The following is a 72,089-nucleotide window of genomic DNA, read 5'->3' on the forward strand; positions in this document are numbered from 1 at the left end:
AGTGTGGATCAGACACTTTGCTATCCACTGAAGCAATAAAATCTTATCCCGGGCGTCAGATTGCAAGCAGCTATGATGTGCATGTGTATGAGGAGCTGAATGTGGGTTTGTGCATATGTGTCTGCTTCTCAGGCCAGTCCCCATGCAACCTCCTCTCAGTCTGTCTCCCACTGCGGCCTTTCCAGCAGCTTGTCATCAGCGCTTAGCTCCACCACCGTTGATCGCCTGTCCACCGTCTAATGGGGGCATCCTAAAACAAGAGGCTGGTTGACTGACAAGCCAACACAGATTGGGTCTCATATTCTGTCTGAAATGTAAAATATGGCAGGGAAAGCAGTCGTCTCAGAGCAGTCCTTTATGTAGCTGAACATATGCTGGTGCAGTGATCTTCAGGAGCTACAAGTACAGACTGGAATAGAAGCCACTTCACATTTATCATAAAATCACTCTAGTACATTCAGTGTTGGTTTATTTAAGATATGATAACAGACGCACAAGTATTTGTAAACTGTGAAGTAAGGTGTGTTTACAGGATTCTTTTTTTAAAGTGTGTCACTGGTTTGCATTGATTAGTTGCAGTAAACAGGTTTAAAAATGCTTCCCTGCTTACACCCCATACTTTGCTGCTCCAAATAAAGGAACACATTGAAACACATCAGATCTCAGTTGAAAAAAAAAATCTGCTGGCTCTCTATACCGATATGAAACGTGTAAAGTGTTCAAAAACAAAAGGTTGCCACATCATTTAGTGAACATGAATATCATTAACCCCCAGAGGGCTTCATCTGAAGTCACAGAGAAAGCGAAACTGAAAAACTGATACAGCAGGCTGATCCAATTTGCTGAAATGTCACTGCATCAACTCCAAAAGGTCCTCAGTAGTTAGTATGGCCCCCACGTGTTTGTATGCATGCCTGACAACGTCGGGGCATGCTTCCTAAGATAGGGTGGAAGGTGTCCTGACATATCTTCTCCCAGATCCTGACTAGGGCATCAGCGAGCTCCTGGACAGTCTAGGTAAAACACTAATGTCAGATAGACCTAAACATGTCAGAACCTTGATGTTCTACTGGATCTAGGTCAGTGGAGCATGGAGGCCAGTATTAACTCCTTCATCCACCAGGAACTTCCTGCATACCTTTGCCACATGCCTGCCGCATGTACCAGGAGTAACCCAGCACCCACTGCACCAGCAAATAGTCTAGTGACAGGTCTAAGACGACTTCTTTTTATTTTTTATTATGACATGAGAAATAATAAAGTATTCTGCAGCTAAGATAGGGTGCATGTAGTTGGTGTCCCTGAGGGTGATTTGTCCCCGAACTTGGGGCAGCAGGTCTTCATACTGGGCCCTGGACAGACAGAAGCTGCAACCCCTTGAGCAGGTGGTGGTACTCGCTGAATCGGGTGCATCTTTGGAGGATTTGGTGGACCAAGAGAAGCAGACACCCTTTTATGGCTTTCCACATTATAAACGGCACCTTGACTCACTCAAAATCCATCTCTACCATGGTGCTCCTCCTATTTGATGATGCAATGATAACGAGCTGGGGGAAATTTCACTGCGTTGTCAGTGTGTATTCATTATTTATTCCTATACATTATCTTTACTTTGCAAAGCATTAAATACTCAAATAACCTTTTCAAATTCTTTTACAGTTTAGGCCAACAACCACAAACCTTTGTGGGATTTTATGTGACAGTAGAGCTGGACGATGTAGAAAAAAGCATATAGATAAAATAGAAATCCTCTTAATCAATGTCAATAATTATTAAAAAAATCAAAGCATGTTTTAAGTCCAGCGTTGGCCTATTTTTTGATTAAAAAAAATGCACATAAACACTTAATTCAAATGTAACCCTTTTTTTAACTGACTTTTTAGCAAAACTGAAGATTTTGATTTTATATATATATATATATATATATATATATATATATATATATATATATATATATATATATATATATATATATATATATATATATATATATATATATATATATATATTAGGGCTGGGCAAGTTAACGCGTTAATTTCGCGTTAACTCATTAGACTATTAACGGCGATATTTTCTTTAACGCGCGTTAACGCATGTTGGTCACATGCTTTTATTTTGTGAAGGTCTGTTGCTGCGGTGTAGGGGTTTGAATCAGAACAGTAGGTGGCGATAATGCGCCAATAACCTCGCTGTCAGCCCAGCCTCAGATTCAAAGAGGAAGAAAGGTGCTGGCCGGAAAAAAACACAGCTGACATGCGGAAGGCGGTGTTTCCCGCAGGTACCGCGAGCAAGCTTAGGCGAGGCGAGGCGGTGAGTTGGCGGCCGGAACAAGTTTTGTGCGGAGCGGAGCGGAGCGGGGGGGGTCTGCATCGACGCCGTCGGTGAAGTCGCTTCTCGTTTCAAAGTATCCATGTATTTTTGCCTGTTTTCCCCCTGCCATTCACTATATGCGCGCGAGAAAGCAACAACAAAAAAACCGCGTGTCAACGTCAAATAAACGCAAGCATATCGAGTTAGCAAGCATTTCAGTTTAAAGTTCTTCCAGCATGGAATATGACAGAAACAAGTTAGTTGGAACCACTGCCAAGTTAAACTTTGGTATTGAACATAAAATGGTAATGCTGCTCCCTGCTGTTACCTCAGAAATTGCCTGTTTTTGGTAGATTTTTTCCCCATAAAGAGAATTCCCTGTCAGTGGCAATAAGCTTTAATTTATTATTATTGCTATTTTTTGTTTTACATGTTTAAGTTGAGCTTTACACTAAATATGTGTTACTGATAAGTGCTACAAATGTTACAACACTTTTGTTCATATGGCAGCAGAACATTAAAATAAAAGTGCTCTTTACACTACTTTTGAATTCATTCTTGGAGTTTGTAAATACAATGCGATTAATCGCGATTAATCGCGATTAATCAGTGCGATTAATCGCGATTAAATATTTTAATCGTTGCCCAGCCCTAATATATATATATATATATAGTTTGTTATATATGTATAGTTATTGAATTATCATCTGGCCCCATGTAGCAGATTAACACATAGTGTATATCTCAGATTGGTACAGACAAAAACATGTGGTTTTCTATAATTGTTACAGAAAGAAATGTGAAAAGTGTTGTGTGCGTTTGCATTCAGTCACCTTTACTCTGACACCCCTAAATAAAATCCAGTGCAACCGATAGCCTTCAGAAGCCACCTAATAATAAGTCTAAATAGAAATCTAACTATAAATCCAGCTGTTTGTGTTGTTGTTTTTTGAGAACATTAGGGCACAAAGTGCTAAATGAACACAACAGAAGAGGAACACAGTTGTATAGAAGTTAAAAGCATGGCTAACTTAAAAAAAAAGTCTCCTAAGCTTTTGACTGTTTTGGAGCTTTGTTCAATCTGTGAGCAGAAAATGGAGTGTGGCAAACCTATCAAGACATGGGCGTCCACGAGACAATGAGAGAATCCTGCTAACAGAACAATCATTAGCTGTGCATTCGACAAATCAGTTGTTGTTTTTTCTGGTAAAATAACAAAAAACAAAAAAACAAAAAAAATTGCTTAGAAAAGCCAAACGAAGAACAGTTTAAAGGTTTCCACAAGCCATGTAGGGAACACAAGCATGTGAAACAAAGTGCGTTGGTCCGATGAGACCAAAATACACATATGCTTGCAAATATCTGTTATGGAAAGTGCAACTCTTCCTTAAGACACTATTACCATTGTGAAACACAGTGGTGGCAGCATTATGCTGTGAGGATGCTTTATACCTCCCTACCAGAGACTTGAATTCATGGAAAGATGGATGAAGATAAAATCCTTTTAGTGATTGTAAAAAGGCTCAAAACTGGAGATGAGGTTTACCTGAAAAACTAAGACCTCAAACAAACAACGCAAGCTACAATGGAATAATTTAGATCAAAACATACCCATGTGTTAGAATGGCCCAGTCAAAGTCTAGTCCTAAATCAGTTTGAGAGTTAATGATAAGACTCACAGAACATTTGGCTGAGCTTGAGCTTTTCTGCAGAGAAGGGGACGATAAGACATTCTTTTTGTAGATGTCCAGAACTGGTGGATACATGCTCCAAAAAATTTGCAGCTGTAATATCAGTCAAAGGTGGCTTTGCCACAATCCAAAGGCATTCTGTGCACAGAATATCTTGGGAGAAGATTTATGAAAAGCTTTTGTTCTTTAGCTCCCTCTTCACAAAACCTTGGATTGTCCTCTACATTCTCATAAATTCATCAACATTTTTTGGTTACAATGTGACGAAAAATTCAGGGAGTATGAATATTTTTGACAGGTGCTCTGAACTCCTTACTTGCTGACTTGTTTCAGTATTTAGATGGTAGTTCAGACAAATTAATTATTATGTTACAGACATAATGTTTGTAGAGGAAGTGGAAGATCCCATTTATAGTTCATCAATTATTTCCAGCTATATACTATGAAGTTAATTGATGATTTGGGCTAAAAAATTCCAAGAAATATAAAGACAATTTTGCCAAAGATTGATGTCAGAAAGAATAGAAAAACAAAACAAACAGACTACAGAGGCCTGATGGAGTCAGATTAAGGTTGTGCGTTTCTTCGAATATCCTCCCTAGCTTTTGTTTTCCATGAAGTGAATCCAGGGTGTGTTCTGGGCCGTAACATTCTGCATAGTTTGGAGCGTTAGTGGATTTGACAGTTCTCCAAGTGTCCCATGGCTCCGAGTTCAACGAGCGCACTTCCAGACACAACAGTGACAGCTGGGAGAGGGATAAATAAAAACAGCGACTCTAGCTCCATTACAAGGCAGCAATTCAGACAACAAGCCAGTAGTCTCTGTGTGTGAACACAAAACCTGCGTGGGCAGACGCAAGCGCGCTCGCTCCTCACACATTCACTCCTTCACACTTACTGCATGCGCGGCAGCAAGGGCAACAGATGGAAAATACGAGCGAGGTGAGAAGAAGGGGAAAGCACCACAGAAAATAGGAAATGCTGTTGGACCTGACCCGTTAGCAACCAGCGTTCTTCTGACAGGTGTAACATGTTTACCAAACAAACAAGCGTTGCGGATGTCAGAGAAATGAAAATTGTGACCTGAAGTTGCTTGACCTGTGAAAGAGAAGCCTGGTCTCCAGGCTGGCATATCTGTGAGGACTTTGGAGATATTTCAGAGAGATGAGAAGACTGCGTGCCACACCAGGGTTGCAAAAGTGTCTCGCAGAATCTGTCTAATGTTACTCGCCTCAAGCATCCCAGGCAGCTCTGGTTGTTAGCCGAGGCCATCCGGGGTCACGGGCACTGATGGGCAGGTTTTAAGCCTCTCACTTTCAGATTCCACTGCGGGGCACAGGGAAACACATCTCGCATCACATTCAGGCAAAATAACCACTTGGACCTGTCGAGCCGGACATGAAGACTTCCGCTGGGAGGAAAGGTGGCCTTGACCTCCTAACAAAACCACTTAGGCCAGACCGTCGATCGATTAGCAGCTAATTTGTTCATTAGTCAATATTGTTTCCTACAAGTCACGCTTCTTTAGATTCAATGCAGTTTATTTACACTGAGCCAATTCACCTCAAGGCACTTCACAAGAAAATGGATACAGTTGAAATACGGAAACATGTCATCAAATCAGTGTACTCATCAAGGGTGGCTAGAATGCAGCTCATGTGCCATTTGTGCCCCTAGAATTAGACCCACCAGCCGAGAAAGTTAAGAGAATAAAATGTAAAATACAATTTTTAACTTAAAATCTTATTGACATATTAAAGTGTTCTTAAAATGGAAATTTGTAGAAACAACCAAAAGTACTAATCTTTTATGGTTCATGTTTTTTGCTTTTGTTTAAACTTAGTACGTAGCAGAGCGTTCAAACCTGTTCAGCCATTTTTGTAGTATGCTGGGTTACGGTGTAATGAGCTGTGTGGGTTAATACACCCAACAACTAAACATTTTCACTTAATCCTTTTGTAGCTTCGGCGTCCTTCAGCTTAGACTACAAAACTACAGTTAAAAAAATGGTGGTTTAGCAATTCCACAGCAAACACAGTGATGTAATTGTTAAAAAAATAAAATAAATAAATAAAACGTGATAGAGAACAGAGACAACTGAACAGCTTGAAATTAATGACCCAAACTGAATTTTAAAATAACTACACAACACCTGAAAAGACCACGTTTAACTTTCTGCACTCCCATAGACACAACAAAAGGGATTTAAGGGTTAAAAAAAAACTGGTGATATGTCTACTTTAAAGGAATAAAGCAAATGTACAAAATCTATTTTAGATTTCGACTCCAAAATGATTTACAGATACCTTCTTAAGAAAACCAGACTACTTTGTCTGTTTCATTCAAATATTGTGTATACATTTCACTGCGGAGCAGGTAAAAAAAACAACCAAAAACTTCCCAAACTTTCAACTTGACAATTTTGACCTGTATGACATAAGTTTCAACACCACTGATATATTTATCCCTCCGCCTGTCCATCTGGTCAGTGACTTGATGCAATCTTTTGGGTAGATAGAACACATTTTAACTGATCTGTCAGTATGACGGGAGATGACTTGTTGTGAATTGGCGCTATATGCATAAACTGAAATAAAACTTAATTTATTTAATAATTAGCATCTATTTATTTGAGACCGGGTCATGGGCAACAGGTCCAGCAGGGAATTCAAGACATCCCTCTCCAAAACGACATCCTCCAGCTTATTCTGGGGGATCCTAAGGTGTTCCCAGGTCAGAGGCAACATACACAGTACTTCCAGCGATTTGTACTTTTTCCCTGCACTCTCCTTAAAGTGGGATAGCCCCAGAAAACCTCAAAAAGAAGGCACCTAGGGGGCATCATGATCAGATGTACATACCACCTAAATTGACTCCTTTCAATCCGGAGAAGCATCAGCCCGCCATCTGGTAGAAACCTTTTTTGTTTCTGGGATGTTGTTCTTTAAGTCGTGATCCAGACCTCATGACCATAGGTAAGGGTCAGAATGTAGACAGACTGGTAAATGGAGAGTTTTGCTTTTTGGCTCAACTCTCTGCCCCTCTCCCATTAGCCATTAACTTCAGTCTCTTTGGCCAGCAAATCTTGCTTTATGACAAATAAGGAGGACACATACTGCAAGTAAGATATTAACTGCATATAGGTTTCTGACAGAACCTTACATTCAAATGTTTTAGCATCTGTTTAAGGTTGTTGTGCCATCAAGCCATGGCAAGAATTTATGTTGAATTGGGAACAACATGTAACCTGAGGACAAATCAAAATGGGTTGTAAGCAAAGGAATTTCACACATTACAGGAGCTTACAGGGTAGCTCCTGTTAGCATTCTTCTAACCATGTCATTGCCGGTGTAATTCGAGTGTGTTTTATGGTTATAACAAACGTTATCTCCACAAGGGTTTTACATTGATGGGAAATTGATGTTTGTGTTATCCGGTCCACTCATTACAACTAAAATAAAGCCAAAGCTTTTTAAAGTTAGCGCCGAATGTCCGTTAGCCTAATGCTATTAGCTCCCAGATAACTTTTGCTCTTCCCGGATGTACGACTACAATTTGTGTCAAACATAAGGTTTGTTTTGCTTCGCTCTACCATTATTCAATAGTGCTATGAGTATTATTGCCGCATTAATATGGAATATTAATGTTGATTAATATCAACCGACAGATCGCTAGAGCGACCCCTAGCCTAGGTATGATCTCATTAATAACATGGAGCATTCTGGAAGTTTACTGATGTTTACTGAGAAAATTCTTCTCCGTCCGTCCGTCCGTCCGTCCGTCCGTCCGTCTTCTTCCGCTTATCCGGGGTCGGGTCGCGGGGGTAGCAGCTTCAGTAGGGAGGCCCAGACGTCCCTCTCCCCGGCCACTTGGGCCAGATCCTCTGGGGGAATCCCAATACGTTCCCAGGCCAGCCGGGAGACATAGTCCCAGAAAATCCTTCTTTAAAATGTTATTTCATAAAATAATGTTTTAACTCAGGATTTGGATTGTGAATGGATTGAAACACATCCCAAATGTTGTTCTGAATTAGTTAAGCTAATTTAACTTCATTCCATGTTCTTTAAGTTGAACTTTGGTTCTTTAACGGAGATCTGCAGTGAACCAGGATTCACTGAATTATTCTGATGATGCTGATAATGATGATCAATCACTTTATTTTGTCTTTTTCCTTAGCTTCTTTTAATCAGCATTTTGCTTAGTAGTTTTAGTTAAGTTTCACTAGCATTGTAGAGAGGGTTTGTTGATTGAAATATAGTGTTAATTCAGATAAACAGCATTCTATAGTGATGTTCTCTGGATGTTCATTTATTTCTGGTAATAAATTCTTGAACTCGAAGAGAAGTTGACACTCCTTATGTGTGCAGGGTTTGCTGTTAAAAAGATCACTAGTGCTCGAATCATCCCTTTCAACTAATGTCCTATCAGCTCTAGAACTGACATTCACCTGACAATACACTAACAGACAGAGAGTTATTTATTAAACATTGAATAACTTTGAAACAATGTGTAATTGCACAACAAGGTTTATGACAGAATTGATCTGTTTCCTGGAATATACAGAATTAATGTTGCATGCTTATATTAGCTTGTTTTTCTTGTTGGCATTCATTGGCGTCAGTCAATAACCACAAACTGTGAGATGATTTCTTTGATGTTCTGCTGGTGGGGGGAAAAACTGCAGCAAAGCACACAGTATATTATCTAGCCCAAGGCAACAACCTACCTTTGCAGAAAGGAATGTAGTTGCTAACAAGCACTAAATCTCATTTATCTTGGCCAAGTTAGCAAAGGACTGAGGTACACTTGATTATTTGCATTTTGAGAGGCGTTTTTTTGTATAACTTGCCACATTTTACAAGATTTCCACACTCAGTTTGTATTAACAGTATCAGTTCAGACTCCACAACACATTCAGGTTAGAAATCACAGACTTGTTCCTATTTTAAAGCTGTGCTGATTGAACATTGAAAAATACATTATTTTAATGCAGGTATGAAAATAATGAAGATAAAAGCCTGGTTTGGGATTATTTGGTTAATATTAATGTCACTCTAAAATCAGTTTTTAGCTCATCTGTTGTTTCTGACCTGATTTCGGATCTGTTTATGTTTGCTCTATTGTTCTTAATTTTTTTTGCAACTCCCTATTATGATTTTGTGTTTGTGGTCACTTTGCCTGACCTTGCGGTCACTTTGTGGCTGTCGTCCTCTCACTCTGTGGTAATCGCACTTTTATGTTCTGCCTTAGCTGTGAGTTCAGAACTGTCATGTAAATCATAAGAGCGAAGCAGAGCTCTAACTCAGTTGTTTTGCCTTTAGGGCTCAGCACAATGATCTCCAAAAGAGAGAGAGAAAAAGGATCATGTAAGGACAAAAGGTAAATCATTCTCAGCAACACGCCCTCCTGTATCCTGCACGCACATCTAAACTCAAACTTGTTTCTATTCATCCAGATTTGTGGCGGTAAAAGATAATGGATACAGGTGAGGCCTGCTGCTTCATCTCATTCCTCCACCAACAGTGCATTAAAGTTGTGGTGATTACAGAAGGAAACTCCTGAAAGGTCAAAGTGGTCTCTATGGAAACAAAATAAAGGCATGCGGACATTAGCATGGCCTAGTGACTCAAACTGTTGCAGGCTGAGAAACTTAATGAGCGTTCACCTAACTGCCTGTTAATCCTGTTCTCTGAGCACCTTTTAGACCTTAAAGTGCAGAAATATGAATGAAGAGCTTTGCTCCAGGCCAGAGTGGTGCTTGATCAGGGATAAGAGACACGTCCTCAATCTGGGAGGAAACATGTTAACCCTTTCCAACCCTCAGGTTATGATACATGAAACCAAAGGTGCTGAACTCAGCCTTATAATTTACCTTGAAGAATTACAGCTGCACAGATTGCTGGGTAACTTCCTACTTAACCTTGTCTCCCGATGGGGATGCTTTAAAATAGTACAGTTGGAACATTTGGTCTATTTTATGTTCTTATTCATTGTTTCAGCATAATTGCTTGTCTTTATTGTGAAATATTGTGTAGGTGAAGTTATTTTTTTCCCTCGGTTTTATTGGTGGAGTCCATAGAAATAAAATAGGAGACTACATAACATACTTTGGCAAGAATAAAGTTCATTCCCACAGGATGCATCACATGCAATTAACCAAAATTCAAAGCAACTGAAACAATTAAAGATTTACATGTACTTGTTTCTTCTGCTAGATCCTTAGAATAAGGAAATGTGGTGTGTGATCTCATGCAGCTTTAATTAAAGCCTTATTAAGTTAAAACCTTTTTTATTCCATGCTTCTTTATCTTTTATTTCCCTGTCTTCACTGAGTTTAGTTTTTAAAAAGCTATAGTAAAATGCATTGCTAGAGTTTTACTGATTTTCAACAAGTGGAAAACATTTAACACTGCTGCTAATCTCCACTGCAGTGGAGAATTCACCCAAAGGTCAGACTCCTCCAAAAACGAAAATCCCAAGAACTACACCAGTATCCCCTCAGGGCTCACCGGGCGTAATAAATGCTGAAGTTCATGACAGGGCAGTTAAAATAAGATGGAACAAGTTTATCTTGTTTGAAAAGGTTGGCACCAGAAATCATCTTCTCTCTCAAAGGAACATGACAAGACTGAAAGCTACACCTCAAGGTCATCTTTGGACAGATGAGACCAGAGTAGGGACATCCGGCCCATGATGTCCCCGTAGAACAAAAACCAACTGTGTACACATTGTGGTGGAGGGGTGATTACTTGGCCTTGTTTTCCAGCCACATTCCTTGGGTGTTAATTTGAGTAAGAAAAACATTGTATTTTTTTAATATAAAGAACCATCTCTTTCTAAGTAAAAATACAAAGGGACTAAAGCTGTGAAAAAGATTAAGATGTTTATCAACTAATAGAAACAAGATGAAACATTGACAGATCAGATCCAGTCAGATTTAGTTTCAGTTCCCTGGAAAGGTGAGCCCTTTGAGCCAATGAGACGTCTTTGCACACTCCATTTGTCTTATTTTGTTTTTGAAACTTTATACAAAAAACAAAGCATATTAAAAAAAGGTTGTTTGACCATAAAATTAATCTTGCCAAAATCAATCCTGTTTTGAAGCGCTAGCTCTGTAAATAAAGTTTCAAGTGTCACATCTCCCTATTTCGTCAGGGGGCTCCGGCTGGAAGCTGACTAAAGTTGAAGCTGTACAATAACAAAGCCAACACAATGTAGACAAAGACAGTCATTTGAAAACTAAAAATAATCATTCACACCTGAGACTGCAGCAGTTGAAATACCTGTTAAAAAGCAGTTTGTCAAAGCATGTTTATAGTAACATACAGTAAAATCACAGCTCATAGTCCTTGCATTCACAAATTCTCAAAGTGATTTATAATTCAGAATGCAGATGTCAGGGCCAACTGAACTAGGTTGCATTCATAAAGATACATTCAACACCGTGCAATTTCTGAACAAAGCCTACAAATGGCATGGCTACTGTAGGACTCTTACTTACAAATAGTAAATGTAGGCCTAGGCTACAGACTATCAGTAACAACAAGCTACACGTCTTATTATTAAGTCATTTTATTCTAAGCCAAACACTGCATTAAGCCAAGGGAGATGTGTCAATATCATCTATTGTTAAAAGAAATTAACATGCAAGCCAGATTAAATGTAGAATTTGGCACCTTACGAAACAATGCAGTTTTTTTGCAGTACAGCAATATTTTCATTTGCAAATTATGGCATTGTGCTGGACATCGCAGAAATACTGTAGTACATTTGATTATTATTATTTTTGTCCAAAATATTTAATTAACTGCAGTAATGCTGTAGTATACAGCATTAATGATCAAAATCTGTAGAAAAATCTGCAGTTTTCTGCAAAAAACTTTTTAGTAAGGGAAGATTCACTTTAACTTAAGAGGTCAAGGAGCTAGTATGATAGCAGTCAACCATACAACATCCCAACACATATATGTTCACATTCATCCATTGATCCGACACTTGCACAGACAAAGGTAAGTTAGCTGTAACCTATTTTTTCTGAGACAACATAACCAGCTTTTAATTTCAAAAGTTCCTTTTTGTGATGAGTTATCACGGCATGACCGGACAATACAGCTTTGCTCATGCTCTTGACTTTGATTAATTTGCAGCCGGCCGTTGTTTGTTTCTTTGCATGTTTTTTGGGTCTTTTGACCAGCACTCAGCATATCTTTGTTTGGCAAGCCATGCATCCTGAAATTTCATCACGTGCCGACTCAGTGACTCTGACTCAGTGTGACTGGTAATTCACCCACGAGAAGATTGCACGCACCAATGCATGTGCATTGGGGACGTTAACTGTGTTGACTACGTATAGGAAACACAAAAATGCAGTCCCGAACAAACAAAAAAAATGTTGACACCGCCTGTCATCCACGTGAAATTTCCAACCCCCCCATAAAACATTCCAGAACTTTCAAGGATGCTGTCGTTTTATGGTTGTTTTTAAAAACTTTCCATGGCTTTAACTTGTTTTTTTCAAATTCACAAGCTTTCAAGGACTCAGAGAGACTATGTCTTTCGGCTGGCCTACGAACATCTTGGGCTTCCCCCAGAGAAGCTAGAGGTGGTGTCTGGGCATCTCTGGTGAGTCTGCCGCCTCCGTGACCCAGTCCAAGATAAGCAGAAGGTGATGAGTATAAGATGCTAGGCTTTTGAAAAGTATGTTCAGCACTCAATACCTGGTTGGGCCTGCTCTTGCATGAATTACTGAATCAATGCAGCGTGGCATAGAGGTGATCAGCCTCTAATTCTGTGTGGGTGTAATGGAAGCCCGGATTACTTTGATAGCTGCCTTCAGGTCATCTGGTGTCTCTCATCTTTCTCTTGACAACAGCCCATAGCTTTTTAATTAGGTTCAGGTCTGGTCAAGTTTTCTGACCAATGGAACAGGGCAGCTGCTGAATACATTTGCATGGACTAGATCCTTGTTTATATGCCAAAAGAAGATTTTTTCTATCGACCAGATCCATATTTACACTGAATACTTTGATGAACTGTTATCTTGTCTACAGTTTTTTTTATATTAGTTTTTTCAAAATGGGTACTGAATTGCCAACTATGTATTGGGTCTGATTAAGACAATAAACATATTGTTATACTGTAATTAATATTGTTTCTGAACTGTATTAGAAAACGCCCTGTGCCTTCAAAAACCGGTTTTCAGAGAACTGGAAGTGGTGTTGAGTGTTTTTCTGTACTAAGTACAGACATTGACTTTGGCATTGTGACAACCCCAAAACTGGGCTAAAAATGACAGATGAGAAAACTGCGATTCCACCTAAATTATGTTTTAGTCAAAAGAACAGCAAATTTTAGGATGGATGTCTCCCACGTCACATGTTTTGAGACTCCTAATGACACAAAGCACTCTAATTTAAAGGAACAGGCAGAGGCATCACTGTCAGTAGCCATCTGCAGCACTAACGCTGGGTAATGACAATGATACAACACATGTTGCTGTAAAATAATTTAATCAGATATATTCCCAGCCGCAGCTTGGATTACTTTACTTCCAACGTTTACATTCTGTTGCAATGCAGAAAATCATGTGTCATTGAACTTCATAAAAACCATCAAAAATATATATACACAACGCAATGATTTGGCCTGGCCCTATGTTATAGATCATAAAATAGTAATTAGATCAGATTTCATCTTGTATTTTCTGAATTCTTTATAAACACCACATCAATCATTTGGCTACCTTGTAAAGAGATTTTACCAGCTGTTCTCCTATTATAGACATCAGTAAATGCATGTTTTAATATTAAGGTAAACTAGGTGTTAACCAATCATAACCAAAGAAGAAAAACGTCTAACTTAAAAAAGCAGCATGGTGCTCATTGCTGAAAAGAACCAAAAAGTAGGGAAACCATTTCTTATCAGGCTGATGAGACAAGGCAACAAAGCTTCAAACACAAAAATCAAGGGAAAATTCCTCAACTGTATGAACTGTACAAATACACTGAAAATGATAAAAACTAAGCTGACAAATGAGCCCCTATGCTCCAGTGGATCTCTAAGGGGTGGAATGGAATGGGGAATGAGCTCCTAACATAAATACCGGGGGAGGAAGAAAAGAGTCTCGTTGCGAAAGAGTTGAATTACCATATCACTGAGGAGCAACGGGGAAAAAAGTGCTGCTTGGAAGCAGCGGCGGATCTGTTACCCATAGAAGAACCGTACCGAAATCTGGATATTTCTGAGTACCACACACCAGCAAAGAGCGGTGGGAACTATACATTCAGTAAAACAAAAGCATAAGAATCCCTAGTGGCATATTGTGAGGTTTCTATTAACTTCCTGTTGGACAATTTAAAGCAGGTTTAAGATTTTAAAATTGGAGAAAACATTGAAACATGAAAAGCATGAAAAGCTCCAATGTTTAAAATCCAAGGTTTCCTCGGGCCATGCAATAGCCCAGTTTGTTCTGGTTTCCAAGGAAGGCCATGGCGCCCACGTATGCCTCGATGTAGATTGGTTGCTGAAGGACCAGGACTCCGTTGGCCTTCCCAGGAATGGGCTTTCTGATGTGGGCTTTCTCCGCCGCATCCCTGAGCTTCTCAGAAAACGTCTGGATCTGTGGATGATAGATCAGAAACAAACAATGCTTACAGTGCATACAATACAAAAACTGACGCTTTTTGATTTTTTCTTTTAAATGTACTAACTGGTTTAACAGTTTATAGTAAGACTAAAAAAGAAGCAGACTGTTTAAAAGGGTTTTTAAAAAGCTCTGTGAAATTTGATACCCTTGTAATGCATGATGGGTATGAAAACAATTTAATTTGGCAGATCCAGAAAGGACACCAGATGGCTCACACCCTGAATCATTTTTTGTTGAAAACACTCAGAAAAACAAAACCTGCCTTCCGCCTAAACAACAAGTACATGTGGGTAAAGTTGCTAGAGTTCATCAACTGAGCAGCTGATGCTGTATGTTAATATCCATCTGTGTCCCAATCATAAAGCACTGGCAGACACAGCTGTAATTTCTGCTTCAGTAAGGTAATTAAAACCTTTCCTCACGGCAGTAGTAGCATACTAACCCTGGTACTACACAGGAGCAGAGCTACGCCCAATAACTTCAATGACGTCCCAGACAACAGTTCAGTAAGCTCCAACACGAGGCGATAAAGTTCGGGTTAAAGCAGAACTTAGCTTGCGTTTTCATTCTAACTGGACCTGCAGACGATTCAAATGGATCCACCTTCTCTCTGTCTGCCTGTCTGGAGATTTCAGCCCTCGGTGGCAGAGATAGAGTTTTACCATCGGTAAACATGTGCTATTAAGGCTGGACCCAGGCTTGCAGCCATTTGTTAGCTAAGGGTAAACTTGCACGTCAACCCCAGAAATAGGTCATAGACCTTTAAATAGCTCTTCAATTAACACTAAAAAGTCCGATATTAGTTGATGCTGGCGGGTTGCTGATATGTGGGGGTGGGTGGGGTGGGGGTAAAGCAACAACAAATAGTTGTTACACTTATACCAAACATGTTTTTGGCACACTTTCTAATCTTTCCAGAACTCCCTCCTTAGCAGAACACAAACACTAATGTTCAGGTTTAGACATGTGGAATTTAAGTATCTTCAGCCTCAAGAAGAAAAAGGACCACCGCAGCAGTTTCTGTCCAACTATGAACTATTTTTTTTTGTATCGTCTCTAGAAGCAGCTTCATTTCACTAACAATGGATATGATGTTTTCAAAAGGCCCTCCTTTTTTTTTTTTTTTCTCCAGAGAAACCGTTTCTGTTAAAACAAACATCTTTCCAAAGACTGGATCCAATTCCTGATTGCAACATCACCCATGACATCTTCTTAAAGAACGTTGAGTAATGGGAGAATGTGCTGCAATTTCCCTTTCAAATTCCACACCTTGGGGTGTAAAGATGCACAGTCATATCAGATTTAAACTGAACTACATGCTTGTGAAACTCTTCAGAGTCATTCTTAACGGTTTAAAAATAATTGAACTAATTTAAACAATTAGACCTTCCTAAAAACGTACAATAAAACCTTTAAAAACTGGCATCTAGAAACAAAAAGCATCAAAAAACAAAGGAATAGTATTGACACAATATTTAACTAGTTGGGTGGCATTGTCACACATCCTTAGTGTTTCATTCACTCAGAATGCATGAGTGGGCAGCTCTGTGTTGCAGTTCACACCAGATGTTGAAATGTTTTCCCACCTGTGTGATTGCACATCAGCCTTTTGTTTCAGTGGTGTAAGAAAATTATGACAGCAGGAATTAACACTGCTGCATCGCTGAGCTACACATTAAAAGTTGGAGCTTACAGAATTTGAGCCCCACAAAAGCCAGGTTGCCACAGATTTTTTTGGACATTTAAAAAAATAAAATAATAATTATGCCCCATGGGCTCACACATCATGTATACTGTATAACATACATGTGCACAACATCCATCCGTCTATCATCTATACCTGCTTCACCAGCAGCGTTGCAAGTGGGCTGGTGCCTATCTCTAGCAGTCATTGGGCAAGAGGCGGGGGACACCCTGGGCACCAGTCCATCAGAGGGCAACACAAAGAAAGACAAGAGAAACATGGACACACATGTGGACACACATGTTCATTTAGAGAGACCAATGAATCTAACATGCATGTTTTCTGTGGGAAGAAGCTGCCCACTCATGCTTCCTTCCATGGAGAACGTAGAAACTCAATGCAGAAAGACCCTAGGGCAGGATTCAAACCTGCGACTTTCTTGCAGGGCAACAGTGAAAACAACACCCCAACAAAAAAAAAAAAAAACTAAACTAAATAAAGAGAAATACAAAACCAACACCTAAATCTTGAGACACACTATTCATCCCAGTACACATGCACTATTTAGAGTGGAAGTGCATCCCATACACATAACAAGGACGATATAGGACTTGATGCTCCACGAAATCCCCTTCTTTTTCTCACATTTAGAGAAACCCAACCCAGTCCATGTGGTCTGATGGGAAACACTGTCACAACAGCTTTAGGGAACCGAAGTACGGGAAGCCACAGAGCCCACACCAAGCACACAGTGACACAGAAGTGGACAAATTTGTTGTCACCAAGGGTAAAAAAGTATGTAAAGTAAATTCCTCTTTCTTTAGAGCAGCATAACTTTACACTGAAGATTTTACATAAATCCAACCTTATATTTTAGTACAGCAATATTATGGAATAATTTCTGTAGCCAACAAAAATCACTAAAGGCACAATTACTGGTGCTTCTAACGATGCTTTATTAATAAATATAAGGGAATGATTTTGCTTAAGTTTTTCTTTAGTTGATCAGTTTTAAAAAGAAGAAATCTTTATTTGTTATTGCATTTGTACAATCTAATGAAATGTGTCTTCTGCACTTAAGTCAGCACTAGGCCACCACTCCGCGACACTAATAAGTAACGCATTTCTGTTTGCCTGGAATATTAATTTGACATTACATACAGATGTTAAATTATACTGGGAGATTACCATTTGTAGCAGAGTATGCATCTGCAACTAGAACAAAAAAAACACATCAAGATGTCAAAAGTAAAGCTATTTCTGACTGACTTTCAATGCTAGCTGCCTCTGTGGTGAAAATGGTAACAAATACAAAAGTGCAAAAGTGTCACTTGCAAATTGCATTTGTTTTTTTTTTAACATGAAACAGCGTATTTTTAAAAACAGCACAGAACTCTTGTAGTGCACTTATGTGTCAAGTTACACCGTTTTTGTTTTTAGAATGAAAGAACAGACAAGAAATAAAAAATAATAACACATATCTATCGAGTTAGATAGAAATACTGCAATAATCCCATAAGTCTGTCTTGTAAAGAGCTATCTAGTTGCTTCATCGGTCAATAAATATTTATCAGAACACAGTTTGACATTTCTGAAGCTTAGACAAAGCAATTTACTTGGTTTTTGCCGTTAGTACCAATGTAGTTTCATGAATTTATAACAGAGCGCTAGTTCGTGGATATGGGTGTGTGTCAGTTCAGAGAGTTGGAAATGATCAGTTACAAAGAAATTGTCTGATGCTCATTTTCAAGTTAGACATGTCTCTGCTCTGACTCACTCGACTGCACCATCTAACATACAGAGATCTCTAAGTGCAACACCTACACCTGGATTAAAGAAGGGAATGTGAAAGCGAAAAGAGAGAAAAAGGCTTAATATGCCAGTTCTTTTATACCCGAGGGTGGGGTAGGGTTGTTGTTGAGTGGCTGGGGGGGGGGGAGACGCCGCAATTCTTTTCTCCACAGAATGGTCTGTGCCTGGAGATTATTCTTAGAACTACAAAATAACACTGTTCTGAGAAAAGAAATGCAAGAGAAACGAAATTCCTTTAAACACCGGTACATGGGGCCCGTGGTTAGTAAGGAAAGAAACAACATGTCTCTCACAGGGTCTCTGAAGAATAAACACAAAAGACAATGATCAGTGCACCTACGTCACAGAGAGCAGCAAAGGTGTCATTGATGTTCCTCACAGGATGGTGGGTGAATGTGGAGAAGGGGAAGTCATTGGCAAAGGGGTTCCATTTGGAGGTAAAGGAGGGTTCCCTCAGCCGGTCCCAGAAGATGCGCACCCCCTCCCCGTCTCTCCTGAAGACACACACAAACAGAAAAATTATGATTTTTTTTTTCACCATTAGTGACACTTGACTCACATGATGGCCTTTCAGCCTCCTGTCACAGCTGACTTACAGTACTGAATGCACGCCTTGTTTTTGCTTCACTTAGGAAGTCGTGCACATGGGCAATCAGTCATTCTCTCTCTGGCTAAAGACAGACACCTGGGTGCTCTAAAACAAAGATGTATTTTCCTGTTTAGTTTTTTTTTCTTGGGGAGGGGAGTATATGAAAAGAACAATGTTGCCAAAGCTGTTCACGGCTTTTATCAGAGTGGTGCGCTGAAGGCTTACAGTTTAGTCTTCTAAACTTGAAATTAACCAAAATTACGTAGGATTTGGTATGAGTTTCTCAAAGCATGATAACCTTAAGTGAAAGTACCACATTTTCACTCTATCACAGTATTTTACAAAAAATGTAAAAAAAAGAAAAAAAAAAAAAAGAAAGTATAACAGGATATAATTACCTTTCAAACAGAAAAGCAACAACATTTTCCACTGCTTGTGAAATTCGATTGGTTATGAAATTAGAGAATTTTTTATATTTTCAAGGCAGTCTGTGACCGACAAGGATGAAGAGTCAGAAGATTTAGCTGAAATTTACTGAAATCTTGTCTTTATAGCTACTTTACTAAAGAAAAAAAATAACTGAGTTCATACCTATATTAAAGACAAGGAAACAGCATAGAGAATATCATCAATTGATGGCGGACCTCATGGCTGATCCACATAAATGGCTGTGGTGCCTTGATACAGTGACAAAACTTTATCAATATTCAACATTTTTGTGTAGCATTGCAAACCCGCGTAAGAACATGTACGTGTACGAGCTTGAAATTTCACATGCATGAATATGCTGGTCACATGGCTGAAGGAGGGCAAGCGATTGTCTCCTCATCGCAAGTTCCATAGGAAATTAATAGAGAAGGAGCAACGTCACTCCCCGTGTGTCGAGCCTATTAGTCCTAAACCTTAACCTCCACCCCAAAAAGTCCTCACTTTACTTGTAAAATGTGCAAAAATATTTCTCACTCAGCTGCAAGTACACACATACACCCTTCTTTAAAATACAAAGTGAGGCCTGTGCCTTGACTTCCATTCATATTAAAGCCTTTCTATGGCATTACCCTGACCTTTACTCTAACCTTTACCAGTATATACCTAACCCTAACATAAACCTATTTAACACCTTAGTCCTAAACTTAACCACTAACCCCAAACAAGGTGAGAACTAGAAAAAGGTCCTCACTTTACATCAAAGTCCTCACTTTACAACTAAAAATAGCAAAAAAGGTTCTCACTCAGCTGCAAGTACAAGAATACACACTCATACATACACTTATGCATCCCTTCAGTTCAATTATCCATTTTCTAGGTGAAAACTTAATGCAGGCAATCTTATGTATATGCCAGGCTTAAGTGTAAGCTACAGTGCACTCATAGCAGTCTTTCTTCTGCTGCTCTTTCTTCACTTACTGTAGTTTTAAAGTAAATACTAGAGGGTTTAAATAAGAAAAGCAGCAGAAGAAAGCCCCAGGGTCATATCTTTTTTCGGCTTAATGAAAATCTCAGAACATTGAGCACAAACACGACTCCAAACACTCAAAGATCTCATCATCGAAATGATGTGGGTGCTGATCTACATGCCTTTAAGATTCCTGCAAATCTCTATTTACTGTATGCCTTTCAAATGTCATCGGGGGGATCTGAGAGTGCAATACCTAAAGTGACTGCAAGTTTTTTTTGGCTACTGCTCAAATGGTTGCGGGTCACAGAAAGTTTCAAACACCTTCTTTGACATCACACATAAAAGCAATGCCACTAGGAATAAATGCGGAGAAAATGAAGAAAAAGTTCAATAATCTTAGGAAATTAAGCAAACGTTTCACAAATGTAAAAGACAAGGGTTGTGATGAGCTCTTGTGCCACGAGATCTCATCTTGTTCAAGTGTCATAAAATGTCTCGTTAAAGTGAAGTCTAATGGCCTGACTTTGGCAGGTTGTATAAATGTAAGTTATTTTAGTGGCTTCAGATACAATAGTGTGTATCCACTAGGGGTGAAAATCACCAGCTTTGTCACAATACAATGTTATATTGATTTGTTTGGATGATGATACGATATTTGCCTATCAATATAATGCGAAAACTATCTGCTCATCTAACACTATTACTTAAATTGATATCAATGCACAAAAAAACATGATTTGACCATTTTATTTTTAAGCTCTTACAGATATCAGGCATTTAAATCAAAAACAGCATTCTTCTAATTTTTAAATAATTATAAGGTTAATAATAACCTATTTACTATAGCCTCATGCCTGAATTTCAAAATAAAGGCATAAACCTGAAGATATGATCAATATTTTAATTTTGCATCGATATCATTTGTTCATTAATCATTGAATCGATATATATCGATTTCAATCGATATATTGTTACACCCCTAGCATCTACGTAAGTTTGAGACTTTTTTTAATGTAAGAATCAAAGTTCTTGAGTTGCCCATATGTGTTGACGAAGTGACGCGATAAAGACATCTTATCTGGTTGGCTGACAATCCTTGGCTAGAAAAGCAATGATGAAGCATTTGTTTTTTATTAAAAAAAATACAGTAAGAATGAAAAGGACGTTAAAAAATATATTATAAGGTGAAAGTCCGGTTGCCTCCTATTTAAGCCTGTTTGCTGTTGTGATGACCTGGCTAACTGAGAATTAGCCCAGGCAAGTTATAAAATTATTTGAAAGCACTGTAAAAACAACATGACTGGCTAGGCAGTCACTAGTCCATGCCTTTGTTCCTTCAAGGCTGGACTATTGTAATTATTTACTATCAGGAAGTCCACAAAATGCAGTTCAAAGCCTTCAGCTGTTTCAAAATGCTGCAGCAACAGTTCTGATGAAAATCAACATGAGAGATCATATTTCTCCCATTTTAGCTTCCCCTCATTAGCTTCCTGTTAAATCAAGAATATAATTTAAAATTCTCCTTCTCACATACAGTACTGCAGTAGAATGGAGCTGACACAACACCATCATTGGCCTGATATTTAAACAGCTCAAGTTAGTTTGTGTTGCCCATGAGGTGTACCACTGCACTGGTGCAGATACAGGAGCTTTACTTTGCTCACCAAGTTGCTCTCCTATTTCAGTGTCATAGCTAACACTATAACACTTGTCTTTTTTGTCCATCAGCCTCATAGGAAAAGTTCCTTTTGTTTTTTTTTTACATATTTTGTCGATAAAGAAGGTCCCTTGTGTTTTTCTGGCTGTACTCGACATGCTAGCAGAGTTCAAACGTTCAGCAACAGGTTATTGTTGGGATGAAAGTCTGCAAGGAGGGACTGACTGTCTGTTATTGCACGCTTTGCTGTGAGAGGAATTCCTATAATTCGGGCAAATGTGAGTCAGTTTATATCGATTTTGATGCACCCGAGTATCGGAAGAATTTATTTTTTCATTATTAATTATATTGAGAGACCTATTAGTTTGACAGCACTAGTCACTAACAGCGCTTTAGTTCCCATCTAATTAATAGCGTTTGTGCATGTACGTCCATGTAAACCGCTGCCACTTAGGGCTTAGACCCTCCCTACCCATAAAATGGCCCCATCAGAGCATCAGAAACCGTCAGAAACGTTCTCTTGCTAACAGCATTATAAAGTTATGAGTTACTTACTTCTTTATTAGACATGTTCCTTTAAAAGGTGATGCTGTTTTTCCTTTGTATTTATGCTTTGCAAATATGTGCATACCAGGCGACAGGTGAGAAGGGGATGAAAAATGGGTGCCAGGTTGCAGCTGGAGTGGAGGTAGAGAGAGATGCGGCTTGTCACACATCTTGTTTTGGTCTACAGACAGTGCTTAACACCCCACGTAGAGGTGAAATTCCACTTATTGCTCCCTTAGGAATTGATTTTGAAAACACAACTTGAGAGTGAGGCACACTTTCTTTTATTTTTGAAAACAAAAAATTGGCATATTTAAGGTTTGCTTGTTTTTCTACATTAGTGTGAAACCATAGATGTAAACAAGCATGATTACTACAAAGAAAGGTTCAGCATTTACCCAATATCCATTACTAACAAAATAATCTATAAAAGGTAGTCACCGCTCTTTCCTATGAACCCATTATTGCATATCACCCTATCTTGTGGACTCAATGTATTGTTTTAGTAAAAATAAAACTTAAGTTTAAAAAAGGTGGATAACCACCTAATGGCACTAGTGCAAAAATGTAAGAGTTAAATTCTAGAAAAGCAGAAATCTTTACCAAGGAGCTCCAGCAACATCGTGTCCTAGAAAATATTAGTGTGTGTTAACCAAATGATTGATAGGAGGCTGTGACTGTGCTGACATCCAGAAGTCTCCCTCTGTCTATGCAATGAGCCCCCCTTACCGACCCCTCAAGGAGACGTGTCGACACCGATTTATGAATAGACACCTCAACTAATGAGAAAACCAATCCAAGGGTGAAGAGCTAAGCTGCAGCAGTGGGTTTTTTAATAAGCCCTGGAGGGTTCTCATCTTTAAGACTGCAATGAGGACTGCAATAATTATAGAAGCTATGATGTCCATCTGCTAGAAAATCATCTCAAACAGTTGTGAAACTGAACAAGACATTGGGAAACACTTGGCTCAACAGTCACAGGCCAAAAAATGCTAGCTCAGGATTAGAACCCTGCACTTAAACGTGTGTGAAGAAGCAGGGGGAGTGATCAGTGACAAATAGGCAGGATTTTTAGCTTGAACTGTGGTAGAACAGCAGCAGAGCACTCGCAGTCGTTAATGCTTTTTTTAATTTAAAGCTCAATATATTATGACTGCTCAATTACAGTTTGTTGGATGAACTCAAGTGTATAGAGTCCTTAGATTCTAATCTTATACAGGCTGTTAACTTGTCTTATGAAAGAAGCCTTTCCTCAAGATGTTTTTCTGCAACTGTGATTCACAATCGTGGTGCGATACAAAACTCGTAGTGGGTCTCTAAATCCAAACAGACTGACAATATGTTTAACACGCATCATTCTGATCAAAATCTATTCATATTTTGTGCTGTTGGAGCACAACTATGTTCTCTCTAGATGTAATTCTGGTAGGTCATCCACTCCTGGGAAGATTCCCGCCTGTGCCATGTCTTCTCCATAATGGCTCTCAATGAGGTTCACTGGAGTCTCATCGGAGCACAACGTTTTGCTTTTTGGGATCTTTTAGCCAACTTCATGTTGTCAGACAGGTTCTAGTTCATTTTTTGATCATACTGGTCTGGAGGTAATCAGACCTGGGTGTGGCCAGTTAAATTAAACAAACATGTTGTTAATATCACAAAAGGAGAACTATTTTTAAATCCATAAATGAAATCATTTAAAAAAAAAAAAAACTTTTTGAATTTATTTTGCTTATTGTTAAAGACTATGGGATCACAGATGTTGGACCCTGGAGATGCATTATTTACGTCAAATATTAAAATCTGCAGAATGTCTGAAACATATAGGTGTGACAAAAAAAGCTAAAGCTGAAAAAATCTGTAGGGAGGGCAGATCATTTTTGCAGTGCTCTTGAGTTTTTTTTTCTTTTTTGCCAGAAAAGAATACATAAAATAAAGATCAAATTACTCTAAACCCAACCCAGCCCCTAATAAAAATTGATACTGATCAACAAATAATTGCGCAATGTTTGATGTGATGCACTTCTGCTGATGCAGAACAACTGTTACTACTGTTAGTGAAGTTTGTGGTCGGAGCCATTGTGGCAGAAATAATTGCTGGATTTCATACAAGCTGACAAAGACAAGGATGAAATAAATAAAAAAATATCACAATGCAGGCAATTTCTCAACATTCTGAGTTTCTTTATGACCTGTCATGCGTATGTGCACATCTTACCAAATGCCTTGTGCAACAGCTTACTTCCTGCCAAGCAGAATTAAACACCTGAGGCTAAATAATAGTGCTGTAGCTGTTGATCTGTCAGGGAGGGTGGCAGGGAGGGGCTGCATCATAATGCAATCATCATGCCCTGTTTACACAATGCTGCTGAACATTTTGTGCCCCCTCGGCTCCCTCCAGAGTAAATATGGTGCGGGGAGAATAGGAAGGAGGGCTGACAAAAACCTAAACAAAATTAAAATAACGAGTACAAAAGCAAAGCTCTGCCTCAAAGACTGATTGTATTTCAGCAAATGCCGCCGAAGATGGTGGAGCTACGTTTGTACACACTGTCCTTTTGTAGGAGTGTACTGCTATTTCTTTCCAATCAATGGGAATAAAAAAAAAAAAAGCTTTGCTAAATTCCAGAGGTAAGCTATCCCTAAGATGGGACCGGCCCAAACAGGCAGAGCAGGGCTGGGCTTTTCAGCCAGAGGCTTTGCTAGTTTCCCCTGTGTTTATGTGGCAGAGCTGGGGTTAGGACTTTCACTGCACCTCGCCTGGATACAGTCACTGAGATGTTAAAAAAGGCAGGTTACAGAGCTCGCCTCAAAAGCATTCTATAGAAAAAAGGTCAAGAAATCAAACTGGACGATATCTACCATTACTGAACTCCCCTATACTTTAAGGTTTAACCCATCTTTTTTTTTTTTTTTTTTTTACATTCTGTATTCTAACCTTAGGACCATTGGATGGAAAGTTGCTTCCGAGTTTGTTCAGGCATTTAGCTTCACAAATCCACTTAAAAGAGAAATATCAAGAAAGATCCAGTTGTCATGGTAAGTGCCCCACATTGTTTCAAAGCCATAAAAGCAAATCCAATCCGATTGCGCAACAGCACCTGGATGTTTGTCAGACATCCACACATTCAAGATGTGAAAGGCTGAAAAGAAGAAGAAAGGTGGGGAGGAACTGGAAAACAAAGGAAAGGGTAAGGCCTATTTACATTATTCATCACATAGCTGCTTATGCGTCCTGTGATGCCTAAAACCTGTGAACGTGTTACTGGAGAGGAGAAACTGTAATGCTATAGCCGCAGGCTGTTGACAATTATTCCCATCATGGAAAAAGCAGTCCACGAGTTTTAAAAGCATGGCTCATGTCTAAACTGCTGCATCTTATTATTATTATGTTCTGCCATTAAACCAGTGAACACTGAAAAATCTTTATCCACCTTTTGGGTTTTTATAAGCTGCATCAAAAAGCCCAAGATTTTTCAAGGCTTTTCTTTGGGTCTGTGCATGTCTTGGTGATTGGATTTTCTCATTAAAAACCTATAAAGCAAACAAAAAGGTGTTTATTATCGCGTATTCAATTAAAATATGAAATGTTTGCCTTTTGTGTTCACGAATGCATGAGTAGGTTTTTAAATTTGGTTAGATTATCCCTTTCATATTTTTAGAATGGGCTTTAAGGGAAGGGAAGTGGGTAACACTGCTTCCTTGCAGCAAGAGGGTCCCTGATTGCAGCAGGCTGTACCCCGCCTCTTGTCCATTGACCGCTGATAATATGTACCAGCGGCCCAGAACTATGTTGTTTTTTTATTCCTAGACTGGACTGGCAGCTTAATTTTGTGAGCATCAGTCATCTTCTTTAGGAGGCGGCGTTTCTTCTGCAAGCTTTAAAGGCATTTGCCCACATATATTTTCACCACTAATCAAATGGAGATGAAAAAGAAAATATAAACCTAAAATCTATCTAAAATTTGTCGTCCCCTTCTTGCCTCTCATTGCTGCCTGCTACTGGGCCCTACAATGGTCTACATGAGCACATGGGACATGGTGCTGACCCACTGCAACTAGCTGTCTGGTAGGGCCGGTCTTCTCGGGTATCGGACAGGTTCTGGTGGTTTTGGGCGTGCAGGGCCCTGGATTCAGCACTGGGTCGTGTGGGCTCTGCTCCATGGTCACAGGAGCTCTGTACTGGTCTCTCCTCAGCCAGTCAGGCATCTGTCCTCTGTCGGCTGCTGGTTTCCTGGGTCTGGGAGTGCTTTCTGGTCACTTCTAATCCCTGGAGGGGGGATGGCGGTGGCCTCTGGATCCATCACTGAACACAATTCATGTAAGACCTATACCATATATGCACTCATAATACAGTAGTTGTTGCTCTATAGTTTTCTCATATTCTTGCTTTTTGTGTTGTTGCTGTCTGTGTTTTCCCCGTTGTTTTGTGTCTTTGCAGGTGTTCATGGTTGGAAGTGGGAAAGAGAAAATTGTAGAGGTGAAATAAACGTAAAAGAGAAATATGTTTGGCAACAGTTTGTACTAAATACCTTAACAGCAATACAAAAAATAACCAAAGGTTGGACATCAAAGGAGGATTTATAGGTGTAAAGCCTCCCTTAGTAAAGCAAATATGCTTGGCATAACTACAGCAGCCTGAGCGCCATTACGCTTTCCATGAAGCTGGACGTGACCAGGGGAAGAAATGTGAGGATTTCAGTTTAAAATTAGTGTATAAAAAAATCTCACGTAAGCCCAGTTTTGAAGATGCTCGTCCATTAAACCTGGACAGTGTAATCATGGCGAAGCATATTGTTAGATTAAAATTCAGGCACGGAGGGTGCTGGAAAAAAATTTGCTTATACACTGTCATACAGAAACAAGAAAATTACATGTTTTTCAATTCTATATTTTAATTCCTGGTTTCTGACAAACAAAAATCCAATTATCCAAACATGCAGAGACGTCGTTGAACATTCATGTATAAAAAGTCTTCATAATTTATGAGTAAATCTACGCAACAGCACCCTGTTGCAAAGACACTTTGTTTCCATTTTTCCACCAAAAATGTGGGGCCATGACCATGGCCTTTCTTTAAATCGATCAGCACCCGAGTCCCTGATGAAACTCAACCCCTGATACTTTTTGTTGGTCTGCTGTCTGTTATTTTAATGGCAGCCACACCCCAAGTGAGCTGAGAAGTGTTTTTCAACCTCTGCAATAAGGGCCACAGTGAAAACGAGACTGTACTGGCTACTGCTGCTCGCAGGTAGGGATCAGACATCTGCAGCTGTCCAGCAGAGCGGTGAAAGCACTTAAAACACGAACCGTTTAGTTTTACAACATTAAGTTAAATGAACACAATCACAAACAATGTAGATAATGTGTATTCAAGTACCAGACTAGTACAGGGTATCGGTAGATCTTAAAGGTATAGTGGATGATCTTGGCTCATCAATGACTCCTCTTGCTGGCTGTGCACTTCTAGTGTTTATGTATCTAGTTAGCTTCGGTGTTAGCCGTTTATTGTAGCTGCGCTGCTCTCACCGTGTACTTTGAAAATAGCCGAGAGTTGCTAGAAACACACCACTTACAAGTCTACGAGAAGAAGAGGAAGGCTTCAGAGCAAAGATATAAGACCAGAGTGGATTTCAGAGATTTGTTTTCATGCGATCCCCCTAAAAAACGGAAGAGTAGGTAAGACAGTCTTACGCATGCATGTAGTTATTCAAAATGGGACTTGGGCTTACCAACATTTGCAGAAAAATCGTCCACTATACCTTTAATTTTAAACTATTCAGATCAGAACTAAATATCCTGACACAGACATCCCTATTTTCTTCATTTCTGTTTGATTCACAAAAGTTACGCTTGCGCTGGGTAGGATGTTAATATTGGTTAATGCACATTATAAAGATTATCCACTTCATTTTAGCACTATGTTATACAGGAGAAAGCTCAACAATGTATAAGACTAGTTATTTTATGCAACAGAAAAGTTGTATAAAACTATATATTAAGTTGCTTGTGAACTCACACATGCCTTCCAATGGAAATTCTCCACTGACCTAATTTTTTTCCCACAATACTTTTTTCTCCTTTTTTTGTGTTCTTTGTCCTTACTAATGTCTGTGTACACAAACAGACCACAAAAAGATCTTGATCAGCATTGGCTTTGTCTCGTCTATGTTAGCAGATTGGACATGAGCCAAACGTGAAAAAAAACCCAAATAATTCAAAATAAGAGATATGGTGTTATATCGGAGATCTCGTTCACAAGTGAGAACAAAAGAGTAAAAGTTAGACGAGCGGTCTGAATGGTGTCACGTTCTTTGGAAAACACATAAATTAGTTATAAGTCCCGCCTCTTAGGTTACTTAAAATGTACATTTCCTCATAAGGATGATTTTTATCAGTTACTTGATCCAATAAAAAAAGATGAGATCATCGACATCAACACAAAAATATTTTGGCTTCCTTGTTGTAAAAGGGGGGGGGGGGGGGGGGGGATCTACCCACACCCACACAGTCGACCCAGCTCAATGAGCACACCCAGCCCCCAGCAGGAGATGATACCATCTCTCTGAACCGCACCAGCCTGGAGGTTGCATATATAGGCATCGTGCACGTAAACCCATATGTACATTTGCTCATGTCTTTTCCTGGTATCCTCAGAAAAAGTGTGCATACACCTTCAGCATATATTATTTATTAGCCCAGCCAAACAAAAATTATAGCACAAATTCAAGCATGGTCAGACTTAAAAGGAGATGCAGAAGGAAACAAACAAGGCAGAACCCTCAGAAAACCTGCTCCTTGCAGCAATGGGGATTTCTGATTTAGGTTACCATTAGTCTTTTTAAGTTTTAACTGTACTGCCACTGCTGTGTGGCTGCACCTATATAGAACGACCCTTCTAACCTGAGCAGTAAAAGCAACAATCTTTAGAGATCCTGCTAATTTTGAGGATATTGGGCTGGTTCTTGTGCCATTAAAGGTCTCTAATTTATTTTCTCTCTGCCGGATCTTTTGCTGCGCACTTAAAGAGCTGATCCTTATCATTGTTTAGTACTGTAACTTGAGTTTTTAAAACCTACATCGTGTATCAGAGGTCTGCCCTCATGTCAGACCCGGAGAAAAACAAGCACAGGCACATATTCCCCTTTGCATGCAATCATTTTTAGTATTCCATTGAAACAAACACGTATCATCGCAAGTAAATAAATAAATAATGGAAATGTATTTACTAAGTACATATGCACCAACAATAAGCTTGTTAACCAGGCTGGGAGTGACTGAGAAAAGGGAACATATTAATCAGACTTACTGTACAAATAGTTGCTTTATAATTGCAGACATATAACAACATATAAATATTAGGAAAATGAACTGAATCTAATACAGATGTGTAGAAATATTTGTCTGAGAAAATGATTTAACAAATGTGAGCAACATGTGAATAGTTGATGGGATGGACTGACTAAAGTAAAATTTCTTATATCGAGAACAGGTTAATCTTATACTGAAAAGTCCAAGAATCATTTAAATAGCCTGCCATGCCATAATTCTATCTTTGTGTGTTGGCCTTCTTTCTGGTCTTGGTGAAGCAGTGACACATCCCAGAAGTATTCATATTTATTTGAAACTGCAGTTGTTTGAAAATGGCTCCACGGGATTTAACAAAGCTACAATTCTCCTTTTTTCAACCTTCACCAAGTTCCTTAAACTATCGAGTTGTTCAGAGAACTGTTCTATCACACAAATCCATTTTTATGCCACCTAGGAGAAACTACCAGCTACGATCAATCATGAGAGCTAATCAGAAATTAATAGACCCTGACCCAGTTGAGTTACAAGGCATCCCCAAACAGCATTCAGCAGCTCTTATTGAATCACTTTAGAGAACATATGAACGTATTTAAGCCCGTATAAATAATTGTGACCTTCTGGACAATGGAAAATTCAGAATGAATTCAAACTTTTCGTTTTTTCCTAAATGGACGCAGCTGCATGTTGTATTTTCATACCATGTATTTTTGCTCTCTACAGGCCTGTGCCTCTTGTGCAGAACAGCACCAATTAAGATGAAACAGTAATTTTGCCTGTACAGTCTGTTATGTTTGAGATAAATAAATAAAAGTAATAAATACTTAATTTCCACACTCTGATAGGTCACAAACCTATCAGAGTGTGGCTTTAGGATCTTTCACAGTGCGCCATGACAAAATGCAATTCAAACAGAAATAACTGCATTGCAACAGCTGGCTCTTTCTCAAACTGCTTCTCATGTCATTATGCTGACATTATGACTCACCGCCCTCTACTGTTTAAATAAATAAGCCACTTCGGTGTGCAAAGGTGTGTTCCCAGGGAGAGCTGAGCGACTGAAAAACTGCACATTTGTTCCCGTTCTACCTGCGTTTCTTACCGCCTCTGCTGAAGCAATCGCGGCTGAGACTTTTCAAACCTCCACACCCAGCTGTTTCAGACAGAAATAAACCAAAAAGATAGATGATTCCCTCACAGTCAGTTCGTCTAGACGGTTCGGAAAGAAGCCTCCTAAAAAACATCTCTGCCCCCAGAGGCTGACAGTTTTGTCCATTTTGGTCATCTGCACACTTGGAGAATATGTGATGAGAAAATGTGTGAAGCGCCAAGTCTGGAGATAACGGAGGTCAGTTGCTTTAAAAGGTTACTTTAGCTTTATTCAGCAAGAACGTCTGGTAAAAACATTTAATTAGCCAAACAATTTAACAAAACAAATCAATCGAGGAGTGAGCTCTGACGTTCAACTAAAAGCCGAACTTCCAAGCAAGACAACATGACGTTAAAAGAAACTGATCAGAGAGCAGTTTGACTTTTCTCTCCACCAGGTCTGTGAACATCTGTCTCAGCGAACCCAGCTGAGACGTCCCGCAGCAGCAACAGATGCAGAATACGTTTAGATCACGCTCTGCGAGGACAGCAAACAGCTGCAGAGATGAGACGATGCGATGGGGCGCACCCCTGCGTTCACCTACTCAACCAAGGGAGCACACTGACATCATGTGGTCAGAAGACGACTGTCAGCAGCCTGAGTCAGGGCTGCAGCTGCCTTGGCGTCGGACACCCATGACACAAGAACGGCTGAAAACGACCCTGCTGTCAGCAAGAGCTCTGAGAGAGCTAAAGTACGGCGTGAATGAATTGATAACTCCACAGCCGGAGGAGCTGGCTGATATTTTTGGACTCTCATTTATAAAAGTCTAATATCACAACTCCGTGGGAGTGCATCATGAGATGAGCAAAACAGATTTACAGCATCGGGCGGGTAAAAGTTATAAAACCATCTCTAAACAGTCTACATGTCATCTATCAACACTAATAACAGATTGCCTACAGCGGCACCATGCAAAAGTATTTATACCCCGTAAACCTTTTTTGTTTTTCATGAAATTTTGCCACATCACAAGCACCAAACCTGTGTTTCTCGGAGAGGTTTCACGTGACAGACCGGCACAATGCAGCGAAAGAATTTAAAGAAAGAAAAATTGACTTAAGTGTGCTAGACACAGTGAGTTCTACCAGATCAATAGCTGGAGAACCAGTTCACAGCCTGAACAGATAACCCAATCTTACAGAGTCGGTTCATCAGGATGATATGATCTACTGTTTCAAACACTTTAGTTAAGTCAACAAAAATATGTCCTGCAATCTAGGGCATCTATAATGTCATTTACCACTTTAAGAGCAGCAGTAGTCGTACTGTGCTTTTTCCAAAAACCTGACTGCTGCCATTAGAGCAACCTGTTCAATCTAAACGTGTTTTCAGCTGTTCTGTGACCAGTGTTTCAAAAACTTTGGAAAGTACACACAATTTTGAAATTAGTTTGTAGTTATTGACTACAGATGGATTGACCCCTTTCAACAAGGGAAGAAAGTAAGCAGACTTCCATATAAAAGGAATGTTATTTTATGAAAGAGATTATAGATGTAAAATAAAGGTTCTGCTATGAAATCTGCAGCTGACCTCAAAAAAGGCTTGAGTTTATCAGGACTGTAGACTCCTATGAACCTCAGTTACGTCAAAACGGGCAAAACTGAATACTTCAGCAGAATCATTCTAATGTGCTTGAGCAAAGTCATCTTGCACATTTAGTCTCTGTGGCTGTAATGATTCAAACAAGGATCCCGAGGAAACGAAACAGTGAAGAATAGCTACTTTGTCAGTTATATTCTGTGCACCCTTGACAACATAAATAGTTTCTTAGTTACTTCATCTCTGAATGAAGATTTGTTCACGCTACAAGATTTCTTGAGATCATTTGGGTTTTGAGTGGTGATATCAACATAAAACTGGGATTTTGCCTGTTTAACAAGGTGAATAAAGCGGTTTAAAGTAATCTTTTAATTTCATCAACATGTTTCTCTCGACTGAAACTAATAACATTTTGGAGGAGCCCAGTCAGAGTCCCAACTTGAATCTTTGAAGGAAGCTAAATGGAAGTGTACCCCAGGCCGATCTAACCTCTGACAAACAAAGACGTTGTAAAGTGATAATTCCAACATCAAGGCAAAAAGACAGGGGAAAATATGTTCAAATGAATGGTGCATCAAGTCAGAGAAGTAATTTTAAGGTAACCAGTGACAAATCAACGTTAAAGCCCAAGTTTAAATACCCAACTTAAAATATATATTAGTTACTTCAAATATTTACTGCAGACTGATGTAGATGTATTCATGCTGCCATCGAACTATCTATGGTAAGAATTTACAGGAAATGTCCATATTAGGAATGCAAATTTTACATTTCACTACCAGTTACATGATTTCTGCAAAATTGAAGTCCTGCTAACTGATCATAGCTGACAAAGACTCAACCTATGCAACCAGAAGTTCAACATACAAATATCTAAAACACATAAAACACAGCAGAACTAGCGTCACACTTTGCCCTCCAATGTAACCACAAAGCATACAAAGTAATAATAAAAATGTAGTTACCTTCATACAGATGAAAATATGGTCAATCACTGTTGTGGTCAGATGCTCATGAGGTCAGTTGGCTGCATATCCACTTTTTACACAATTTACATTTTTCTTTTAAGCTTTGGGAAAGGAATAAACTGTATTCCACCCTATAGGTATTCTGGATACGTGTGTTGGAATTGTACTTTCCCCACTGATATTGATTAACCATTTTTACTGATGCATTTTAACAAAATCCCTCTGACCGCAATGCATTAGCACTGCAAAATCTGGACAATGTTGACAGAAGGAAAGGACCTGCCGCTCCTGCAGGTAAAGGCGTTTCACTTTGGGATAAATCGCGATCACTGATTGGTCATCCTACTAATGAGCCTCCAGGATTAATTGACAGGTGGGGTCACATAATATCTCAAAAACTTGGACGTCATCATCATCAAAGATAAACCTTAGATGGAAATGTGGAAACAGCTGCTCAGCAATTAGGAGGGTTTGATGGCTCTAACGCTATTAAAGATTTCCCACTGATTACTGGGATGTTTAAAGATTATTTTCAACAGGCAGTTTTTTTAAAATCAAAATGTAAATAAAAACTGTTTCTCTTTGATACTCTTGCCTATGTTTTTATTTTATTTTCTAAAATAACTAATTTCCTATTAGAAACCAACTTCTTAATTAAATAAAATCATTTCAAATCTAAATCTGCTAGGGGTATGAGTCCTATTGGACATAATTATTTGCACTGCTTTTGACCTTTCAAACGCACAAAACCAAAATATAATCAAAGAAAAGATTGTGTTTCTGGCGATGTGGACGACTTCAAAGTGCATGCTGGTACTGACTGCTGGTAAGCGCTCCACAGAACCCCTGGCTGAGTGAAAATCCTGACCGTATCAAAATAAAAAATAAAAAAAAGGAATTTTGAGACAGGACCTGGGTAGTTTTCATCAGTATCAAAAGCCCTATTCAGAAATAATTATAACGGCACCTGCATGACCCAGAAGCTTCTCGTAGATCAGTCCAGGTACAGTAACATTGTAGGTCGTTTTACTATTTCTCTACACCACATTTTCTCTACCATATTGTGGAGGACTCACATTACTCTGCTTGCACAGAATAAACAAACAAACAAAGTAATTCCTAGGGTGTATTTTTATTTCTTGCCTGTTTATTTTATTTTCTTACTCTATGTACTGCAGTGTGAATCCACCAGTTCCTCAGCTGACCACTCGTTTTTCCCAGCACGTTGTTTTTCATGAAGTGCAAACAAAGTGTTGTGGAAAGTCCAAGCAGCAAGAAGGCTTTGTTTCCATACATACATGAACATGATTGCAGATCCACAACCGAGACAAGAAAAGGACACACTTCCTGAGGGACAGAGAAGAAGACATCTGACAAAGAAAAGGAGCTAAAAAGAGAAGACAGACAGAGGGAACGTTTGAGGTTCAAGTCTTTGCTATTTGAAACTGTGTCTTTACAGCCGGACTCCCGGTTGGCCTTCACAAGCGTTTTATGTATAATTCAGTGCAATGCGCAGAGATAAACCCTCCAATAAAGGCCGCGCTCTCTAAGCTCTTCACAGCACATTACGTTTTATTCATCAAATTAGTTTTAGTTGGTTTGGTATCCCCCGAGCCGTCTTTAAAAGGTTTACATGAAAGGAGGACATTAATTTTGCTCCTAATCAGCTAAGTGACAGTTCCAAGTGACAGCGATGCACTCCTTACCCAAGAAAAAGGGAAAACTCTCCCTTTTCATCCCCCCCCCTGTCATTTGTGCTCCCTGCACCGATCCGTAGACACGTTATATTTTTCATTACACCCTCAGACAATTGTTTTAAAATGGACTCCATTTTTGATACAAGAATAAAGTAATAGAAATAAGTAGGTCAAAAAAAATTTGAGCAAGCATGCTTCTGCTGCGAAGAATATTGGTTAATTACGAGGAATAGGGAAATTTTCTCACAGGGAATTTTAGTTTTTGTGAAACTAATTAGTGCACAGAGCTCATAATTAGGGCTAATATTTGTAATCCTCCAAGCTGAGGTTTTTAAGGGTTCTGAAATGCCAACTCCCTGACTCCCTGAAAAGAGAAAAATCTAAGTAGCAACACTAGCCTAGTCTTTACTTCCAACCACAGGTCGATACACTAAAAAAATAAATTAAATAAGGAGTATAATATCAAGTCAGCTAAACATCAGTCTAGTAGTTGAGGGGTTGTTAATCAGTCTCAGTTGTTCTGGTGTTAAAGAAATTAACAGCAGGTGAACTAAAGGGGCAACAATGAGACAACCCCAAAAACAGGAATAGTTTTGAAGGGTGAGGCCTCCTCGTTTCTTTTTTTTTTTTACTACTTTTCAGTACTTTTGCGTTTGACCAGGGTCAGCATCACTACTGGTAGCATGAGGTGATACCTGGACCCTACAGAGGTTGCACAGGCAGTCCAACTCCACCAGGAGAGCACATCAATATGTGCCATTGTCATAAGGTTTGCTGAGTCTCCCAGCATAGTTTAAAAAGCAAGACAGGCAGTTAGGTTCTCAATCCATCAGCAGGACCGGAGTTTGCTCCTTGTGCAAGGAGGAATAGGGTGAGTGCTCCCAGAGCCCTACAAAATGACCTCCAGAGGGCCACTGGCATGTAGGTCTCTGACCAACCACTGGAAACAGACCTAACGAGGGTGGCCTAAGAGCCCGACATCCTCAAGTAGGGCCAAAACAGATTTATATACAGAAATGTATAACCAAATCAGTCAGAATGTAGACAGATTTACATTAAATTATACACATGCCAATTTGATCCTAGTTATATTACAATGCAGCCAAGTTTAATTTTCCATTTATTATTATCCATTTATTTACCAATTATTCCATTTGATAAAAGGTTTCTAATTCAGGACGCCCAGGAGATTAAATCAAGTCTTTGACTTGGACTGCTTTGCTTCTGCGGGACCTGGACGTCTTGATGTGACTGATGAAAGCACGGATTCTGCTCTCTAGCAGAAAGTCCTGAAGGAGACTGTCTGCCGATCAGTTTGTGAACTTAAGCCCAAACACACAGCCTTTGAAGTGGCCTAGTCAAAGTCTGCCCTTAAATCCAATCAAGATGCTGGGGTTCAGCATGTTGCAAAAATGTTTAAAAACTCTCCGGTGTTACTCAATTACAACAAATACACAAAGAAACGCTATTTAAAACATTCTGTTTATGGCAAGCTCATCATAGTAACTGCTACTACCAAGAGGGGCCCAACCTGGAGCCAGGCTTAGGGGGACATTTGTTTTTCATACAGGGCCGAGTTGGTTTAAATAGCTTTTGCCTTCTTAGCCAATGAACGGACCTTTTGAAAACTGATTGGTGTTTATACCTGGTTTATCTTTGCCTGATAGTAAAGTTTAGATGCAAGGTTCGCAACATTTAATGGCGACAAAAAAAGCAAAAACAGAAAAAACCTATCCGGGAACAAAACACTTTTCCCAACACTACTTACATGAATTATGCAGCTGGATGAACGGAGGGACTTACTTGAGCAGCGAGTGCTTTGGGAAACTGAAGGAACCATGACAGATTCGGTCTATGTAGTTCAGCTGGATCTTCTGGATCTGCTCACAGCAGAGCAGGACGAAGTCGTACTTGAAGATCAGAAGAGTGTTGTCTGTGATGAGAACAATGCGCTCCTTTTCATTGTTCCAGTGATCAACCCTGAAACAGCCACACAGTGAGACACTGTCACCATGAGGGAAACAGAACGTTCACATGGAGGATATCAGTCTATCCTCTGATATCTATCCTAGATATCAGAGGATAGACTGTTGATGATGTGCAGCAGATAACATCCTGAGATTTGTCCAGCAGAACCTGGAAAGGTGTGTTTAGTAGTGTCAATTCTCTGGAGAGCACTGAAGTTAGCAAGGCTGCAAATAACCAGGAGAAACTAAACTGAATGCAGCTCTCCCTGCTGGCAATAAACTACGTTTTGTTGTTCTGGCAACAGCTGCTGCAAACTAGGAGACCTTTAGGACAGACTCTGTGTTTTATGCAGAACATTTCTTCTTGGGGCTTGGTAACTACTAGGGGTAGAGAAAGGTCTCTCGATATTAAAATGCTACAATATTTCTCAACAGTGTAAAGTTGGTCTCTTCTTGTTCCTTGTTGTCTGGTGGTGTAGAAAACTAGTATTATGGACCACAGATATGAAGGTGGGTGTTGTACGCTTGGCACCGTGTTGTATCCATGTGTCAGATTCTTATTTTGAGGTAAGAAAGAAACTAGAGCTTGAGCTGCTCTGTTGTGTCGATGGGTCCACTAACAAAGACCCAAAGACACACAAAAGCCTTTTAAATCCTTTTTGTGCTGTAGCATTTTGTTCTTTGGCTGATGAAAAAAAAGAAAAGTTGAAGAAAATATACAGACGAGTGTGACGGGCCAATCATTAGCCACTTACGATGCTAAAGGTGCCAATTAATTCAGAGCTTTCTGTCTGGGCAGAACTTCTCACAGTTTTTAATGACGTTGGACGGTATTTGATTATCTCCAATTCAACATCTGAAACACTTAGTTGGATCCGACCTGGACTGAATGACCTTACCCTTGGGAATTCATGACACGCTACTCTGTTTTACTGGCATTGGGATCATCTGAGAATTAGACAGCCATAAAAACCACAATACATTGACTAGTCAAACCTGGACTAAAATAGAAAAAAATGTTTAAAAAATAGTTTTCTGTTTGTGAAAAGGGAATTCTTAGTTTGCCCAAAAATACTGCTCAGATCTCTTCTCAGTCTTTCGTGTTTCATCTCCTGAGGTGGATGCGTCTTTGCTCTCTTTTTAACACTCGTTAGGCTGACTAGAGCACATTTCTGCATTAATGGGACCTAAAACTAAGACTCATACCCTAAACATTCAAACGTACAGATAATCATTTGTTTTATTTGTACTATTGCTTATGCTGCCTCAGCTTGATGAATTCTGTCATTTCTAACCTCAACTCTGTTGCCAACTTAGAGGTAAGCATGACAACAAAATAATATGTTGGGATTTGAAGAGCAGGGGGGCCCTATTTCATAATGCCACCAAGGTTGTCGTGATTCTTAATGAGCGGCGTTTCAGTCTAAATTTTAGATTTATTCTGCTTTCTGACAACTAGAGTGGAAAAAAAAAAGAAATAAGTGAGATATTCTTTATTGAATATTCAGCTATGCCAAATCACAGCGTATAAAAGCAAAGACAACAGGAGAGCAACAAACAAATGTAAATTAGCTGGCACACACCAAGCTGCAAGAAGGTCTCAGTAAAATGTAAGACTTTAAATTATAATGATCTTGAAAATGTGATAAACTGAGCAAGTTAAATATAACTTTGTCAACTTTAGTAGTTTTTTTTCCCCAGCATGCAACCCAAGTGCTTCATAACAATCACAGATGAAGGATTTTAGGCAACCATTAAAATCCCTGTTTTCAAGCCAATCTTATAAGTACACCTTCCAACAATAAAATAAAGCTCATAGTGAATGACATAAACACAAGGTTTGGGATTTAATTGGCTAAACGTTCAATAAGTCAACTGTAGAAGCAGAATTTTTCAGCTCTGTGGGGAAAGCTGGATATCTGGGATGAATTCAGCGTTTTTAATCACCTACTGTAGAATCTCTCAGCGAAACTACAAACAATGAAACAAATACACACTATGAATGAGCAGATGTACAAAGTTCAGATTTAAAATGTAACTCACCCCCATGTAAAAGCATAGTACAGTCCCCAGACAAATTAGAAAAATTCTATCAAAGTGGGCGGGGATGAGTGGGAATAGGAGGGGAGGGGGGCAGTGTTTAGCATGGGGGGGGGGGGGAAGCAGCTGAAAGCTTGATTTGCCATATTGAATCATGGAGAGTGAGCAGTGTTATGCTGGTAGTTACGCCACAGTTCCATCTTTTGAGGTGATTTTTCACCTCCCTCGTCCCCGGAGGTTAAGGGAGGCTTGTGGAGGCCAGCGGGCCAGAGCAGAACAGAGCAGAACAATTGGTTGCCAATAACACATAAAAAGTTGGTGGTGCAACGTGGCGTTGGTGGATGGAGCAAGACAGGTTGTAGACTCCGTCTCATGCTACCTCTAGAGTGAAAACACCGCCAGCATTCAAAAGTGACCAAAATGTGTGTGTGTGTGTGTGTGTGTGTGTGATTTTGATTGTTGTCACAATATATTGTCAAATTAAAGGTTTCTAAGGTATGCCTGGGGATGTTCTCACTTTTCCGAGACATGGTGGGAACTACGACAGGCTTAAATCGAAGGCAGCCAAAGTTTCGTTTAGTTTTTCTGAATATGTTTCGGCACCAATCCACTCACACTTGAGCAACCTGGAGTTTGGGAGCTGCCATTTTGAAGCAGATGTAGGCCCACCCACCTAGATGCATTCCAAGTCAGATGCAAATCAACCTGCCTCTCCCTGTCCTGGGTCATTGAGTCTATTGGTGGGTGTGAGTTGTTTACTTGGTCACCTGAATCCAACCTCCACTTTGCTCAACAGTGAGCCTCCAGAATGGCAAAGACTCCTGCATTGGTCCTCAACAACAACAAGTAGGGTTGCCTTTGATTTAAGCCTGTTGTAGTTCCCATGACTCGGATAATTGAGAATATACACTGGCATATCCTAGAAGATAGACTTTTATTCTGAAACCATATTGTGATAATAATCAAAATCATTCAATACAGAAAACATATCTAATAATTATTTTTATGTACATCTTCCAGCTCTTAGACCTAAATCTAGATCTAGAATCTGAGACTGTACTCGTCTCATAATAAACGTATAAAACAAGTTAAAGTAATACAACATTAAATAACTAATACAAAATACTATTTATAAATGGTAAAAGCTAAAAACTGAATTACCTTAAAAACTGCTTTGCTATGGATTAGTAATGACACTTGCTCAACCAGCAGTATATTGATATATTGATACTTTGTAAAAACATGTTTGAGTGCTACCAGAAAGCAATGCCATTGAGGGGCCTGCTATTGTGTGCAATCTCTTCTCCTTCTTGTAAGAATGCTTATATAATTGTGACTTCATGTGCTGCCTATTAAAGCCCACCTATATCATCGTTACTGACATTTTCTGTTTTCTAATAAGGTGTTCAAATAGTTTCATTACCCAGCAGGCCTAGACCTAGACCTATTACCTAGATTTCTTTAACACCTCTCATAAACTCCCTACACAACTGTTATTTACATGTTTTTTACACCAGATGTTATCATAGGTATTTACTATTTTCCTTGTTGATTGAACATAAACTAGGTGATGCTAGGCATCTGAATTTAGCAGTCGCTTAGGTAACGAACTATGGGCTAAACTTAGAATGCTTCTTGTTCCTAACCCAGTCATACTGCACATCTGCCTCCTGTTTCTATGGCTTAAGAAGTTTAACAAGAAAAAATTCTTCACCTTTTTGTGTTCATAGAGGAGACGAGACTTGATGTTCCACAAAATACGCTTCAAATCTCGCAGCTTTGACCCACGTAAAAAGCATTTTTAGATATGCCAACATGCATGCAGTATGTTTTTATGCTTTGGCTTAATTGGCTTTTATATAATAAGGAGCCAGTGTTATTCGGTATGTGGAGTCAGAGTTGTACTTTGCTTATTTCTTTAACCTGATTAAGAGTAGATTTCTAAATAACAAAATATCCAACTCTTCTTAAAATTGAAAAACTGTCCTTCCTAAATCTCACTATAATCAGACATTTTTGTTTTCAACAACGTGACAATTATTTTAGATTGTCACACAAAGAAAAGCAGTCCTACAGAGCAGTAATTGTTTGTGAGAAGCAAAAAAAAAAAAAACATTTGTTCACTAATCCTTGGTCAAAATGTAATTTGAGTCTTCCAGTTCAGATGTACAGATGTGCAGAGGGTTATTTTGAGTTCTCAGACACAAAAAAAAAACATGTTTTGCTAAACTCTTCAATTATGTACTGTAAAAGTTTCACAATTTCTAAAAGTGCCCTTGGCAAACATTATACAATATGCATGCAGGCTTTTAAAAATCCCTGAAAATTTTACGGACAAAAGGAGAAAAAAAAAGAGGACAGTCGTTTCGGCAGAAGCACATTTTCAGTGTCCTGAAAGATCTTTTGCAGTAATTAAAATGACTGAAAAGACTAAATTCTTGATCTCCTTCTCTTTTAAACATCCAGACATGCATGCTACCTTACAGATCTGCGGTGGCATGGATTCTCTCAGAGTGGCTGTCTTTCTTACGGCCCGCTGAGCCGAGCGTGCGTGGCCCTCTCCCAGTCAACCGCTCATGATTGTAGCTGGCAGCCAGGGGCCAAAGCAGACAGTTCACTGCACGGCCGCGGCATTATGGGATAGGTGTGGGTGAAGAGGTTTGACTCTACTAATCAAATGAGTTAACCCTGACTAGGCGTGAGCATTGTGGATTGTGGCGTTACAAGAAATTGGAGCTGGACAAACCAGTGCAGCTGGAGTTAGGAAGCAAAGACTGAGAGGTGAAGCGAAAACTTCAACACAGCAAGCCGCAGTTTCGTTTACAGGACATCTTTTTACTCAGAAATTTTTTTTACCTGGGAAGACAGAAGACAGAACTTTATGGCACTTTGCTATAGCGCTACCCCTCTAATTGATAATGTCTGCAAACCTCAAAAACTGCCATTATGGTTGAGACTGTTAATTTTGCTGTTTGTAAGAATTGAGAGAGTCAAATGATAAAGTATATGGAAATATGATGTAATAACAGTTATACTGTTTACTGGTAAAATGGTAACATTTCATGTAACTATGGTACCAAAGTAGCCCATTTGATAGTTGGCCTGATTTTATTTTACAATTGTTTATGTGTTTTGTGGCTCTTACTACTGGGCATGACAGAATAAAGATAATTGTAATATTAATGATCTGATTAATGCTCTCCCTGCCCGGCTTGCACGAATGGTCTGTTTTCCCTTATTTATAATTTATACTTGCATCTACTGCACAGAAATGTATTTATATAATAATAATAACCATCTTTATTGTCATTGCAACATACATTCCAATGAAATGTGTTTTCTGCAGTGGGCTGCCACTGGGTGGCGCCCGGGGAGGAATCCGGGTTTAAGGCTCTTGCTCAGGGAGCCAGAGTGACAGTCTGTGGGAGTTGAACCCAGAACATCAGGAACACTAGAGCAATGCTCTAACCACTAGGCCACCACTCCTTGATGACGTTAAAGTATAGGGGCTGAAAAAAGCCACATTTTTATTTGTAAAAAATCTTGAAAGCCACTTACATTTCAGGAAAATTAAGAGATAAAATCCCAATATAATACACTGAAGTTTTTTGGTTGAAACATGATGAAATGTGTCAAAGCTGAAGTAGTACGAGTACTTTTTCCTGACACAATGGATTATTTTACTTTAATTAAAATACAATCTACTGGCAAGTCAGGGCTAGCTACTCATTAGAACCAGAAAATTATCAAACAGTAGATTTTTCTGGTGCAAAATGTACTAATGTTATCTTTATGAGTACAGCCGATTCTGATAATGATAAAACTAGAACAAAAATTAGCCATCGAGGTTAGATGGATAAACGCATAGTTCAAAGTCCTGAAAATCTTCCCTCAGAGCTTGTTCAGGGAGAAGGTGAGTGCAACCAGAAATCTGCCACAATGACCTAGAATATCTTTTCATATCTCAACAATTTTAGCTTAAATAATGGCAGGCTTCTTTTCTGGGAAAATAATCGGCACAAGAGACACGAAAAAAAAAAAAATATGGGAAAGGAGGAAAGCAGGTGCATGTTGTCGAGCCATTCCCAGAGGTGAAATGAATCCAGGATTTACCAGTCAAGTGCAGAACTTCTGTTTTCAGACTTCCACCCTAACAGGACTCTCTAAACTCCACATTTCTCTGTTTTGATTTTTTTTTAGCATGTGAAAACCTCATCTGTGCTCTACTGCTTTGATATTTTTGGTAAAAAGATGCTATCTAAAAGTGGAAATATTTCCCCTGGTCGGGTCCTTCAACCTGTACCGGTGTGGGTTCTGAATCGGTAACTAAAATCAAGTGTATAATTCAACCCATACATGCAGACAACTAAAAAGATCACGGCTGTACAGTTGGTAGCACTGTAGCCTTGCAGCAGGAAGGTCCTGTATTTAAACTGCAGCCTGGGATCTTTCTGCATGAAGTTTGCATGTTCTCCCTGCTCATTCATGGGTTCCTTCTGGGTACTCCGGCTTCCACCCACAGTCTACAAACACGACTGTTAGGTTAATCGGTCTCCATAGTTGTGAGTGTCTGTGTATGCTTGTTTGTGTTGCCCTGTGATGGACTGGCGACCTGTCCAAGGTGTATAGAAAACGGATGGATAAATAAGAAGATCACTTCTTGCTGACAAAAATGAAGGCTGCATCTCTACTGACAAAACTGACAGCAGCAGTACAGTGTTGTGTCCCCCCGCCCAATAATTTAATGGATGGATTTTCTAAATTTTTCAGTGTAAGATTATGCTGAATTTATTCAATGTTTTTTTTTCCACGTCGGTACCAAGGGCGCCGACAACTTTGTCCACATCTGTGGGGTCTTTAAGGTTCCCACCTTTCCTTTTTGGCCGTGATCTGGACAATCATCCTATGTTATTGACTTGAAAACAAGAGCATAACCAAAACAGCTAAATATTCAGTGGTGATCCAGAAATAGTCAGCAGCATGTTGAATTATTCACACCATCACATTATAATTGAAATCATTTAAATACAATAAGAAGGTCATATAAGCATGAAATATACATAATTCCACCCATTCATAAATCCGATCCCTTGAACGACTGATTGTAGTATTTATTCATGGGCATGTTGTGAAATGTAAAAAGCAGATTCAATAAACGTGTTCTTCAGTTTTAAGAGATACAGGGTGAACAGGTCCGTATATCTTTTTTTAAGGATTGGTCTACAAACATATCTCAAGTAGCATCACATTCCCCGCATTCTGACGCGAACAGCGCGGTCTCGTGAACTCACTCTGCCATCAGCCAGATGCCGTGAACGCTGCCGTCTTCCTCCTTATTCACCAGGGCTTCCACGTCTTTGATGGCCTGATTGAGAGTGCCAGGCTGAGGAGACAGAGAATGCACGGGTGTCACTTTCAAACGCTCCGCCGTGGCAGCGAGAGGCTTTAAGGGGTTATCTTTGAGGCTGATGTGCAGCAGGGACTGAGGGAAATGTCAGCGCAGCTCTGCCTCAAAGACAACAAGCAAACAAAAAGGGGAAATCACAGTAAACAAAAACATGACGTGTAGGTGTTTGGAGAATGACTGTAAAATAAGGAAGCTGAACATGACCAAATCTAAGTAACAGAGACATCTGAAGACACTCGGGAGGCCTTCGGTACATAATTCTGCACTTTAGACTCACGAGCTGACAGCCATAAGCTCCTTCTCCTCGCATTATTCTATCCTTTCACTTTGTTTCATTATTTCAACACCATGCAGGCGAAGTTAAAAAGATTATGAGTTCATACGGAGGACCCCTGACAGCCTTACTGTAATCTTTGGCTGGGGCTGACTGCAGAGTTGGCCTGGCAGCATGGGATGCATTCCCACGGCAGCAACATACTACAGGCCTGCGTCGAACAGCTCCTTCTGAGATGAACATATCTGGGAGCTGGCAAAAAGAACCTGCATGAAGCAGACTCATTCAAACTAGGCTCAGAAGCTTCTATGATTAAGAGGCTGAATGAATGGTTTAATGAAAGGGACAGATGCGGGAGAATTTAGAGGACCGTGTCAATCCAAGTCACAGAGCATCCCTCAACACAGGGCCATGACTGAGTGCACCTTTCAAAATCTGTCTACACAGCCTGGGGGGGGGGTTTATATTTCTGACTGATGGCCTTTGGATATACACATATCATAAAAACAAGAGGAGTGTCATCTCTACTCCACACAGAGCGCTAACTCCTCCCAACTAACTAACTAATTTCTGGAGCTAAATGGCCATGTTTGACTCATGTAATATGGCAAATTCTTCACAGAAAATGTCAGCCTCTCGCTTTCGAGAATCCCGAAAAGCTTTACGAAGATCCCTCCTCCCATCCTCCCTACCTGCAACACCTAACCTGCTATCTTTTTAAACAGGTCGGACGGATCTACAGCCGACGCAATAGCTGTTTTAACTGAGCACAGGCGGTAGGAATCAGAAGTCCAGTCCCATCAACGTTGATATCTCACTGGGATGTGTGCTGGGTTTGCTGCTGTAAACTCGGCAATGTTAGTGTTCTGCCAATATCTGAATTGTGCATCCAGGACCTCTACAGACAGGTAGAAAGAAGGAAGAATCTCTGATTTCACCAGCTGAGCCACACGCTGCTCACAGGTGGCCATAAAGCAGACAGGGGGTACAGAAACATACCAACAGATTCAAGAACAACAAGGATATTGAATTAATGAGAAATTGCCCTGAGTACATTCATTCATTCATTAATGTGTATTTAAGGCATGCATTTACATGTAACTTTTACAAGTAAATTTCTTACATTATACCCGTTTCAACTCTTGTCTTTTTCAAATATTTACTGGTTTTTAAAAGGTCTAAGAATTTTAATACTATTGGTGATTTAATATTCAGCAAGGCTTCATTGTCGTTAACGTTGAATTGTGATCTTTTTCACACTTAACATGACTAAAAGTCCCAAAATGTACTTTTCGAATAAAAATAGTTTATTTTTGTATTTGTTTAAAGCCTTTCAGAGCCTCCTGAGATGTCTGCACACTTGGATTTGAACCACTTATCTTGTTTAGTCCACATCCTGATCATCATCACATTTTCCTGCACTCCAGACGTTTTAGTATTTAATAAAGAGGTAAAAGACGACTAAAGGAGTTTTAAACACTGTTCCGACCTCAAAAACGTCTATTAAACAATATTTAAATTAAATACAATTCTGATGCCACACAGTCATGGCCCATACATAAAATGAGAAATAAACCAAATCTGTGTATATAAATATATCTCAGATGTGTCAAAATAAAAAAAGTAAGACATTTTATGTTGGAACTTGAACTTTTTACCCTCAAAACAAAGAACTTCCTGATTTTGAAGTGCTGCAGGCAGGAATCCGCGGAGAGGCCGCTGAGCTGGGAGCGGGCCGCCCCGGGATCAGTCTTCTGCTCCCCGGAGCCCTCAGCGCCGCCAGCGGCCTGCTCAGAGACCTCTGGTCCGCTGGAGGGGGAGCTGAGCGGACTCTGCTGCTTCTCCGCAGGAACTCCTTCCTCCTCGTTTGCCATCATGTGCCTTCAAAGAAAAGAGCTCCTGGGGAGGAATGAAGGCAACCATGGAGAGCAGCATGTCAGTGTCTGATGGAAGCGTGTCCGCTCATCAGAGAGGCTTTAACTGCGAGTTGCCCCCGCTGACGGAGCCAGATCACTTGGTCCTCTAACTCCGTGTTTATTACGGGCCGATTACCGTGACTCACCTGGACTCTAGGAGAAAACGTGCTGAGCGGAAGCTGGACGGACAGAAAAGCGAATGTTGCTGCTGCAGGTGTTTAACTTCCTTGTTCCGTGTCCGCAGCAGCTAACTGAGGGAGGGAGGCGGCGGCATGCGGCTCAACAGGAACACACATGTGAGCAGATCGCGGTTCATTCTGCTGCCGGAGATTATTCCCAGAGATCTCATCTGAAAACAAGGAGCGATGTGCTAAAAACAAAACAAACAAAAAAAACTTCTAATCAGAGCGAGTTGTGTTTTCTTCTTTTCGTGGTCATCTTGACAGCTGAGAGAGCCAAAGCTGTCATCATCAATCTCTCCAAACCAAATACATTTCTACACCAGTTGTCAAAATTAGGCATCAAGGAGGGAAAGATACCATTTGTTACTTTTTGGCTGGATTACTGTAACTCCTTATCTTTGGGTAATATGTTTAAAAGATTGTAGCAGAGCTTGGTTAAAAAATAAAAGAAGCCCCACTGTTAAATACCAAATATTTAATTGTTCTCCTATCAAATAAAGATCTGAATGATAAAGCCCTAGCCTCTAATATTTCAGTGTATTCTTGACAGGAAGTAGAGCTTTCAGTTATTGTCAGACTTCTGAGGGGCTCCAAAGAGGTCAACCAAAAACAATTAGAGATATGTAAAAATCATTAAAGGCACGCTCTTTAACCTCAAGCATCAGTGAGTCTACAGCTGATCTCGACACTTTCCATTTTTGGGACCAAAAATAATGACCTTTGTTTGGGACTTAGATAAACTATGGTCATGTTTTGGCGCAGAAATATATATATATATATATATATATATATATATATATATATATATATATATATATATATATATATATATATATATATATATATATATATTATCAAGACAGGTAGGCTTAAAGGGACTGTTTGTAACTTATTTGGCTTTTAATTAGCAAAAATCAAGCATTGCTTTTATAAATACATATTCTGGCAAAGTCTTATAACCAACATAAAAAATGAAAGCATTCTCATAACTTAAAATTAATAGTTTCTAAATACATAGGCGTTGGTGCACCCACTGGGAGGCGGCATGTTCACTTCACTATTTCTGATTTCAGAAGCCGAAATGAGACAAACTTGTCATGTTTCTATATTCTGAACATATTAAAACTATTTGCCAGAACAAAAAATGTGACCCTAAGTCATATAGTAAATGAGCTGGTATACTGTGAGTCCCAAAGTAAGCAAAATGTCGGCTGTGCCTACTTTGCATCTCATCATGCAAATTCTGATCCCATGGCTTGCAACTTCATGTCCCTGACACGTCCTTTAAAAGTCCTTTATTGTGTGCATTAAAGCAGTGGTTCACAACCTCTTTCAACTGAGGGCCCCTCCTTATTTGCAGTGACAAACGTGTTGACACATATAACTGTAGGTTAACCACGCACATAATCCAATCTCTCTCCCGATATTTGTTCAGGGCCATACCATCCAAATAATGGTGTAACCCTGTCAATGTTTAGTCCATCACTAGTTCAACACTGACTTGTTCATGTACTATTTTCGGAGTCACTGGGAAACACTGAGCCTGGCTGAGCCAAAACGATCTTTCACAAATGTCTGTAACACTTATGATTTAGCTTGCTCTGATTGTCCTTGGTCAAACACTCCCACTGTTTGCCTGAAACACCAGACGGTCCAACCGGACACTGAAAAAAAAAATCAAGTAATGTGACACGAACCAGAAGTAAAAGCGAGTTGAGACCTTTTCTTCCCCCCAAAATCTTTGAATGGCAGCAGTCAGACATCAGTTTGCATGCGTTTTAATGCTTCCTGACATGGCGTACGGCGAAGGCCACTCCTTCCCAATGACAGCTCTGTCAGAGAGCTCTTGCAGTGTCTTAAAGCCAATCCAGTCATATTCTGCTTCTGTCAAAGGAATCTAGGCATTATGTGGTTTCTTAAGGCATCCTTTCTTCACGGTTGCTTAGCTACTCCCACGGGCTGCAGCCTCAAATTGTCATTCTCATAAATGTTGTGGATAGCCTGCAGCCATTATTTCTGATCTTCACATTTGCTTCTTCTTTTTTTCTAAAGCGATTGATATTTTGGTCGGCTGTCAAGTAGTTATTTCTAGGGATTTCAAAGGACCTTTTATTCATCTGTAGGTTCCTGATGAAGTGTCTCAAGTGCTTAGTAAAAGAAACACTTGATAAACTGGATCTCTTAATCACCTTTATATGTAGGAGCTAAACAAATCTAAAATGAAATAAGAGCTGGATTCTTGCAAAGCTGTAGTTAGACTGGCTGCTCAGAGGGAGATTCTGATATTGTTTTTGTTTTGAAAATGAAAAAGAACCATTAAAGGTTCTATATCATGCTTTCTTTTAAGCCTTTCAAAGTCAGCTATAGGCATATATATGATGAAATATTGCCTTTGGTACTACAGAGAATTCATTTGTTGTGAAATATTAATTATTTTCTGGTGTTATTTTTCCATCCCGGAAGAAGGTTGCTTGCCTTCACTGCGATGCCGCCTCTCCTCGTGTGGGTGCCGCCCATTTGGGATGCCGATTTCTCTCCAGGAACTGTTAACAATTTGTCGATGACGGTGATCTTTATGGACCGAATCATAAAGATGTCCATATTCACGAACCTCCGCTAGAAGGAGCATTTGCTCATCCACCATGTATTTTCAAACGGGACTGTCCGCGTAGTTAGGAACTTTCCTAGGTGTGCGGAGCAGAAACTTTTGGCCGTGAAACAATATGGCTGAGCGGACCACGCAGACGCGTCAAGCATAAACCATGCTTAACAGGGATATAGACGTAGACACCAGAATCTCATCGATCCATCCTTTTTAGGCAGAGCACAGTAGACAGTTCTTGAATTAAAACTATATGGTTGAAAATAAAGGATCTTCTTTAGCGCATGCTCCAGTGTGAGAGCTTTCCCTATTAAAAATAAGTATTTATTGCATTACTTTAATGGTCAACATTTTTTAGATCTAAAAAAGGTTATGTTTTTATATTTATTTTTATATTATATATTTCACACATTTCCCAATTCTACTAATAAATGTTTTTTGTTTCACTTCAGTAATAATATTAGTATAGTTTATAATCTGCAATAGACTGGTGACCTGTCCAGGGTGTACCCCGCCTCTCGCCCATTGACAGCTGGAGATAGACACCAGCACCCCTCGTGACCCCATGATGGATAAACGTGGTAGAAAATGGATGGATGGATGGATGGATGGATGGATGGATGGATGGATGGATGGATGGATGGATACTTTACAATTTCAATGGACAATAAGTGACATTTATCTTAGCGTGTTTGTTTTCAACCTTTTGTATAATATCTTTCTGTATATTTGAAAAACGGTAGTTGGTGAGTAATCTTTATTTCAAGTCCCAACTAGGTTTATTTGATTAGGACATTAAAATCTAAACACAAATGGAGAAAATAAAACTCTGTTTATCCTATTAACTGAATAAAAATGTATTTAAAAGTGTTAATTAAAAAAAAGTCGGTTTATCTCCTTAATCTTCACATATGATGTGCTGCAGTTAAAGAGTAAATAAAAGCACGGACAACCATTCCAAGTCGTTGTTTTGACACTAATCCTTCTTGATGACCGCGGGATTCCACATCCTCCGCTCCTCTACGCGTACGTTCTGTTTCAGACCTCCACTGTGAATACGAGAAAAGCAAAGTCTACTACACCTTAGTTACTCTGTCTAGCTCTGCTCCAAGGTTTCTTGGATCCTGAGGAGAGCATGTGTGATCATCATCATTACAAGCAGAACGCAAATCCAATTGGACAGGATCGCCACATTTCAAATCAAATGTTGAAATGACAAATCCGCTTCCTTATTTGGTGCAAAAAGAGTGGTTTTCATGTGATATTTGAATAAAACCGTTATTGTGAATATTAAAACATGTATTTAATTTGTGGTTAACAATCTCTATTTATACTATTTAACTTAAAAAACCTTTGATAAACTGGAGGTTGTTGATTTTTCCTGTTAGCTGCAATTGCAGTTGTGGAGCTTGACCTGACCGGAGCCCAACAGCCTGGAAAGGAACAGAAAATGAGAGTTCTCCCGTAATTTGACCATGAACGACGGAGAGCGGGTCCTTTGACGGTGACGTTCAGAGTAGTCACGGAGGATGTGGAACTGTTCTCATCATTTAACACAACAGCGTAGTTGCTCCGTCGGTCGGACATGAACGTACGTGGAAAGAATGGAGCAATCACGAAGGATTTGGGATCTGGGGGTAAGTTCAGTGTATTCTGGTTGAAAGTTGAAAAACAAGTAGGACCTGCTAATTGTTGTGATGCTAACTTCAGTTAGCAGTACAAGCCAAGAACCCATTTTTCTTCATTTCATGTAATCAAACCCATAAAAGCAGAGTTTGCCACTTGTTTCATGACATACACACGGGCATATGCAAAATAAATAAATAATGGGGTCTGCTATTCTTACAACAGTTTCTTTTTTGCCTCACCTCGTGTATTTTCACTGTACATATTGCCCATTAATAATATACACAGACTTTGGAACATCAGCATGTGTAATGCATGTGTAACCAAACATTTATAGTTGGGATATAAAGAGAGACAGCAATGGGCCTGCAGCCCTGCCTGCATCAGTCAGTGTGTGAGAAACAGCGCCATCAGAGAGGAGGCACAACTGCTCACCACCTCACCTCGTCCTTCTCACATGTATTGCTAACCTTACCTGCAAGATGAATTCTCGAAGCCATTTGTGCATCCAGAAACACACGAGACTCCATCTTGTATCACTCCAGCTTCAACCGTTTGAATCTGAACCAAAAACAGCTCTGGTTAATCATGTTGCAGTATTGTGGTTTAAGGCAGGACGTACCGGTGCTATGAAAGCAAGAGCTGATGAGCCCACAGCCAAACCATTAAACATATCAGCGCTGGAGGACGCACATGTAGCTGCTGCTATCACATCTGTGAAATCAGATAGATCGATATTGACAATTATCAAAACATATATGTTAAGTGCAGCCATGGCCATTTTATGTTGTTGCTTAATGGCCTTTTTTAAAATAAAGAACACATGCTCTCTGAACTCTTCGACGTTTGTGTGATGGAGCGTTCATGGGTCTGTGTTTGTGATTGGTTGGGAGGATGTATTGACTGTAGTATAACCTACATGATAGGCTAGAAAGCAAAAGGAAGGAAAACTCTTCTATTGCATTATTGTCCAGCCCTAGTTTCTCAAGCTTCTCATGACATCTGCTGTTTATGTTTTCATTTGATACTGTGATTGCCTAAAACCAACCTTTGGTAGTCAGGCACTAGGTGAGATTTTTGACTTCAATTCTCAACTGCTGGATTCATTGATTTTTTTTTAACAAGTTGTTTGAAATTATTCCTCAGAGGGTTTAGAATTTCACTAAAATAGGATAGAGCTCAACCTCGCATAGCCCAGATATATTCAGGCCCTGAACTTCAGTGAATCACAGGCCTTGTGGTAGGAAACCCAATATGGGATTTCTGCCCAAGTACGTTTCTGTAAGCGATTCAACTCAGAAACACTTTGCCTTATATGATGTGCTATGATGCATCACATCATTCAGAGGAGGGAAGATAAGCGAAATCTGCATTGTTGTATCTAGGCCAAGTAATCAACACTGCATGTTTTTGAAGTCTTCACTGTCGCCAGGTTGTAAGCATTTCAATTGGCATCACTGTACTATGCTACTCCTTCAGTTTCTGACTCAGCCTCTCTGCGTAGCTTTTCAGGGTTCTCCAAAGACATACATCTACGCCGTCCCTGGAACTAAACATAAATTAATCACAGAGTCAATAATACATAGCTTAATTCTGGTGGATGTTGTAGGTGAAACGAGACAGTATGTAGAGCACGATAATGGAAGGGTGAGCTGTGCAGCATGCGGTTCACTCAAGAGATAAGAGCAGTTTATGTTCGCCTGTAACTTAACGTCATGTTGCAGCTTTTGAATCCCAGCTCCTATGGTTTCATGTCTTTTGCTGTCAAAAGATCACCATGAGAACTAAAATAACAGATATAGACATATACATGCAGAAGCAGGCAAATAAATTGAAGTTTGAAGAGTAGCACTTGGAGGGTAATAATCTGATATTACCTGGTCAACTGTGATTGATGTTTCTTTAATTTCCACACCACGATTGTTTGTGGGATTTTTCACGTGTAATATTTGCAAATAGTTTGATCTGTCTCGTATAGAAAGTGTGGTAGCTGGAGGGGGATATGGATATTAACATCTCATGGCAGATGCTCACCACTTCAAGGGGTTAATTTTGTTATAGGGGGGAGAACTGTTTTAATGTTAGTCTTGGGGTGGGTTTAATATAACTTTTCTTTGGTGTGTGTGTGGTGAGGCAGCAGGGGGTAGCTTAGATTGCTCTGTGTCCGGCTCCTTGTCTCGTGACGGTTATATCCTGGGAACAGGGGTCTGTATGGTTGGGGTGGGCTGGCTGACTAGGGTGTTTTTTCTCTCTCCTTCCAGAGCATCCTGACCCTCCTTTGGGGAGTTGGGACGGTCCAGGGGGTGTGGGTGGAGAGGGGAAGGTGTGGTGTTGGTTTTAGTTTGCGGTTGGCTCTCGGGCCTCGCCACCTGTCTCTCGCAGACACTGGTGGCACGGCTGTTGGTGCCTCCCCCTCAGAGTGGGTTTTTGGAGAATGGGGGGCCTATTGGAGCCACCAGGGGTGCTGGCTTCCTGGGAGGGCATGTTGCGCCCCAGGCTTTCCTCCCATCCCCGAACGCTCCCCTCTGCCTGCTCCAACACGCTGCCACACATGTAGGACCTTGGGCTGTGGGGGCATCGCTGGAGAGCAGGGAGGATCCCCCCCACTGTCTTGTGACATCCTTGGCACCAATTTTGCAACCTGCATCTGTCTTTTTCACGGCAGTGTGAACGGCTCAGTTTCAGGTTTTTCACCGCCCACCCACCAAAAAAAAAAAAAAAAATCCGATTTGGATTTTCTGCAAAGTATCCACTGTCTGAACGGCCTTGTCACCTTTTATCTATCAGACACTTTAATTTATAACATTCCCACAGCACACATATGAAGGGCAATAATTGGTGGGGAGATAAGGGCATGTTGGGGAGGGGGGGGGGCTTAGGGCTGGGGATGGGCGTTGTGTCTTGGGGGTTGGCTGGGGCTAGCACTTCTGCTCTCCCATGGAATATGGGGGTAGGGCTTAAGTATGGAGGGCAGGGTGTGGGGAAGGCTCTGGTTGGCTGGCCCATTCGGTTCATGTTGGCCCCATCTCCGGGTGGATGGGCCTGTGGATTGTCTGTGGCCGGAGTATGGACCAGGTAGGTCAGGTTGAGGTCGTCCCCCCCCCCCTCCCCCCCATTCTGATGATGGGGTTCACCTCCCGGGTCTGGGGGCTGGATACCCCTCTGGAGGCCCGGTGCTGGACCCGGGAGTATAGGATGCGTGTGGTGAATGCGAGTGTGTGTACTGCATCCCTTTTTTTGAATGGGTAAGACTGTTTGCATGCGGGGGCGCTAGGGTGGGAACGTGTAAATGTGTACCTGGTTTTCTGCTTGTCTTTTTGTCTGGCTGAGTTTGGGACAGCCCCCTCTTCTGGGATATCTTAGGTCTCCACTAAATGTGGAGCCCCCCGTCCTCCTCCCCTCTGTTGGCTGGTGCCTTGGCCTGCTAGTGCGTTGGTGGTCCTCGTGTATGGAAGTGGGTGCTCGGGTGTGCGCTGGCTCACTCCTGGCAGCTGCTTTGTGGGGCCTGGGCCATGTGGCTCTGGGCCCCTGGCTGAATCCACTCGGTGTAACTGGCTGCTGGCAGAGCCCATGAGCTCGTTGTCGCAGCTCCCGGGGGCTACAGCACTGTGGCCATTGGAGGGTTTCCTGGGGCTCCTCTCTGCTCTTCCCTGGGGTGGGGGAGGCGGCTATCCCTGTGTTGGTCCCTCTTGGGCACCCTTGCTCCAGGGGTCCCTTCGGGCATCTGGGGTTCTGGTTTCCCCAATGTCTGCCTCAGCGTTCTCGGGGCGGGTCTTTGGCTCCTCACAATCCCTATTGAGCGTTTGTCTTAGGGATAAACCTGACGTACACAAGTGCACTCTTGCAAACACCTACAGGTGCTTGGATCCAGGTGCTTACAAACTCACTTTTACACAGAAAACACTTATCAATAGCTTTAGCTGTCACTTTACACATTTCATATTAAATAATACCATGTATGTATGTTTCAATGTATGTTTCAATGACAATAAAGATGATATTACTATTACTATTACTGTATTCTGCAGTGATTAAATCAAGGCGTTGGTTCTGCTGTTCTTTTTATATCTCTCTTTGCAGGTGTAGAAGCAGACTCAGAGGATGTTATATTGCTCTCTCCCTTTCCTCATTATCGTTCACCTTTTTTCCCTTTCAGCATTTTGTCCTTTTATTCTCTTCTACCTTCACGTTTCTGTGTCCATTGAACATGACATGACATTATTATTGCTTATGTGTCCAGACAGGACACGTAAAAAATCATATTTTATTTCATGAACACAGAGATGCTTTTTTGAACCCGCAATGTATTTGCAGAGTATTATAGATGTAACATGAACCCCTGTGACCATGCAAGTTTTTCTGCCCATGATTTCTTTATGTGCTGAGGCAGAGCAATAGTGTCAGCTTCTTTTTTCCCTCTGAGAATTGCTCAAACCTTACTGAAGCTGATGGGCCATGAGGGTTCATTAACTCAGCAGAAGCTCGATGAGCTGAAAAATGCCCCAACATTATGTTTTGGTCCAGTGAAAGCTCCACAGAAAATTACAGTTTTATTCAAGGAGGGACATTTTTCTAGATATAATAAACCGATTTTAGGGAAATACGCAACAAAAATAACTCTCTAAATAAGCTTCCCTTTACAGAATAATTTCTGTAACATTTCTAATCAGTCAAAACCATCCTATGAGTCCACAGAAAATATTATTTCTATGAATTTCAACTGAAGAGTAGAGTGCGTGTCAGAACTACCGTATGCCGACCTGAGCCTACAGCCATGTGGCGTGGGAGAGCTGCACATTCTGACCCCGAGTTGACTTCTCTGTACATCGCCGTGGGGATCCACTTCCAGCTGACTGTGGAGAACTGTTTCACTTGACCTTGTTTGGGGAGACTGAGCGCTGCCCGGTTAGCTACGGTTCATTAGGACAGCTCAGGTCAATGACTGAGAGATTCAGAAGAGTCTGCTCAGTTTGGTGCCTGGAAAGCCAGAAAGTTATACTACAAACAGAAATCAGAGTGACAGCTGGCCGTTCTGTTTCCTGAGATGAACGGCTGACCTCTTCTGTCAAGATCAAATAAAAGGTGCCTCACATTTGGAGTTATAAGGCGACATGTAAAACTAAGCGGCTGTGCAGTTTGAAATGCAGCAAGTAAGACGTTTTGACTTATATGTTTCTATTTTGAAAGGTTGGTGGAAGGGCAACATGTCTGTTGTCTGTTCTAGGCCTTGAGTTTGGCTTTGCTGATCCACTGCACCTCTGTCAGAGCTGAAACTACTCTGGAGTCCTAACGTGAAATAATATAGTCAAACCTGTCCAACTCCAGCAGACTCATAAATCCTGAATTCAGTCACCAGAGGCAAAGCCAACAAATCTTTTTTTTTTCACTCTGGTAATAAAAAGGATTTCCTAATTTAATAGAAATGGTTGATATGAACAAATTAACCGTAACATTGAGGGGGGGGGGGGAGGGTAAATCTACAGTTTAAACCAAAAATATAACTCATTCAAACTGGTTTTAATTAGAAAGAGAAAGTAACAATTATTCCTACTGTTTTGAAACAGATTTTCTACCAAAATTAGATAGACCTGAACAAAAATACAGAACACACATTAGCCAAATTTAGGAGTGTTTCCAAGTCTTTATTGCGCAACATATTAACCAGCTGAAAAAACAGGTAGGATATCTGCTCAGGTGGTCAGCCTGCAGGCCATGCCACTCTCAGCCTGTCAGCTATAGTGTTGAAACGTCACCTAAATAAGAGTGAGAAGGGGAAGTCTTAGTTTCACCACTATTTTATATATTTTAAATATTTCGCAGGTGGAAATATTTCCACTGAATTAATTTTTCTTCCTTTCAGTTGTGAGAAAAATGTAGTTGCCTTCTTTCAGCCAGCTGACTAATGGTGTCCAGCAACAGGTGAGGGAGGGCCAGGGTGGCATCACCGTGTGCACCACAGAACCAGAGAAAACCCTGATCACTCCAGCACGTCTCTAGCATCTTATCAGAGGTCTTTAAACCGGTACAAAACTTGTATTATGGACATCTTTAGCAGTGTTGAAAGTATGATCTTCAAAAACCTCAGTAGGTCAAAACCGGCAGCTGGTCCATGTTTAGATAATTGTATACTGCATTTCCAGCTTCACTCTTTAATTTATATTACTGTGGCATAGGAAAGCAAAATGGTCAGGTTAGAGTCAGGGTAGTTGTTTGGATCAATTAGCTGGTGACAGCATGGCATACATGATTACCCACAATGACTTACTGAAATTCCAGACTATGAAGTAGCCAGAATGATTAATAGTATTAATAATTCAAAGGCACTTGACGCATATGGACATAATACATATGTATTAAAAGTGTATAAGGATGCTCTAGTATGCTCTAGTACACAGTTTGTAGTGATGGATAAGGTGAAATCTCCTTCCTTAGACTGCAATGTTGGCGTTCCACTGGGCTCAATTCTTGGGCCAGTTTTATCTTCTCTTTATTAATAACTTACCAAATGCATTTCCTACTATTTCTTCCCCAGTTGTATGCGGATGATGCAGTAATTCATACTCAAGCACAAAATGTCCAACAAGCTGCTGACACCCTTACATCTGCGTTGTCCTCTGTGCATGATTGGCTCACAGATTCTTGCCTAAAACTAAACACCAGAAAAACTGTCTATGTATTTCTCAGAATGCCAGCTAGAGGCCCCTGAATCTAACATATTTATGAATGACACAGAACTTGATGTGGTTTTAGAATTTAAATATCTTAGAGAAATTTTGGATCCTAACTTATCACTTAAATGCCATGTAAGAAAGGTGGCACAAGTTATTAAATTTAACATCCAATTTCTTTGACGTATAAGAAATATCGTAAACATTTTTTTTAACTTTTTTTCTTTTTTTTTCTTTTAAATTTTTTTTTTTACTTTTTTCTATTTTTATTTCTTTATTTCCATTTTTTTTAACATACATAAAAAAAGATTCAAAAAAAGAAATATCTTAAACCTAAGTGCAACTAATATGTTCTTCCACTCTATGATAATATCCCTCCTGGACTATTGCTTAACAAGGTGCTCACTTGCTCGTCCCACAAATCTAAAAACTACAGAAAGTTTGTATAAAAAAAGCACTGAAAATACTTGCTTAAAAAAAGAATCTCACCATCATGTTAACATCTTGAAAAAAACATAACATATTGGACTTCCATAACATGATTTAAAAAAACTCATGTGTCTGATTTATAGATTTATAGACTGGCGACCTGTCCAGGGTGTACCCTGCCTCTCGCCAAGTGAACGCTGAAGATAGGCACCAGCGACCCCCGCGACCCCATGAGGGATTAAGCGGGTCAGAAAATGGATGGATGGATGTCTGATTTATAAAGTGCTGCATTCTCTAGCACCCCCTTCACTAAGCAAATGTATTAACCCTATCATCAGTACACAGAGGACGAGGGCCACCACCAGAAGTGACGTACCAATACTTCACAGGCGTACCACATTTGGGTTGACTCTGTTGTCATTTCACTGTGGAAAGCTATGGAACAGTCTACCACAATCACTAAGAGAATGTCCCACATACAACTCCTTTAAAGCTGGCACTGTTCAAATCAGAAATGCACTCACCGGTAATATGAACTATAATGTACAGTATTCCAATGGTTCTTTGGATGAATGGTGTCTTCAAAGTAAAATGTGTTTATGGATAAGTATGGATGTAAGCATGTTCAACTGTGTTGGTGTACTTTGTATAATAATCTATTATCATAATTGTATTGTGCACTACGAGTATTTATACTAGAAAGATGTGTTTTACATAGAAAGAATGTATTTTATTTTAGACATGTGCTGTGTAATATTGTTTTTTCTTCCCTTACCCCTGGCACAACGGGTGGTAATTAACATTTACAACATAGCAACATGAATGTGTTTACATTCATGCTGCTATCATCATGTATTTTACAGAGCAGAGCATTCAAAGGCAATTGACGCACATGGAAAGGGAGAGAGCATTAACATGCTCTCTCCCTTTCAAATAAGTAAATAGAAAAACTTGCTATTTCAAGTGTTTTTGAAATAGGAGCAACAGAAACCTTCCATGTTGACTGCACATGCAGTAAAACACGACACTATTCACCACAACAGAGGCCGTGAGAGGGAAACAAAATGTCAGAGTGAATTCTTTTTGGACAATCAGATGCGGAGAAGTATAGATGTTTTATTAAAAATGTGTGAAAACTTTCGAATGAACTGCAGACATGGTGAAAAAGATAAACAGCGCAGGATTTACTCCTGATCGTTTTTAGCCAAAGGTTGAGATGATGTGGCCACTAAGTGGCAGTGTTGATCCAGTGATGATCAGGCAGCAGCAGAACAAACAGAGCAGCACCACAGGGAGCAGATTCATGTCCTACATGGGTGATTACAACATGTTTAACATGCATTAAAACAGTCTGCAAGTAGATGCATTAGACCTGATAAGAAGGATAATCATAATTGTATTCTACTTCTGTTGATTTGTGTCTTACTTGCTTTCTTTTGCCAGCCTGATTCTGTCTCATCTTCCTCATGTCACCTCTGACTGTAGAGCAGACAAGGCCCTCTGGCGTGTGTCCTCACCATCCAAGCAGCTCTTTTGGATGACATGCAGTGTCACCCCGGACTTCTCCCACGTGGCCTCAGAAACTCTGCAGGAAGCAACGACCCGACGTCGTATGATTCCTCCGAACTTTTGATGTTTCCGACCCATCTAAGGAGGACTTTCACCTCGGGCTCCTGGTGTGACTCGTGTTGAAAAGTAGCCAGAAAAATGATTGCCTTGATATGTGGGACCAATGTCAGGAGGATTAAAGCTGGAGTGGAGTTGATGAATCAACAGTGGCAAGTAACACATTTACGCTTAACCGCTGCCTTTGAGCAAGGTAGGATATTTTCAGCTTCCTTTTACATAACCTTATCAGACTTTTTTTTGAGAAACTTTCTCCTTACTTTCATTTCTAGCTCGAAAGGAAAAAAAAAAAAAAAACATGAGCACAACAGAAATGAGAAACTCACACTTTACCAGATATTGCATCACAAGAGTTTCATTTTGCGTGTGAAAGTACAAATGGGGTTTTCCTGGAAACGTGACCTGTGCCACGGTGTCTGGAAGGATGAAAGTTGTGGCCCCTGGGATGTGCAGCTGCAGCAGAGATTTTCCCTGCGGTGATGAAAAGGTTGGCACGGCTCCCCTGGTGCTCTGGGTGTCACTGGCATGGATCCCCGCTGGGAGAAACGCACCTGGAGAAACCAGCCCAGAGCCGGCGTTCTCTGTCAGCATCAGCATCCTTTTGATGTCACGTAAGCCTCCTATGTCCAAGCGTGGACCCGGGTGAAAGCAGCCATTCATGAATTCTTGCAAACAATGCTCCACCTCTCTTTAGTTGGAGTTCACAGATTTGTCATGCAACGCCCGCAGGAATACAGTGAATTTTCTGCTCAGTCGCAAAATGCCTTTCTGCTCCACTGCCGTCCTCTCGCCCATTTGTTGGGGCCATTCCCACTCTCATGTGATTTATTGAGTCTGATTTCAAGGCACGCAGTAATTCACTGCTTCCCTGCCTTCATTAACAGCATATGATCCTGGCTGAGGCCTGTCTAATACTGCTTCACTTCTTTGGTTTCTTCTTTCAAACTATATCGGGCTCGCTCGCATTTTTCTCCGACTCCAGTTTCAGCATACGCCACTTCGTGCTCTGTTAGTTAACAAACTTTTGTGCGCAATTGCAGAACATTAAACCGGGCTGGCGCATGTGAGGACGCCGTCTCCGGTACGTTTCCATCACATCATCGCCCACTGTGTCACTTCTAACGGAGGGGAAGGCAGAAAACACTTCCTTTTCAAATGATGTGTTTGGGAATGAAAAAAAGGCGATATGAGAGAGAAACCGAGAAAACGAGGAGGGATTACAACAAGGTAGCCACGCAAGGCTCCGGGACCGGGAGATGATGAAACAGAAGCCCACTTTAGAACAGAGGGACCCAAAAGTCTTACAAGTCCCCCCCCCCAGTTTATCAAAGGCAATTCGGGAGGCAAAGACGCCTCCTTCCCAGTCATTTCATGCCCTCATGCATCATCTCATCTCAGCAGGGAGGTGAAGTTTGAAACCAGATAAATAGCTTACCCCATTTACCGGCAAGCTGAACACCTTGATTTCACTCTGAATATTTGTTCAATGTGGCTGGGTGCCGTTTCATCCAGAATTTTTGCATTTGCTTGTTTGCAAAAGGGGGGTGTGCAATGGCTACTAAAAATAGCTCCATTGACCCACTTTTTCAACGGGGACTCTCTGGCAGTGTTGAAAAGGATATATCACTTAACCGAAACAACATGACAAACTTAAAAGAAGTCATCTTTTCTTATTATCTTTAGGTGGTGAAGACATCACCCATAAAACACGCTTCTTTCATATTACCAGTGCCAGTCTCTGCTTTCTCTGTGGTTGCATTCAATTCTGTAGTGTCAAAGATCCTTTTAAACTACAGTGAAAAGTTAAAACCAGGCTATAAATGGGGTGTACTGTAACAAGAAACACCAAATCAAATAGTAGGAATACAATTTTTGAGAAAAATTAGGATATAAGATTTTACCTGAAGTCAGTAGCGGTGCTTGCCTGAGTAGTGCCCTACCAAGTCCATGAAAGTACATAAAACTAAGATTCTGGGGGATACATAGCATGTAAGCTAGTTTCCCTAAATTCAGAAGCAAGCAGGTGGCACATGCTCTAGACGTGCAGGGTGCAACTTCCTATTGACTGCAGAAGTATAAAAGCCATGAAAAAAAATATGTTTAGGTCGGAGCACTATGGCGAAAGCCGTACTGCTTCTCTTGTGAAAGTAAAATCTGTTGGGCTCTTTTTGGCATTAAGACAACAATTGCCACATTGTCAGACAGGACACTATAAGAAAAAAGAAAAAATATATATATTTTCAGGGCATAACTTACAGAAAACCTATTATTGTTTATCTGGTGATTGTCTGTTCCCTTTTCCAATGTCGCTCTGCCCATTTAGCCCATATCAAAAAGCATCACTGCTTTTGGATAACTTTTGCTGCCAGGATTGTTAAAGAAAATGTCTTTGTGTATAAATATTTCTGCTATTTGACTGAATTTCCAACCTTAGTCTAAATAGTCACATATTTGTTTAATTTACTGTCAACAACACACAACATCTTGCCAAAATATTTGTAGCCTTTGTAGACCTTTTTTTACATTTTGTGATGGAAGAAATGCAGACTTCTACTTATTTAGTTGAACTTTTTCATGATAACCCAATACTAAATAGTATAAAATTATGAAGTGGAAGGAAACTGATGCTAGTTTCCATTGTCCCTAAAAAAAGTGCTCCATTGGATTGAAGGTCTGGAGGCCTTTGAAGTAAAGTGGTCAAGGAACCAGTGTGAGATGTTTGGGGGCTTTGTGACATGATGCCTCATACCGGTGTAAGTAGCCATCACAAGATGGGGACAGTGTATTTATAAAGAGGTTGATATAGTCAGCAAGAATACGTAGCTAAGCTGTGGCGTACAATATATGATGCTAAATTATGATGGCACCTGAATGGTGGTAAGAAATTATACTTCACATAATTACACCATACCTCAATCCACTAAAGATGATGGCTGGCTGGCTGGCTGGCTGGCTGGCTGGATGGATGGATGGATGGATGGATGGATGGATGGATGGATGGATGGATGGATGGATGGATGGATGAGAGGAAGGATAATTACACCACCAGTCTGAACCATTAATGCAAGGCAGGATGTATCTACCTTTTCATGATGTCCACACCAAGTCCTGACTCTACCAAGTGAAAGTTCCTGATGTCATCAAGGCTCATCACAGCCATCCTGAGCTGTCAGGAGAGCACTCAGTGTGGTCATCTGCTGCTGTAGTCCACCGGCTCCAAGCTCTCATACCGTAGGCTGTGCATTCAGAGATGGCACTCTGCATGCTGTGGTTGTAACGAGAGCTTATTTGAGCTACTGTTTCTGTCACCTTAATCCAGGCTACTAATTCTCCCATGGCCACAAGGCAACAAGGCATTTTCTTTAACACAACTACAGATTACTCTGTGTTTTCTTTTTTCCAAGCCAGTCTTTAAACCTGAGGGATGGCTGTGAATAAAAATATTAGCAGATCATCAGTTTCTGAAATACTCACACCAGCCTGTCTGGCACGAAACCATCATTCCTTGTTCAAAGTTTTTTCCGTCGCGTTTCCTCCACTTTCTGATATTCAATTTGATATTCAACAAGTTATCTTCATCACATCTAAATCAATTAATGCACGAGGTTTATCGTATTTGATTTAATTGGGTTAATGAACAATTGAACAGGTGCACAATATGAACGTGGCCAAGGAGTGCAAGTTTACTTATGAATTAAAGATGCAGCTTCTTTCTTGTACTAAAAAAACAAAACATCTTAACACCAATAGTATTGGATTTATCAATAGAACTCAATACATTTGGAGACTTATTAATACAGTCTGTAAATTATACAACTTACTAAAACTAAATGATTAAATCCTTCACAAACTATGTTATCTTACTGTCACTACATGTTTTCCAGTTTTTTTTTTAATCCAGTACGAAGAAACAACAAATACCATCATTATATACAATATTATGTACTCCATATTAATTGGACTCAGTCTGGTTCAGTCCAGTCGGATTCTGCTGATCATGCAATGCTGACTAGAAAAAAGATTTCTTTCCAGGAAAGCCAGCATGTACTTCGTCGAGGAGCAGCCAAATGAGCTGAATTATTCAATTGGCTAAAAGAGATCTAAGCTGGTCAGATGTAGGAGAAATATGAAATGTTTCAGACAGGAAAGGTTAGGCGCCACTGATCTGCAGAGGAAAATACGCCCCAGATTTCTCACTGACCAGGGGGGGCTCAATGCTCTTTTTCCATCTGATTTACAGAGAAGTCTCTTAAGTCTTTTATGAAGGAGTCATAAATCAAACCCTACATCATGGAGATTTGAAAACCTTCCAAAAGAAATCAATGTAGCAGGACGACAAAGAAACTCCAAACCTATTCCCATTTACAATAGAAGATTGATGTTCTCTGCAAACAGGCAGCACATACATGCTGGTTTCAAAGATCTGCCAAAACCACATTACAACGTCGTCATGAATGGTTTTGGAATAAAAACGATGTTCTATACTAAACATTCTCTCCAAAGTGAGCTGCGAGTCATGTAATGGGAGCGATGATGAGAGTAAAATCCTGGACTACTCCCCTGACACCTTCTTGTTGATCTGAATCCAGACAGTGCGCTCTGAAGTGCTGCACTTTCAAGGGAGGAAGGAAAAAAAAAAAGACGCCTGCTCCTATGGCAACAGAAAATCAGTTAAATGAAGACAAACAGGAGGCCTCTGAACCTCCACCTACGCATGCGGTACAAAACACAACCTCTTTTTACAAATCCATCAATGTGGTAACTTTGTAGACTCTCTGAATGCTAATGGCTCGTAGCATGCTCCGCTTAAATAGGTCACGACTGGGAATAATTGTATTAACTGCTGTAAATAGAAATAAACAGGAGAAAGTGGAGAACAGTAATGGCTTGTCGGGATCTATTCAGAGGCATTTTTCAGAAAATCGGGGAGAAGTCTTAAGGGAGGCACTCAGTGTCAAAACGTGGCTTTTTTTCTAAAAACTGCCATCTGCCTAAGAACGCCAATTATCAGCAAGGAGACGGGAGAGAAGGAAGTCTTTAAGATTCAAACATGAAACCTTCAAATGTTCTTTAGAAAAACACAAAGATTTTCTGATTTTCTTACTTTAGAGCTGTTATTGAGTAGTTTTTTTTGTGTAGAGAATGCATTCAATTGTGATTAATAGAGTCATTCAAGGTAAGGCATAATGTGGAATTAGCTCTTCAGAATGAGCAGTCAGATCTGCTCACTCTTTTTTTCCCCCCCAATTCTCCGTTGACTTTAGGACTGTCAGGACTGAGACGTGATGCCAAGAACGAACTGTTCTCTAAACAGCCCACAAGTATGTGCAGCAGAGGCTGTTTGCAGGGAAAACATCAGGAAGTTGCTAAATTCTTCAATCAACCAAAAGGGAACACGGCGGGTCAGATGTGCATGCATGAAGTCTTTGCACATATCATCACGTCTATGAACATTATCTGGTCTTGAAACTAATTTCTTTTGCCAGTTGTGTCTTGGTTTCTAACTCCCCCTTGCCCCTAGATTGAGATGTACGTTTACTCGACAGTACTTGTTTTATAACTCTTGGTCAAGCTCCTTGACTATCCCTGGCTGACAAGAGCACGATATTCTTTAAATCTTTAAACAGATGGCTCCCAAAAAGTCTGGAGGTAAAAATAAAAACATGTGCATGAGGCCTGAGAGCTCCAAATGTCATCTATTCTTCATCTCCTCTCCTTTGGGGACCTGGCTGGGAGGATGATGGTTTTGTGAGCACATGTAGCATATCATTTTGCTTACAATATAAATGCAAATATTTACTAAAAACATAAAATGTAACAGCTTGTACAAAAAAAAAAAAAAAAATCCATCATACTACATAAATACTTCCTGGTGGGAATTGGGATTCTCTAACCTGGCAAGTCAGATTGATATTGTGTCGCACTCTCCGCTCCCATTGAATCCGTTCAGGGCAAGAGAGGCATCCAGCTGGCCAATCATGGCTTCAAATAAAAATGTAAACTGTCAGAAGCAGCAGGCGCCATGAGAAACCAAAAGTAATGGGCTCAACACACGGGTAGAGACGTTGCTCCCTCTCCATTCATTTCTTATGGAACTTGTGTGATGAGGCGACATTCGCCTGCCGTCCTCCAGCCAAGCGAACGTCGAAATTTGTGGATGTGAAATTTCAGCTCGTACATGTGAATATGCACACGTGGGCTTGCGACGCCACACACCAAAGTTGAACCATGTTCAACTTTTGTCACTTGGCACCATTTATCTGGATCAGCTGTGAGGTCCGCCATCAAATCATGATATTCTGCAGGCTGTTTCCCGTGTGTTGGGTCTTCACCGCGGTGCCGTGTAATCGTGGATTCTGACAAAACAGATGTGATAGCTACAGCTATCTGTGCGTCCTCCTGTGTTGTCATGTTTATTTAGGTTAAGTGTGGGCTCAGCACCTCTTGCTTTCATCACAACTATATGTCCTGCCTTCAGCCATGATTTGGGAGAAAAACTAAAAAATAGTTTTAGCTGGTTTGCTATACCGCCCAAAGCCAACAGCAAGTAATTAGCAGTCAGTTGTACTAGCTTTAGTCTGTGGACAACTGAGCTAGCTAGTGTCATGATTTGGGGTTTTGTTATTGGTTTATTTTGTACTTCTTTCTATTTTACCGATTCTGTCTTAGGTTTATGTTCTGTTTTAGTTCTGGTTTATGGAATAGTTTGAGTTTTGTTGCGGTTTGCTTCTGTTCTTTATTTTATATTATCAGTCAGGGTTCTGCAAGCTTTTAGTTCAGTTCTGTTCACCTCCCTGTTTTCACCCAATCAGTTTGTCACTCCCCTGTCAGCAGTCACCAACCTATCAGTTCGGTTCTGTCAGTCACTTCCCTGCCTCTGATTAGTTCCACCTGTTTTCCTGTAATTAGTTTCTACTCAATTCACCTGCTCACTCCCCTACTTATACCTGCCTCTGTCTCCTGCACGAGGCCAGATCATTGTCTTTTGAGCCTTTGGTGAGTTTGGTCCAGCATTCCCTTTTGGTTTGTCCTGTCGACTTTACCCAATTGCCTCCAGCATTTCTGAGCCAGCCTGAACCCTGTACCTGTTTTTTCCTGCCCTGTTCTGACTGCTTACTCATTTTGCTGACCTGATTCTTCCCTTGGATTATTGGAGCTTGCCTTATTCCATTTGTATTCCTGCCTGTTTTGGACCGCCAGTTTTGTGTACCGTTTTTGGACTGTAATTCTGACCACTGAATTTTGCCTGCCCCTGTATTGTTTAGATTGCCTCCATTAAACCTGCTTTTTCATTCACCCTGCTTGTTCGGCCTGAATATTGGGTCCTGAATCAGTCTCTCGTTCTTGACAGCTAGCTGATGAAGTCCCAAAGACATTGCTTGCAGTTGGTACCTGCCACTCAATACGAATTGGACTAAATGAATTTCTTTGAAGACTTACTTAGCATCTTAGCTGCTTTTGTGTATTTGTGCAAACAGAAGATCTAAACCTGTGAAATACAAACATGGTGTTAACTTGCTGCAACATTTAGGCAAACGACAAACTCTCCTGTGACATCGGTACACAGAACAGCTTGTTCATTAAAAACAGGTTCTTCAGGAACATTACAGTTGAAGCTCTACTTGGGTTTGCAGTTTCTTGTGAAAATGTCTCCCTCCTCCTTGGATCATTGATGCACAATGGCTGTGGTTGTCCTGCATGTTGTAGATGCGTCCCTGATCAAAACATGCAGATCCAAAAGGTTGAACGATATCCTCTGCATATTCTCAAATTTTCTGGTAATGAACCACCCATTCACATCAGGTCCTAGAAACCAAGAAACATCTAAACCATGGAGGTCATTGGCCTCAAATCCAAGAAAATGAAAATCCTTGCCTTGGATTTTTTTACAGGATCAGTAGAAACCCGTTGATTGGAGAACAAAAGAGAACAAAGGGACTTGTATAGATATCACTTTTTTAAGTCCAGAAGATCCCAAAGCGGTTCACACATTCAGACATTCAGTCATTCCCACACTCATTCACACTCTGACAGCGGTGAGCTACATTGTAGCCACAGCTGCCCTGGGGCAGACTGACAGCAGTGTGGTTGCCATACATCAGTGCCACAGAGCCCTCTGACCATCGCAGTAGGTAAAGCAGGTGAAGTATCTTGCCCAAAGAGACAACAACTGAGATGGTCGGAGCTGGGGGTCAAACTGGCAACCTGCAGTTACAGGACAAACTCCCTAGCTCATGTGCCACTGTCGCCCATATTAATGCTCCAGATATTCTGATGGTCATTTAAAACCAATCCTGTGCAACCAGATAAGCAGAAGACATACCCCAAAGGTGAAAAATAACTCAAAACCAATTTGTATTATTAAGTTAAAAAAATGCATTGAACCATGTGTCCTAATCAGTCCTTACTAAGGATAATTACATTTAGAAAACTGAAAAGGTTTGAAAGCCAGTCTACACCTGGCTCTGAGGAAGGTAAAGTAATTGACAAAATGGAAACAGAGGACTGTAAAGCAAATAAAAGAGAACAAAACCACAAACAGCTGTGGTTTATGACAGAGGAAGGAAAGGCAGGTGTAGCAATTAGAGCAGGGGAAGGATATGAAGGTAATTAGGCTGAGGGAGAGAGGGCAAAGATATGACTGGGACTGGAGGAAAACAGAACCTACTAAAACAAGTATCTCACTGATCTCTTTGATATGTCTTGATAGCCATACGTTTGTTGGTTCCGAGTGAGCAGACTCAACTTAAGACACATGGTACAAAAAGTAAACATGGGACCTGACCATTTCACTCTGGTTCCTGACTAAAACATAGTATTAGGTAGGTTCTGAGTACTGGAACCAAACAAATCAGCTTAAGCTTAGTGGTGTGAGCTAGTTTTCTTACATGAAAGATGAACAGTGGCTGTGTACACCATTCCATTCCAAAGGGAACAGGGGATGTCACCAAAGAGGTGGCATCACAAGTAGACAGGGAGGTGGTTATAGGCAGCTGCAGGACCATCCTGCTGAGTCGAAAAGTCACCCGGCACAGAGGATATTTCAAAAATTAATTAGAAGACATTAAAACGTTTAATAGCTGTTGCAATGTGAGTTGCTTTTATTTAGGTTTAATTACACCAGTGGGGCCTTTAATTAGTGTTAAACTGCTTTTGTCACTTTTTGTACAAAAGAAAACTTGAGTGACCTGTAATGCTGAGGACGAGGCTCTTCAAATTTGACACCCTTCTTTGTATATAGCACAGGTTCAGCTTCCAAGTTTATTTAAGGCAGTGGTGTCGAAGTCCAGTCCACGAGGGCTGCTGTCCTGAAACCTTTAGGTGCGTTAACAGGCCAGCCTCCAATATGCGCTCATCAGCAGAGCTCTTCAGAGCCTGACTGCAGAGTAGGGCAAGGGACACATCTAAAAGTTTCAGGGCACCAACCTTCGAGGATTTGGGTTTGAGGGCCTTCCTGAAATCTGCACTGACACAATACTCAAAACCCAGGAATGGTTCTCCCGGTATCCTAAACCATCAAGATCCCCAAACCACACCTGAAAGAAAAACACTGAACAGAAACGAAGCCCGGATCTCTCTAGTTGTACAGTGTCTGCCTGGGGAATATGAGAGATGAAGATTGAGTGTGAAAGGTGATATGTATAAAACATGAGGCGGCTGGGAGAGTGAGGTGAGCGCCGGGCAATGCCTCTGAGAACAGACTAAATATATCGTGTATGTCAGATTTATGACCCTCTAACCTTTTAACCTGAGCTCTGGAGCACGCTACAGTACAGGGCAATGTCAAATAATTTAAATATGTCAGTTTAGTTGCACTTGCCTTATCCCTTTTTAATCTTTCCTTTCTTTTGAAAGAATAATCAGCAGTTTAGCTCTTATGCCTTCAAGAGCAGCAATCAGAGTCTAGAAAGTCCAGCTTCAGGTTCTGCTGCAGGACCACTGAATGCACAGCATCTGCTTACAGCTAAATGTTTTCTCTGTCTTTTGGTTTTTAGAAGAAAGGAGGATTCAGGAATTCAGAAGCAACTGAAGTGAAACACAGAAACAACACGAGACACCCTTTACTTGCTCCCCAGTACCTGTTGAACGAGAGCACAACATTAGGTTCGTTGTTGGAATCCCACGAAAAGTCTTTAGAACTCAAAGGATATGAGATTAGACTGACATCTTCACAGGAAAACTCATTACTATTTCAGCTGGCATTGCTGCTTTCGTGCTGCTCTGCGACCATTACGAGTCAGCCACTTCCACGTGTTCTTAATAGTTAATGATTTCTTCAAATGTGAGCTGGTGTGGCTCACACATCTCCCTCTGGAGGTGTCACATTGTAAGATGATATCCCAGTTTGATCCGGAAATTAGTTTTTTTTCTGGCAGTTTGCATTGCATTTGTGAGTGCTGTTCTCACAGCAAACCTGAACTGCAGATTAGCTCTTAGAGATGAGTTGGATCCTGTAAATCTGAAGAAATCTCCACAGAAATGGCCGCTAATGTGTTCTTATAAACACATGAGCAAAAGCCCAGGAACTCTAATAAATTGTGTATCCTCAGCTACAGGACCGTAAGATTTATGTGGCTTCCTGATTGGCGTCCACTCAAACACGTTAACTGATGCAATGGTTCCCATCATATGAATGGGAAGTAAAAATAAAGGCTGTAAGCAAAAATAAAGTCTGGGTGGAGATCATTAGCATTATTAAAAGTTCAGGATTTTTAAAAGGAGGTTCTTTGAAAATGTTAGAAATAGTTAATATCTTACCTGCAGTTGATGGCTGTTGATATCTTCATTTAGTAGAAATCCACACTAGTTTTCAAGAAGCAAGACTTTTTATTGTCTCCACGTGTTACCGTGGAGAAATAGTTTTTTTTTTTTTTTTTTTTTTTTTTTAGACAAACATCAGCTCAGGATGTACACAGAAGATGGACAGCGGCTCAGGTGTCTCACCATGTAGTCGCTCCCAGAGGACCTGTGGCTTGAAGACCATTGCAAACATCTACTGTTTTAAACCCACTCTAACCTCAAAAACATCACAGATGTTTATGGTGAGGTTGTTTTAAGGAACTTTGAAACTGTCATTTGCATTAGTTTGTCTTTACAATGAAGCAATGGTCAGACAAGGAAGGAGGCCTAGTGCCACGGATGATCTTCCAGCTACAGCAAAGGGAGCAACTAAAGCATTACACATTGCTGACTGATAACAAAGAGAAGCAGAGTAAAAATCAATAAAACAGTGCTCACTTAAACCATCACTCATATGACCCATGATGCTTTGCAAAAACTTTGCGATTTACAGACAATGAATCTCACATTTTAAAAAAAACTGTCTACAGAGCACATCTGGATTAAATCTCGTATTAACGTTTTCATTTTATGTGACATAATATAAACCATGGCTGCACCCTCATCTTTCAGATATGGGGAGAATAACCTGAAGAAAGCGACTCTGATTATGAATACTAGTATATTCAGATGCTTCGTCAACTCCATTGCTTAAGGGAAAAGAACAGAGGTACAAATATACAGTTTAATACTTTAATGTTTTGATGTTTTCCATTTCTCTTCTAGTTACTGAGAGGGCATTTATTACTGATTTACTGATTTGACCATTTCTCAGTGTCAGTTTTGTGTTCTAGTTTAAAAACGCACACCTATTATTCACTACCAAAACAAACTGTTGCCAATGTCTCACTGGAAGCCGCAAGCGTAAACAATGCTACAGAAAACCTGCCAGAAATAAGATGGGAAGTATTTTTGCACTTTTTAACTGCTTTTATACCAGGGCCTGTTTCAGAAAGCTGGGTCAGTGGATATTCATTTCTGCCATAAATTCCTGCATACCCTGGCTTTTCTGTTTCAGAAAGCTCAGAAGCCTTTACCCTGAGTCAAATTATGACAACAAATTACTTTGTGAAACAACCCTGCTACCGAGCGGAGTTGTTTGGGCTAACTCTGAGTTTTTCCTACTTCTAAACTGAGATCTGCACAAGGAAGTGTCAGACAAGGCGTGTCCTCTTCAGGAGGAGCCTTTATGCTGGAGCACAAATACTCCACAGAAATCTCTGTCAGGTGAGGCTGATCAGACTATGATTAAATGTCTAATCATTTCTGGACTAATATATTTCCATGTGTTACCGTTTTTCACCACTCTCATTGATTTATCTTAATATTCCGCACATCACTTTCAAACTCGAGGAAATGCGCTCAGTTCTGAACAATTTCTTTGTGCTGCTCTTCGTTTTTATGCCAACAGCAGCTTTTTAATAACCTAGGAGATGCAGAAAATCTTTCAGAGGCAGCTGCACTGTCATCAATACTGTTGCACTCAGTTATAGTAGTAGAGTTTGAAGGTGTTCCATA

At 40.3% G+C, this 72,089-nt stretch overlaps 1 protein-coding gene across 1 annotated transcript; it reads right to left on the reverse strand.

The window, feature by feature from the left end:
• Nucleotides 1–13,493: 13,493 nt before the first annotated feature.
• Nucleotides 13,494–46,898, reverse strand: tprg1 (tumor protein p63 regulated 1). Its single transcript, XM_012861254.3, has 6 exons — nucleotides 46,746–46,898; nucleotides 46,342–46,582; nucleotides 44,294–44,385; nucleotides 36,799–36,975; nucleotides 18,483–18,636; nucleotides 13,494–14,619 (listed from the first exon to the last, which is right to left on the reverse strand). Exons 2-6 carry the CDS (start codon nucleotides 46,558–46,560, stop codon nucleotides 14,425–14,427), a joined length of 837 nt encoding a protein of 278 aa, XP_012716708.2. The 5' UTR covers nucleotides 46,561–46,582; nucleotides 46,746–46,898; the 3' UTR covers nucleotides 13,494–14,424.
• Nucleotides 46,899–72,089: the final 25,191 nt, after the last annotated feature.

The sequence above is a fragment of the Fundulus heteroclitus genome, chromosome 9, assembly GCF_011125445.2.
Source record: "Fundulus heteroclitus isolate FHET01 chromosome 9, MU-UCD_Fhet_4.1, whole genome shotgun sequence".
Lineage (NCBI taxonomy): Eukaryota > Metazoa > Chordata > Actinopteri > Cyprinodontiformes > Fundulidae > Fundulus > Fundulus heteroclitus.

Bases quoted from the DNA above. Each gene is read 5' to 3' on its own strand.
- tprg1 (XM_012861254.3), bottom strand. From the start codon at position 46,560: ATGATGGCAAACGAGGAGGAAGGAGTTCCTGCGGAGAAGCAGCAGAGT. The intron at 44,386-46,341 runs GTAAAAAGTTCA...CTGTCTCCTCAG, and splicing joins GGAAGTTCTTTGTTTTGAGG to CCTGGCACTCTCAATCAGGC. The intron at 36,976-44,293 runs GTGAGTTCACGA...TGGCTGTTTCAG, and splicing joins GGCATCTGGCTGATGGCAGA to GGTTGATCACTGGAACAATG.